General features: G+C 48.2%; 7 protein-coding genes across 7 annotated transcripts; 5 read left to right on the forward strand and 2 right to left on the reverse strand.

Annotated features, from left to right (window-relative positions):
* The first annotated feature begins 16,971 nt into the window (after positions 1 to 16,971).
* LOC128723931 (protein-glucosylgalactosylhydroxylysine glucosidase-like) lies at positions 16,972 to 22,870 on the forward strand. Its single transcript, XM_053817696.1, has 8 exons — positions 16,972 to 17,132; positions 17,673 to 18,022; positions 19,338 to 19,631; positions 19,796 to 20,186; positions 20,246 to 20,490; positions 20,604 to 20,691; positions 21,842 to 22,521; positions 22,627 to 22,870. Exons 1-8 carry the CDS (start codon positions 16,972 to 16,974, stop codon positions 22,713 to 22,715), a joined length of 2,298 nt encoding a protein of 765 aa, XP_053673671.1. The 3' UTR covers positions 22,716 to 22,870.
* Positions 22,871 to 23,329: 459 nt separating this feature from the next.
* On the forward strand, positions 23,330 to 25,855 carry LOC128723932 (protein-glucosylgalactosylhydroxylysine glucosidase-like). The gene is made up of 3 exons (XM_053817697.1): positions 23,330 to 24,996; positions 25,067 to 25,542; positions 25,613 to 25,855. Exons 1-3 carry the CDS (start codon positions 23,330 to 23,332, stop codon positions 25,792 to 25,794), a joined length of 2,325 nt encoding a protein of 774 aa, XP_053673672.1. The 3' UTR covers positions 25,795 to 25,855.
* Positions 25,856 to 26,508: 653 nt separating this feature from the next.
* On the forward strand, positions 26,509 to 29,189 carry LOC128723687 (protein-glucosylgalactosylhydroxylysine glucosidase-like). Its single transcript, XM_053817451.1, has 4 exons — positions 26,509 to 26,631; positions 26,707 to 28,251; positions 28,313 to 28,800; positions 28,865 to 29,189. The coding sequence occupies exons 1-4, from the start codon at positions 26,546 to 26,548 to the stop codon at positions 29,158 to 29,160; spliced, it is 2,415 nt and encodes an 804-aa protein (XP_053673426.1). The 5' UTR covers positions 26,509 to 26,545; the 3' UTR covers positions 29,161 to 29,189.
* A 75-nt stretch (positions 29,190 to 29,264) lies between these two features.
* Positions 29,265 to 32,656, reverse strand: LOC128723142 (U4/U6.U5 tri-snRNP-associated protein 1). Its single transcript, XM_053816853.1, has 2 exons — positions 29,621 to 32,656; positions 29,265 to 29,552 (listed from the first exon to the last, which is right to left on the reverse strand). The coding sequence occupies exons 1-2, from the start codon at positions 32,543 to 32,545 to the stop codon at positions 29,412 to 29,414; spliced, it is 3,066 nt and encodes a 1,021-aa protein (XP_053672828.1). The 5' UTR covers positions 32,546 to 32,656; the 3' UTR covers positions 29,265 to 29,411.
* Positions 32,657 to 33,280: 624 nt separating this feature from the next.
* LOC128723099 (polycomb protein eed) lies at positions 33,281 to 34,794 on the forward strand. Its single transcript, XM_053816809.1, has 3 exons — positions 33,281 to 33,355; positions 33,447 to 33,752; positions 33,817 to 34,794. The coding sequence occupies exons 1-3, from the start codon at positions 33,281 to 33,283 to the stop codon at positions 34,711 to 34,713; spliced, it is 1,278 nt and encodes a 425-aa protein (XP_053672784.1). The 3' UTR covers positions 34,714 to 34,794.
* A 3,547-nt stretch (positions 34,795 to 38,341) lies between these two features.
* Positions 38,342 to 39,502, reverse strand: LOC128723933 (uncharacterized). Its single transcript, XM_053817698.1, has 3 exons — positions 39,497 to 39,502; positions 38,896 to 39,430; positions 38,342 to 38,829 (listed from the first exon to the last, which is right to left on the reverse strand). The coding sequence occupies exons 1-3, from the start codon at positions 39,500 to 39,502 to the stop codon at positions 38,342 to 38,344; spliced, it is 1,029 nt and encodes a 342-aa protein (XP_053673673.1).
* Positions 39,503 to 61,927: 22,425 nt separating this feature from the next.
* Positions 61,928 to 63,504, forward strand: LOC128722862 (protein mothers against dpp). Its single transcript, XM_053816544.1, has 3 exons — positions 61,928 to 62,197; positions 62,290 to 62,611; positions 62,723 to 63,504. Exons 1-3 carry the CDS (start codon positions 61,928 to 61,930, stop codon positions 63,502 to 63,504), a joined length of 1,374 nt encoding a protein of 457 aa, XP_053672519.1.
* The last annotated feature ends 5,951 nt before the right edge of the window (positions 63,505 to 69,455 follow it).

Here is a 69,455-nt window from a genome sequence, read left to right on the forward strand (position 1 = left end):
AAAATGATAGAAAATTTAAAAAGGCTCTTGTTAGAATAAAATGATTGAAAACAATAAAATCATTTGTTAAGTATTGCATTATAATCCTAATCCTAAATTTGCTTGTTTGATTTAAAACGCGAATATTTCATCAAAATTTTACTCTGCTATTAATTGTCAAACTTTAAATTGTAATTGATTTTTCGTGCAGAAAAATCATTCAAAAGAAGTAAATTGATTTGAATTGATTAAAATAAATGTGATAAGGATAACAATCTTGTAAAATATTCTGTTTTTATCAAAACATGTCCAAATTTCTATGCAAACGCTTATGTGCTGAAATACGGTTTTAAACATGTATGATTTACGAATAATTTAAAACTGTGTTGCTCAGTTAGTTAGCAGACAAGAACCCAAAAAAACTCCATCAAAACATCAACCCACAAGCGAGCAGTCTAGTAAATCCGAGTGGCGATCGAATCGCACAAACAGTTACATTGCATCAAGAAAATTACCACCACTTACCACCGGCACTCCAAGACCCGGTGCCCGACAGCCCCACGATCGCGCGATTAATCCTCACCTCAGCAGCAGATAGGATTCCTCCGCATAGCAAAACATCGCCCGATGTTTGGGTCCTAACCCTCACCTAAAATCCCCCCGCCAATCTCAAGGGTCGCACTCGAGAACCGCGCTCAGTCGCTACACAAAACAACGCCATATCACGCCAGATGGGAAGCGTACAGGTGAAATTATTATTATCGCACCATGGAAGCTCCCGCGGCAGCTGCCCAAGGCAGCCCGGCGTCAGTAGGTGGAGGCGCCAACCTCAGCAATGACTTGGGCACGATCATCGCTCGTGGGATCGGGGCATCACCTCCATTAGCCGGTAGCGACGATCCAGCTCGAGGATCCTCGAGAAAGTCTTCCCACATCACCGTTGCATATCAACCCGGGAGCTACTCGAGCGCGCGTGTGAGAGGCCCGTTTTGCATGCCACAGGCCCTTTAGACTGCACAACTGCAACCCGAGCCGCTCGTAACGGCAAACGATCGATAATTTCAACCTTCCCCTAGCATTCGACGAGCCAGTGAAAAGCGTTTATTGGGGCGATTTAGTAGAGTAGGCGCCTCGACGCGGCATGACGTCCAACGCACACACATCGTCATCGGCGTGAGTTTTCCGAGAATTATCCCCACGTATAAGCGACACCGTTCTCGCGGGAGGCTCGTTTATCGGAAAGAAAAAGTATTAATTAAGGTATCATAACGATTTCTTCGACACTCTCGCCGCACGGAACCGGTTCAATCAGAGTCAAATAAAAATTAGTTTATCTTGATCAATTGATGTTCGCTATAGGTAACGGCTGAGAAGCTGTGAGTACGCAGCCGTTGGTGTGTTTATGGTTTTCTCAGGGTCCGATTTATTACACGGCCTTATCGCGACGAATTATGACCGCGGGATGATTATTTCATTTGTTTTTCCACCCCACCGGGGGAGCTTGAATTTGACGCCCTTCAACATGGCAGGGCATCTTCGCCCGTTTGCTCGGTTTCATCCACAATCTCCCCAGCCCATTGGAGATATTTAATTCTCCACCGAACGACGATGTCCCTTCTGGAAAAAAGGGTAGAAATTATAAATTCCCCTACCATCGAGCGGCCAATTGATTGTATCAATCAGCTTCTCAACTCGTAAAATCATCCACCCGTTCGCGGTGCCCGAACGGTTTCGAGGTGAAAATTAATGCGCTTTAACGATGGGCACCGGGCGAATGGCAGCCGCATGGCGCCCGCAGAATGACACCGAAAATGAATAATCATGAGACACAATCCGACCCATGGCCGGTAAAGATCACGTTGGGTTAAAAAAAAAACCAACCAATAAACCACGGGGAGATTGAGCACGGCCGATTGATTGAGAAAAATGACTGAGCAAGGGACGAAAGATTACGGCACGGGATCGATGATTACGCGCCCGGTAACAACATAATTTATTCTCTCTCCGTTGGCTGTCGGGATCACTTGACGATTTGGAAAACAGCAACAACAACTAGAAAAAAAAATCAAGTGCTTTTAGCGTTCTCTCGTCGGTTTCGGCACCACGAGGATGCCTAGATCCTAGCGCCATTCGCGATGGCCAATGGCACGGCTGGCAAACGTTCATTGACACCTGCCCCAGGCTCGGGAGCGATCGGTGGCCGTGCTTTACTTCTGGATTCCGTCCAAACACTTTTCACACGTCAATGCGAACAGCTCGAGGGTCGGCTCGATGGCTAATTTTGTGGCGAATTTCAAGCCCCATAAACGCGCGTGTAGAAGATCATAAAACTTGTTTGTCGATCCGCTCGATGGCAGTGTGTTTCGTTAAATAATTGCGATTCGCTCGGCTGGTTTAGAACGGCCGTGGCAGCGAATGTAACGGATCGTAAAAGCATCATGATGATTATTTCAATTCAGCAAAACAAAAACCAATCACTTCACGTCGAACAGCACTAGAGATAGTAGAATCCTTTCACGAAACAAACGGATCGACGCCAAAGCGCATCAAAGCAAGCCAAGCAAACTCAACACCTACTGCACAATGTTTGCTATGAGTGTATGTTTGCAACATTTTGCCCGTTTTGGTTGTAAGGCTCAATCATGCACGTAAAAGTCCTCAAACGCTACTACCACATTCGCTCGTTGGGCATGCAAATACGTGTAAACAAACTCAATCGACTCTTCAATCTGCGGAAACCGAGCGGATGGCTTCCAATGGTCGAAGACGCAAAGCTCAATGGATCCAAGCATTAGCTCTCATGATCCTCGAACCACCACAATCGCGTTGAAGTATGGTCTCACGTCGAGATTCTACCGTTCCGAAAGAGGGCTCCGATCGAGAGACTTCAACTGCACGTGCAGGCGGCAAGCGACGAACCCGGCAAGCTCCCTCACAGCGTTCGGATCGGATGAGTGAGGAAAAGGAAAGTGCGGCATCTTCATTTGGTTATCTTTTCCCTCGCATTCTGCGCATTACCGGGGCCAAGAGGAAAGGCAAACGAGGCAAGGAGCCGGGATCAAGGGCAAGATCACCACCGGTCACCCCAGGTCCATCATCATCGTCCATCCGTCGACTTCACCATCGTCGTTGTCGTCGTCGTCGTCGCGCTCGTCATCGGTCAGTCGTCTCCGTCGTTGGGCCGTAAAACCAGTTGAGCAAGAAATTCTTTCCCAAACCCGTCCATCCGCTCGATTCCCTTTGCCCACGGCTCCTACGGGCCTGTTCCGTGTGGCACGATTTCTCCAGCATCCCGGCCCAGCTCGTTCCCCCGAAAACTGGACAGATTTTGTCGAACGATCGGGTTAGCGGGTTCACCGGAGATTGTTGTTTCGGGACGGTCGGGACAGGATTCTCTCGCCACCACGTTTCTACACCCTGCCCGGGAAGAGCCTGTACAAAGGGACTGCCTGGCGATGATGAGGCGTCCATCTTTTTGTTCTCCCAGCGGGGCTGAAGAAAGCAATGCACGGGACGATTTAATGTTGCTTTTGATCAACGACTGCTTGCTCAGGGTCGTGCTTACCTTCCCTGAGCGGTCGAGCGGTCCTTGTTTGGGCGAACTTGGGCATGAAGCCCACCAAAGACACCTCTCGAAGGGAACCGATGCGGATGCGTTGCAGTTTTGCGTATCCATTATTATAATGTTCGACAGTCGCACGTACAATGTAGCGATTACGGTGGGACGTGATTAAATTGCCATCGCAGTGGAATTGAGATAGACGAGCTTTTATTCACCGCTCACAATTCGAGCGGTTCGTCGGGCTTTTTGGTGCTGAGTTTGCTATTCCCCTTCGAATGGAACTGAGCCAGAGCGGCTAGAAGGAGCACAGCGTGCACGGGGAGGCGTTTCTTGCAAAGATATACATTTATATTTACTGATTTCATGCCAGCTCGAGCGTGGCAAGCCGAACGATAAAGCAGATGAGTTTTCTACGTAGTCTCGGTTCGCTCGTCTGCGCCCTCGGATGGGCTCGCATTCATGAGCCGGGGGCTTTTATTTTTCACGCAACAAAACCAACCCCTAAAAGGGAGCGTTCAAGCTTCCAAAGGCTCGCTGGCCGGTGTTTCCGAGAATGAGAAATTAAACAAAAAAAACGCCAGTGAACCTTCGCTATCGCTCGAACCCAAGCTAGCAGCTTTAACCTAGCTAGAGCCGATAAACGACGTGCAGGCTCGTTAACTCGACCGAATGGGAAATGGCGATAATGTACCGGAATGCGTGCAACCTGTCCGGCATCGCTTTTTTTTTTCGCTCCGGTCGCCCACGATTTCCCACCGACATCCCGTGGCCAATGCTGCCGATGGAGCCAGCAGCACTCCCGGACTTCGAATGCTCCAGCATCAGCATCTCGCTGGGCTCACGGGAATGAGGCGTACAAAAGGGAAACTAAACGCACCGCATCCATTCGACTGCGAACAGGCGTTAAATCCGTTCTTGATCGATTCCCAGCCTCCCGCATGCGTGATACGGAAAAATCGTTTCATACGAATAAAAGACAATCCTTCACGCACCGGCCACCGGTTCGGGCTCATCGGAAGGCCACGGGTTTTCCTTGTTTGTCGACCCGGTACAGCATCGTCTCATTACCATCCGATCGTGGCCTCTTGGGGCTTCATCTCACAAACGGCGACGAAGCGAAGCGTCGGTACGCGAACCAAACCGAGGGATTATGCTGCACAATGATGGTATCAAATATTTGCTCAAAACTTCAAACCATCTCACATCGACCGACCGTCTTGCTCGGTGCGTTCAAACTGGCCCCGCGTGAGGAAGGATTCGCTTTCTCTGCAATTTATCCGCCCTGCTGGGAACGGCGTACGAGCTCGTCCTCGTGGGTAGGAGAGTCCCGTACGTACGTACGTGCCGCAAATGTTGATCATCGGCCGTGCCGTGACGGTGGGAAACGTGTTTTCGGAAACGAACGGTATCGGCCAACAACAACGTGTTTCGCGCGATCGAACCGCGCTCCTGGCCGGTGCCAAGATGTGGCCAGATGGTCCGGTCGGTTGCGAGACGAGTCATGTCTCGAACGAGAATTGACGGATCGCCATTCCCTGGGGACGATCGGTCGCCACCTCTTTGTACGCTCGGTGATCGGTGATGCCGGTGATGTTAACAGTGGTAGATCAGTTGTAGAAATCTCGCACGATACATCTTGGGGAGCCCCGGAGACGATGAGGCAACTGTACTTTGACATTTTGATGTCAGTTACTCGTATTTTAGCTGTTTGAAAATTTAATAAATATATTTGAGTATTGTAACATAATTGAACGAAACCAACCCAACCAAATCAAGCCAGTTTACAGTAACTAAACATGTTGAGACTGCTAAAAAACAACTGCTGTGGTATGTAATTTTATTGTTTTGTAAAGAAAACCCGATCACGATCACCATAAATCGCATCTTCTTTGGCTTTAGAAAACCTGAACGCCCCTCTGTTCTCTAGGGGGAATCGAATGGCGCCAAACCCTCACGATCGTGGGACAAGTGTTGTCGATCGTCAATCAATAACCATTTGTCAACACGTAACCGCGCGATGGTGGATGCGATTTTCAGCATCACCAGCCCGATCGAGAAAATTTAAGCTCGAATGAACGGAAAGAAAAATCACCGAGACGCTTTGCGGGCGTCTCTGGCGCAAAAAGAAACGTTTGAAGGGACGAGTGAAAGAGAGAAAAAAAAACTGACACGAAACAAGCAAATGCAGTAACGGTTAGCAAAATGAATAATTTAAGCTGCACCGCGAAGGATCGTTGGCGCCTAACGTTCGAATACCAATTAGCATCACCACATTAGGCACACGGGGAAAGATGAACGATGGTTAGCGATTTCGAGCGGCCGTGTGTAAACGATGTTAGCAAATGTTTCTCCACTTGTTTCCATTACGCCGAACGTGTGTTCCCGTCCCGTAAGGTGAAAAGTATGTTGTTGGCGAAAAAAAAACGCTGCCCACCAGGTCGGCTCCCGTCCGATATGGTTAGGGCAGGCGGCAGTCCTCGAGCGAAAGCCACCCGGTGGCAAGTAGGGAGGACAAAAAAAAACCGAAAGCAAAACTCGCTGCCAATCATAAATGGACTGGACGGATTGAACGCACGCTAACGATGTACCCGGGCGTGCAGCTACGCCCGCTTTTCCGTCGAGCAGCATGTGTGACATTCTATGCACATGCACTTGTCGTTTGTCACCGGTTTTCTCCCCCGTCATGGTGTATCATTAATTTACCGTCGCAACAAATGCCTTCTCGCCGTCAGGGCGATAGAGAAGGAGAGAGTTTCCATTTGCCATTTTCCACGTGCTCGTCGTCCGGAGTCAATAAAATTCATGTCAAATTATTGATATTCATCCAACATATTTCCCGGTCTGGACGGTGGGGGCTTTTCTTCTACCGAGAAATCACGTGCGCCCGGGGGAAGGAATTTCGCTATTCAACGATCCGCTCGTTAATGGGCGCGCAGGTTCGCTACCGACCAGACAGGGGCCACGTGCTAAAGCTGGGGCCACACAGCTTCCATCAGGCACCGAGCCTGCAGTCAGCTTATTTGATGGATCGATTTCGAATACATTGTCGAAGCTCGGTTTCTCATTAGCTGGCAGGATAGATTGATCCTTTGGGTCACGTGGCCGCGTGTGGTAAGCGATGGAACAGTTTATTTCTGCGCCCCTCGCCAACCGATCGAAACCCGGTGGAAAGTTTGCTAATGCAGTTACGAATGGCGTAAAGCCAGCGTTGTGCTTTTTAATGAACCCAACCCACATGCGCTGCTTTGAGTCTATAGCTTGTGGCTTTTGGTTTTGAATGGCCCTTTCGGGTGCAATGCCAATTACTCGATGGATTAGGTGGCATAATGAGAAGAAAGTAGGAAGTGGATGCCTTATCAGACATCAAACGCCTTCCTAAACGTCATCGGAATGGAAAAAATTCATTAACATTTTTACGCTTTATGAGAAGAAGAATTTATGCACGAAAGCTTCACTTTTTTGCACCACTCTTGACCGCATAGGACGGAACCCATCCGTTCACTATCCGTACCAGCGCGTGCGCAATCAATTTCACACACAAATGCATATCGCTTCGAAATATTTATTACACTTCAAGCATGCCGTTGCGCGGCTGCATTACAAGCGCACTCGCGCGTTCGGGATGCAGATAATGCACCATTTTGTGCAGGCATCGGTTGGTGTTTTTTTTTTGTTTTCTTTACACCGAAACATCCTCGAGACCATGCACATGCGGTTGCATATATTTGTGGCGCGCAAAAGAGCGTGGAAAATGTATACAAAAGTGTTGCTCGCTTCCTCCCAGGTCGCTCCGTCAGCACACAGACGGTTGGGTTTTTCTTTCGCCAGCTATTTTTGCACCTTACTACACTCCGGCAGCCCTTCGCAGGCTTTCTGCTGTCCTTCGCGCTGCTGCCATTAAAAATGATCAGTGAGTGAGCAAAAGGCTTGTGGGGCGATGGAGAGAAAAAAAATACCATCAACCCATCACACATACACGCGAACCCACCAGAATGGTTCTGTTGCGGTCGGTGGAAATTAGCCAACCGACGGCCCTGTGAGGCTCCTCTGTGGGGTCGCTCGAGCGCACGGTGAAATGCAAAAGAAAAAAAAAAAAGATGCATGCACAAAAACGCGTTTCACTTTTTTCTCTCCCGCGTCTCGCGTGCACTCCGGTTTGCCCTTGCACCACGGGCGTCCCGGCGAGTTGGCTACCGCGCGCTTTCTCATTGCGACGGTGCAAACAATCCGACGCCTCGACGGAACCGGGAACCGGCGCTCATCTGCCCGGTGAGGTGTAGCAAACAATTTCCATGCATGCCTGCGCCCGGCCAAGGTCTGCCACGCCAGGCAGGCCTGTCCAGCACTGGTGGGCTGCATCACTGCAGACGTGCTCAATTGGCAGCTAAATGGCTAAAGCGAAATGTATGCGGCCCTCTTGTGCCGTTCCATCCAGACCCACCTCAATAATAGGTCGGGACACGGGAGCATCGCAGCGTTCGCTGGCCGGTGCAAGGTGCTGCAAAGTGCAAAGATGCGGATGCAGATGCGAATGCGATAGGGCTGCACGGGGCGATGATGGACATGATTACGAACGTAATGAGCCTGGGAGGAACGCGGCACGGCGTCGAATGCGAAAGGGCCGTTGGGATGCGACCGCAAGGCTGGAACGGTAACAAACCGCAACGTGGAATATTTCATATCGCAGGACGAATCGAAGTATTCGCTTTCATTGATGCACCGGGAGGGTATTTATTCTAATCACAATCGGTTGCCAGTTGACATTTAAACTGGTGGTTTTTAAACTAAAGGCCTGAAAAAACTAGTTTTTGCTGAATTTTGCTCGTTAGTTGAGATTGGCATTATTAAATGCTAAATAGTATATGCTTTCATTAAGCTTTTTTTAGCTTTTTGTGTTCCTTGCGTCAACTTTACAAATAAACTTTTACATTGTTAGAACGTATATTTTATCTGCAATAAAGCAAACTGTATGGTACACGTTTGTTCGCCATTCGCCAAAAAGCAATTGGCTAAATATGGCGCCAAAGAAGATTTTTAATTTGTTTTTTTTTGCCCCCCTCTGACACGTGTAGTTTAGTGATTCACAGAAAACATAATAAGTCGGAAGTCTTAAATCCTCTTCGACGGACCACACACACACACCGTCTGCAGTGGATTTACAATGTACGAGCACAACGTGCAACGAGTTTGTTGCAAATTAATAGCACATTCCCTGGAAGCAGGCGCATTACATCAAATCTCCCCCAATTACCAACACGTAGCCCAGGCGCCGGTCCGGGTGGCAAATAATGGCTGTCCTCCGTCCAACCGGGCGACCGTTAAACCCATCAGTTTCAGCACCGGGAAGAGCATAATAAAGTACTTTGTCCCTCTTGTCTTTCCCAGATGGCCTCCCTCTTTCCGTGCGAGGGAAACGAATCACGCTGAAGGTGCTGCCGAGGCCAAACTCCACGCTCGAAATCGTTTAACGCAATCCTAAGCCCCGCAAAGATTAACAGGAAATTGAATTCGAATTGGTGGCTGCGCCGTTCGGCCCTGGGGGGCCTCGAAGTGTTCGTATAAAACACCACCACCAACAGGGGAAGAAGGAAGTTCCACTGACCAAAAAAAAAAGCCAGGTATCGAGAGGAACAAAAAATAATGCTGAAAACCAATCCAAACGACCAGAAAACAGCGCCATTCCCGGGGGTGCACCTACTTCACTGGATGTCCACTTTGCGGTAAAAGCGTGTAAAATCATAGCCAAGGCCCCACGGTGGCGCTGGTGGCTTCAGACAGGTGTGCTGGGGAGAGAGCTTGAGGGCAATAAATGGTGGTGTAAAACGACTGCAAGATAGCCCATGAAACCACGAAAGAAATGGAGCCTTCATACAGGATGCTCATGACTGGTCATTCGAGAAAAATGCAGTGCCGCTATCGATTTAAAGCTCAAAAATTACTTTCTATATGCTGCCACAAACTGGCGAAGGAATGTCGAAAAAGGTGATAAAGTCTTGTACTAACCTCCGAGAGCTGTTAGAAATTGTTCGCTTTGTCCGTTTATTATAGAACACAACATTAAAGCACCATTTAGAGGTGCTCATTATTAAGAGATCAAGCTCCCCATATTTTTTTTTATGTTGTTCGGCTCCCCTCATGACTGATTCATGCACTCATTTGCCTCTTATCAAGCCCGTGCACATGCCACAATACGAAAGAAATGTGGCATGGTTTGCTACACTTCTTGCTTCCCCCATTACAGGCCAGGGCACGGGCCATCATTAAATGCAAAGCTATTCCGATTTTCCTTTTAATACAGCCCTGGTTTTTTTTTTCGTCCTCATCGCTGCCTACTTGATGCTTGCCTGTCTCGGGCAAGTAATTTAAAAAGCGATGCACACTCTCTCAAGCAAAGCGGTAAAAAAGATCTATGAATTTAACGAATAAAAACGGATTGCCGCCGGTCTGATTTTGTCCCCGTTGGGGGATATTTCTACCGCCTGCCTTTCATCCGTCCTTTTTGTACGGCGTCTTCTTAGCCTCCAACATGCGACGGGTGCTGCCTTAGAGCAGGATATATTTATCATGCTTCATCACCACCCAGCAAGCCGGTCAAGAAACGAGCAATGCAATCAGCCACAGCGAAGGCCACAGAAAATAGGCTTCCGTAAGGTGGACCTCGAAATTGATTCGTTTCCAGTCGGTAGAATTTTCTACCGCACGCAGCACACGGTCATTCCTGTTGAAATCGTTTCGAACGCAGTTCAATTGGACGTACAGATGGTAACTGTTAATCGAGCGTGGCTAATCGCGTCACAACGCAACGATGATTACGTCGCGTATGCAAAAATACCAACACTAAACGGGCTCGTGTTTAAGGAAAGGGAAGCGAAAAAGAAGTGTACAAAAATAGGAAGTATTGAAAAAAAAACCCAATCCTAATCGTGAGTGCTTCATTCGAAGTTCGATCAAACCAATGCTATCCGGAGGGGTTTTTTTATATTATCTCGCGAAAGGAAGCGCAGAACGATGGCAGGAAGAGATGGACCACGCGAATGGGCCACCGAATCCATCACTCCAAAGTAGGCTTTGAATATCATTAATCCACCACACGGTAATTATGTGCCTAGCCTCATTTTGCTCCATTTTACCGCATTATTACCGCCCGGTGGCCTCGAAACACGGCTCGATACGCGGCAGCTTTACGGTTTCGTTCCCGATTCTCCGAAATTGATTTCATTCCCAATTTCACCGCGCGTAGCAAACACGAACGATTTCGATGGGCGCGCAAGCAACGAACCTCGTTTGCGCTTATACGCACGGGCCGGGCTCACGGGGTTGCGCCAAATTGGGACGTCTGGGTGAGCGGTTTCCGCTGCTTTATCGTTATCGGTAGCTTGCGGGAAAAAGCGCTATGGGATTCGGAAGCCGGATGTGGAAGAAATGATTGCAAATTTCAGCCAATTGCGAGGCTGCCTAATCGCTTTCGACGCTAACACTTCATTAGTTTCCCCTACAAAATATTGATGTTATCCCTTCCGAAATTCCAGCTTTCATTCTTCTCACACAATCTGGCTCCTGCCAGGCCCACTCCGACAGTCCAACGAACCATCGATTGAAACCTTAATTATATCAATATCAATTAAAACAACATTCAATTCAGTAGCACCGAACCATCCTTCGTTTCGTTTATAATAACATTTATTTTCCTGTCCCGGCCACAGCCCGTCTCTGTCTGGCTCAACCACCGAACCGTACCCCCGAAGGTCAGGAAAGATAGGCGCACATGAAAATGAAACACCGGTGCGGATGCTGCAACCCGACCGGGCCGTGTTCCTGTTCGATCTTGCTTTCTCGATTAGTCCCGTCCGGGTCGATTCGATCGTTGTTCGATCGACGCGCGATATCAACTCAACCCATTGTAACGTGCCTGCTCCGAATCCGGCTTCCGATGCGGACGCGAGTTTGATTCGAGCCCTGGGGGAGCCCAGGGACGATGGGGTTTCTTTTTTTCTTATCGTGGCATCATTTCTTTCGCTTCGACTCCAAATCAAATACACATGTAAGCGATTGGTAAAACCCATTCCGGACGGTGTTCGTGCTCGTCGAACTCGCGCTGATGATGATTGGTAGCCATTCGATCGTCCAGTTCCCGGGCCACGTGTTGGTTCGTTCCGTGCTATTGAGCACGATCTAATGGTGGCCGTTTGATTGCAGGTGCTGCTGCTCTTGGGGCTCGAGTTTACGATTGTGGTCGTAGCAGGATGTTCAGCGAGAATGATGACTATTAAGACCGCGGAGTAGAATGGATTTTTACGCTCGTGAAGGGGTATCGTTCCATATGAAACAATGTGTTGCCCTTCATCATTCCCCGTGGCCGTTTGCGGGAATCGAACCGCGTGATACGGTGCTGCTTCAAACAAACACCATTTCGACAACGGATTTTTATTCGAAATTCTCATTCTCTTTTCGTTTTTGCGACGTGTGATATAGTTAAAGCGAAAATTAACGAAACCCCCTTTAAAAATCACTTTTTGATTAATTAAGATGAGATGTTGGCTAAATATGCACCGGTTTCTTATTTTTTATGGCAGCTCGTTCGGTATAACAAACGGTCGCTAATCCCCGAAGCTTGCCGTAATCTTAATTGATATTTTAGCAGTCCGTCCTTTTGATCTCGTCCACATTTTCCGCATTCCGCGAACGAGTCGCACGAGGCTGAAAATGGAATTTATAATCGAATCGGGGTAATTAAAAAAAGCTAGCAAAAATGCGTAATTTCCCACGCCCGGTCGCGGACAGTGTGCTTTTCGGGGGCAATTTTTCGCCAGGAACCTGGCGTGAACCATTCCACCGTCAAGTTCGCACACGCCTCGAAAGGTGGGCTAGAATTGTGGTCAAACAATCACCCCGATAACGCTCGGCTGGTGTATCCAAAATATTCATTCCCGACTCCACGTGAACCTCGTGGAAAAAAGGGAAAGACCTTCAGGGCAAAACCCCTCATTGAGAGTTGTGCGTTCTGTGCGTCGTTTCAGACTCAATTCCAAAGCAAAAGCTTTCGGGTTTGCGGGAAAGCACGAAAAAAACACACAAAACGCCTCAAAACATCGCCTCTCGCACACAACCGCAGCGTAGTAAATTAAAAAATACGTGCACCTGTATTGCGGGGCATAAAAATTGGTGCGACAGAACGCATTCTCGCATTCTCAACGTCACGCTTGGATGCACTTTTCCCGCCGGTTCCCCGGGAGAACGGCTCGACATTCCGGCACGGGTGTCAATGGTGGAAAACGTACCGGCTTTCGCACGCACACTCGCACGCGCAGAGGGTGAAAAAAAAGGGTGCACACACACACACTCCGCACCAGGGAGACAATTAGCCGGATCCAAGGGCTCACACAATTCACAATCGGATCTCTGCTCCTGGGACCACCCCCGTGGGTGACGCTCTGGTTGGCCCACTCGGTTTTCCACCCCTTTTTACAGGGCATCGTCATCGACCACGTCCGGTGGAGCCGCTTGTAAGGCGCCAAAGGAACCCGGCCACGTAACAGGTGTCTGCGGCTGGGCTTTTGCGAGTGTGTGTTCTCGAAGCGGACGAGATAACGCCAACTCCAGGTCCCGGTCCAGGGCTTACCGCAATATCCGCCCAACCGAAAGACACCGGCCAGAGCTTGCAGGTGGAGGGAAAGTGTTGCCACAACAGCTCCACCACGGACCAGGACGGTGTAGTCTTCTTTTATGGGCCATTTGAGGGCGCTTCCCAGGTCGGTCGGCGGCAAAGATGGCTCAGACTGGCTGATTGTTTTGGTCGCTGGGAACCCACCCCGGTAGGAACTGTCCGACTTCCCAACCGACAACCGGATGTCTTCCAGGAGCCTTCCGATTCCACCACGCTTTCCCACAACCCGAACGGTCTTTTATGTTATCAACGGGCGCTTCCTGCGAGGCGGATGTGTAATTAACTTGCCCAACCATCAAAACCATCGAACCCAGCCCCGAAGGTCGATAACAGCATCAGCGATCGGCATCAATCACCGGAAATCGACCGATGCCACCCCGTTACAGTGCCCATCCACCTACTAACCCATAGTGGGATCTCATATTTTGCCTCCCTTCTTCGGGTGGAGCGAGGCCACTTTGAAGTTACCGGCGTCGCCCGGCCGGGAGGATCATTGCTGTTAATTGAAAAATCATTAGCCGCAGCCGCAAAAGCCCGACCGGTTCGGGGATGATCGATTCCTGGCGGCTTGCCGTGGAACCCATCACACCTTTTCCGTGAGGAGGGCTGGAAAAAAAGCACGATGGAAAGAGATCAAAATGTTGTTACCGCGGTGAACCGCGATGGAATTCGATCCAAGTTGGCGGTGGCGACGGATCCGCCTTCGAATGGGGACGATGAATGGTGGCCAACGGCGGACAAAATTTATTTTATTTTTATTTCCCAACCAAGACGACGTCGCCCTCGGTCGGTCGCGGGAGGGTTGAAAACGAAAATTCATTCATAAAACCGTCCCCCGCTCGTTTGTTCGCTCGCTCTCTCGGTTTTTGGGGCCGGGACATTCTGCCCATCGATCATTACACGTGAACGACCACGGACGTAATGGGGTTTTGCGATTCCCATGGCAGGCGAGGGAGAATGTGGTAAGAAAAGCACGGGCCGAGTGGTAAGGAAACCGGAACTGGTGTAGGGAGCGGAAGGAGACTCTTTTTTGAATCGTCATCATGTTCCACACAGTGTACTGCGATAAATGTGTGGGCTTAAGTTGATAGTAGGATCAGCGATCAGTTGCTGTTGCGATCGAAGTAGGCGAATTATGTGCACTATGCTTGGTTCGTGCTGCGGCTGGAAAATGCGGATGGAAATTTCATTACATTCCCTGAAATGTTTCACCCTTTCCAAGTCATCCAAGTCGATGAAACAATTCACCCCACCCCAGCGAGTGGTTTTTGGACATGATTTTCATTTTTCCAAAGCCAATGCCTTTCGCCATTTTGGGCGTCTTTCCCGCGTGTTGGAAGCCCAACACCATTTCCAACCAACAAACACAGCCAGGTGAACAAACACACACAGCGTGTAGCGGAGGTATGTGAAACAAAAAAAAAATAACACGAAGTAATAATAAAAATAAAACTGACCGACCGAAGGGTGAAATCTTCCAACCGGAACGGAAGCAACGACGCGGCACCAAAAAATACATATCCGTCGCCGTCAGCGCACCATTGTCGGTTCAAGGTTTTTTTCCAGCGCTTGATCACCCCGTGCTCGTGGTGGCAACCAGGAGGAGGCAGATAGTTCCTGGGCCGGGCACTACATTCCAGCTCCGGGCCACAACCTGTCGCTGGGGTGCTTTTGGTGGGTGGAACAGAAAGCAAGGAAGAGTGCCGAAGCGGACAGGGAGTTTATGCGAGCCGTTGCTGGTGTTGGTGAATTTGTGGGGTTATGTTTCGCAATTTTTGCGCCACCCGGGCGAAGGTCTCGGTGGCTTTGGTTTTAAGAACACGCGGCATATACGGCGTAGTAGGACTCACCCCATGTAGAGCGTACTACGTTTCAACCATTCCGATCGGTTCCTTATCGCTTAGCGGCTCGATCGTTCGATGCTTGATAGATCCAACAGCGGTTTCGAATTTCCTTTTTGACGCTCTCAACCTTTCGCCACTATCCAATGATCTAGGAACTCCCGATAGCCACTTAACGCTGTCATTCCACAACCACGCTGGTATCTGATTTGGTTCCACCCCACCGATAATTCGGAGAAAGAAAGCAACCAATCCTTGAATGAAATCCTGGGACTGCTCGATTGCAGCGGACTCCGATTTCCACTCAGTAACGATCAGCTATCGACGGGCATTTAATTGGCGCCGCTTTGTGATTAGTGATTTTTATCAATTCCAACGGACTCTCACTTCTGTTCCCTGGCTGCTAGTGAGCTGATTTATTTCCTGGCGTGCGACATCCGCTCAGTTATTGCTGTACAGGCGTTATCACTCTATTCAGCCTGTCGCTGCGGGTGCTTTCTGTGTTGAAAGATTAATGGGCAGTCTTGGCAAGGGAATGGGTCTACAAAGTGGCGTGGGCACTCTTCACCTTTCCACACCCAAAGAGTAGCGTGAAATAATTAATATAAATTATTGTGATTTTACCGACCATTTCCAAGGTTCGCATTCCAGCGAGCAATCCCTACCGGTAGGGAGTCTACCTCACACACTAGAAGCACTTTCCATTCGCGGATGTGCGAGCGCGCGCGCACGCCAAAGTGGGCGCTTGTATCTGACACGCATGAATTATTGCCTCATCGGTGCTAAAGTGTCCAGTAAGCATCCTAAAATCAATCACTGATAATTGAATAATCTTCTTTCGCACCACGCTCGCGAACAACCCACGGGAACCGGGTGTCGGCTCGGGTGCCAACAGCTGCCAGAACCTTCAAGATATGTACCTTGAGGCCCTCGAGGAGTTCGGATCCAGCGAACACAGGCCTGAGATGGACGAAACCGGTTAGCTACCGGTGTGGCTGTGTGATCCGCAGGGCTCAGGAACGCTTCCACATGACAGGCGATCGTTCAAAGACTGCCTTCAGCTGGGCGCTAGCTTTGTCACCGGACTCGGTAGATAATCGTAATCGATTCGAGTGGTTGGTGCGATTCGATAACGAAATCTGATTGCTTCATCGCCCGGGCTTAATCGGAGCACCTCGGGCAGCTTAATCGAGCAGCTGTACGTTATCAACCTCTGGCTTGTAATCATCCGTAACTAAGCGGTAGAGACCAACCAGGGATTGCAGTGCTAGCAACTCTCTGGAAACGGGCGCAACGGTAGCGAATGGCAAATTGCACCCAATTGCACAAGCTCCATCCGAGAACCTACCGCAATGGAGGTCCGTATACGAAGACGTCTGGTTCAGTTCCCATCGCTTACAAATTGCCCGAGGAGGGAGCGATCGACTGCATAGTCCCTTCGAGAGTGGATCGAAAATAAACAAACAAAGGGAAAATCGAACCACCACAAACCGGAACCCGCGCAGCTCGGGCTCGGAAATTGGAGCGAAAGCTGCTTATCGCTTACTTCCAAACGGTGCTCAAACAGAAGCGCCCACAGGCAGCACAAGTCAATTGTCAGTTTGCGATTGCAACATCATTCCCGCGATCGCAGTAGCCATCGTCACGGCTCCGGGACGCAGCTCGTTCGTCACGATCCGTGGACGGGAACGTGTGGCCCCCCAAGTTCTGTGGAGTTTCAGTGAAACCGGACACCGACCCCGGTTGCCACCGAAGGCGGAAGCATCAGTCAATTCCCATGATCCACGGGGTTGTGATCTAGTTTTTTGTTGCTGTTGCTGTTACTTCTGCTTGTTCTGTTTCCCGAGAGCCCTGCGAGCGCAAGGAACAGGCTCAATTCCGCACGCTTCGAGAGTAGACAACCAAAACAGTGTCTCAAGCCGGTGATGGCCATGTTTTGCGCAACGCTGTCGGTGGTGGCATTCTGGCTTCTTGGTGCCGGTGGCGATTGCAAAACATCCGCTTCCCACCGTCCATCAGCGGTCACGAACGGATCGATGACGACCGATGACAAACGGTTGCACGGTGGCGTGCTCGAGGCGTCCAGGTTAGGTTCTCCTAATTTCCTCCGGCTCTCCGGCACGGGCGGGTTTCATTTCACCCGAACGATGATTATTTCATTAGCATAAGCGTTGGGGAAGCCATCCCAACAGCGCTTATCAGCGCGACTCTCGCTGCTTCGTGCGATCACACCGGGTGCGTTTTGTGGCGGGTAAATGAGACACGTTCCCACATTCATCCCACGGTACGAGCTTCGCCGTGGCACGGATAGAAGACATTACCAGCGGAACCATTAGGGTGCCCGGGCACTCGAAAGGGCCACCCGCCGCCGAGCTGGGTTGGGTAATTACCGGGCACGGGAAACAGGAAAAACACGGAAACAAGGAAAACTTGCAAGAGCACACAACTTTGGGAACAAACTGCGGGCCCTCGGTTTGCGTTGTTGAGGTTCTGTCGAGGCGGGGGTCAGAAATTAAGTCACCTCATCGAGCATGCACATTTTTAATCATGGGATCACGCCGGCAAGGATTTCCGTTAACTGCACACGCAGGAGTTGGAGAGTTTGATACATTGCTCCTGTTCACAGCGCTATCCTGGCTGACTCGTTAAAGGTTTTGCCAACACTAGCAAACGGACATCTAGGCTTCACGGTATTCGAGGATGCAGTTTACATGGCCGGATTGTACAACGGTGCTGGAGGATTGAGTCACCGTGCGCGCATCCCGAACGTAGCCAATCTGCGGCTCGATAACGCGTGCTATCGAGGAACGGATCCTTCCTGCTGGCTTGCGCTTGACCTGGATCGAGGGTTATTCCAGGTGAACTATACGGCTGCCAACGGATCGCATCGAGTGACTCACCTGCTCTATCCTCACGCCTTATACCGACGCTTGATCGTGAACCAATTTCTCGTGGAACGACTCACACCGGACGCTGGTAAGGATTCTGTTCGCACACGTGGCTCATTGTGGTAGAAAACGCACCGGAAAAGCGGGAACCCTGGACTAGCAACAATGTATGCAAATTAATGCACCGTGGTGCATACTCTCCGATGGAAAAGGGGTTCCGTACCCATAGCTCAACTCAGTCCAGCCTGTAGAGTCCATTCTCATGGTCTTTTAACGGTCGTCGTCGTGGTCGACGTTGTTGTTGAGTCCATTAAAATATGATCCCTTTTTCACGGTGTGTGCGCGTTGCTGTAGGCGCACCTGTCCAGTAGGGGGAACGCGAAGGCCACCGAGGGCTAAACGGTGGCAAAAGGAAAAACAGGGCCAATGGGGAAGGGTTCTGAAGGCGATCGAGGGTGAGGGAAACACACATTACGGGACTCATTTACAGCATAGTTTGGTTGGTTAAATATTTGACCCACCATTTAGCGGAACCCTTTGCGCGGTATATTAATGCCATGTCCATTGGCATCTAGGCGAATAATGGAGCTTGCTGGTGAAGAATTTAATTTACAATATCGCTGGTTTTTACAGGGAATGGGAAAAAAGGACGCTATACTCATTAAATACTTGCTTAAATGATCATCGAATGAAACACTTTGAAACATGCTGTAAGGAGTTTCATTTCCTCCATTCCATTTGGATTCTTCTCAAAAACTTAATATAAAATATCATTTTTGTATTTCCCGCTTTTTTCATGGCGCTTAGAGAATTATCTTTTCGTTGCAAAGGATTCTCGTGAGGCTATTAGACCTACTCTATCGATTCTATGCATTGTATGCCATTTTTTCAATGTTGTTTAGCATTTTCTTAACATTCAAAAATAACGACCATTTTTTAACAGTATTATTAGTCCATAAATGATCAAGGCCTTTTACGACATACTTTTAAGCTTTATATTACTCTCCAGAAATACATTTTTTGTTAACACTCTAAGTACAATTTATGTGACAAACCTTAGCCAATCAAGAGTACACTTTCAGAGCCTTCGAAGAGGCAGTGTCATAACAGTTTTTGAACGCTTCATGATTTTACTAGAGAAATCGAGCCACTCCATCACCCGTGCTCTCAATCTTGAGCCAACCGGCAACGAATCTACCGCTCACGAATGGCCCTGATGACAAAAGCTCTCATTATGCTTCAATGCCGCTTTTATGGACGAAACTTCGGCCCACTTCCGGAAGGGAGGACACAATCAAGGCGCAACCATGACAATCTCAACGCATGGAAGCACCTCGTGCGGTCACACAATTAAACCCACCGATCCGGGGGAACCGCTCACCCACAGTAACATCCATTTCCAGGCGACATCACCGTGCGGCTCTGGTCGGGAACTGCTTTCACCAGCGAGGACATCCATTTCCAGCCCATCCGCATGTCTGCTCACTCGAGCTCAACTCCTGCCATCTACCAGACCTGTGGCCGAACTGTGGAGATCGAAAACGGTACGTACCAGCCGGAAACCAGCGCCGTCTGTGTCCTATGGAATTACGTACCCGATCGGCTAGTGTTGCGGGCTGACGAGCAAACGGCATCGTTTAAATTCATCATGTCGGTGGACGCAAACGGCACCATCGCCCGGAGCGAGCTAAGCAAAGGTAAGCCCATCGGAATGGCTCCATTCACACCCCAAACGGGCCACATTTCTTTAAGAGTTTTCCGACCGCGAAACTTCACGCTTCACCTCCGAAAATCCCCACACCGGGGTGCCGATCTTCAACCGCAACTGATCGCTATCGACGTTAAATTACATAATTCACAGCCCTGCTTGCAACCGACGATGAGCTGCTGCGATCGCACACCACACTTTGGGGCTCCTTTTGGGGGCGCTTTCAGATCCTAACGACCGGAAACGGACCGTTACAGCGTGCGGTTCGAGCGAGCGTCTTTTTCCTCGTCAGTAGCCTTCCTTTTGAGGCGAGTTACGCCCAATCGGGAGGGCCATTTTTTGGACTCAGCCCAACGGGGCTCGGACGGGGTGGATCCAACCTGGACGATTACGAGGGTCACTCGTTCTGGGACACCGAGATCTGGATGCTTCCGGTGTTGAACCTGATCGATCCGTGGTATGGTCGGTTGCTGATCGAGTACCGGGTGCGAATGTTGCCCGTAGCGAAGGATCTTGCGGTTGAAAGTGGCCACAATGGAGTACGGTAGGATGGTAAGGTACGATATTGAAGGATCTTTTCTAAACTCCTCGAAAATCTGGTAGGTTTCCCTGGGAAAGTGGCTTCACTGGGACGGAGGTGACACAACCTTGCTGTCCAGAAGTCGCCATTTTCCAACACCACATCAGCGGAGACATTAGCTTCGGTTTACGGCACCACCTGGCCACAACGCAGGACCTCGGCTGGCTCCAGACTAGCGGTGGTTGCCTGATGGCTCAAGAAATAGCCAAATTCTGGGCCAGCCGGTTGATTTTCAACCACACCGGCACCGACCAGTACGACATTGTAGGTAAGCATGCTGCCTCCCAAAACACCGTGGCTTCGACCAAAACCATGCCTTTAATGCCTCTAATGTCCGCTCTAATCACTGCTTCCCACACAACGCTTTTATGTGCGCCACAGCGGTAATGGGACCGGATGAGGATCATGAAAATGTAACCAACAACGCGTACACGAACGTGATCGCAGGCTACGCGCTGTATTTTGGCGAGTAAGTAACCCAAACGTCCGTCTCGTGCGGGTCTTTCCGGGTGTTCACGCAAAGGCGCAAAAAGGGCCCATCCGGTGCTCCCTTTTTCGGAGGCGGTCTCGAACGAGGCATGGAGTCTTGCTCGATTAATTAGATTGAGTCCCGGGTGAGTCGTATAAACCGAAAGCGGGAGGGCAACTGACGAGTTTCTAGCCAGCGAGGCCCGTTTGTGGGCTTGTTCTGTTCGTTCATTCCCTTTGAAAGGGTACCTTCGTTGGATAGAGCCGTGAGAGAAGTACCAAAGCGGCAAATCATCGACAGAATGATGCTCAAGATGCCAAAGGTTTAACTTTTGGACTTTTTGACGCCCCAAACTCCCAACGGTGACGTCAACAGTCCGGCACAAGATGGATGAAGTAACGGGATTTGGGTCGGTTGGATCGTAGCCACCTTCCGGTGACTTTTCCCGGCGTACTAGATGCTGCAGATAATCTGATTAAAATTATAAACCAGCCAGCCGGCTTGCTTTCTCCATGTGCCAAAACAAAAAATTACTGCCATCTATGGTGCTTCCGGAGCATGTGAGTACTTCCGGTCGTGACAACATCCAAAACCAGCTGTTAAAATGCTCAAGCAAGAGGCTCAGAAAACTCCCGAAAGGATTGAACTAACTCGACCGCCCAACATAAGATCCAAACTCACGCGATCTCAGAAGGCGTGCTCTCCAGGCGAGCACCAGCGATTTGATGAAGCAGAAAATTGCGAGGTTCCACCCTGGCAGAAGTACCGTCCCTTTCGGGTGTTCGCCAAAAAGGGAAGGCCACACTAGGGTCCGCCTCCTTCCGCCCCATTTCACGGTGGCCGGTAGTAAATTAATTTTATGTGTTTTTAATGTACCCGAAGGGCGCCACACCGAAGGGAACGGTCGGGATTATGGGCGAAAGGGTTAAAAACCGGACAATTAATAGGAAGCTCGGGATTCGCGCGTGCGAACGCTCCACGAAAGGAGCGATCCGGCTATCCTTTAATTGATTTATCCAGCTGTCTGGTGTGCGTTTATTAGCGTGTTTTTTTCCCCTGCGTCAGTTTGGGCGGGAATGGGTGAAGATGCTCACACCGGCAATTATGTGCAATTAACAACTCAAACACGATCTCACACGATCATCCTCAGGTTTGCGGGCTGCATTTGTGGTGAGGACGTTAGCTTACGCAACTGGAGCGATATCGCGGCTCGTATCAAACTGCCGTACGATGTTGCCCGGGATTATCATCCACAGTTCGATGATTACCGCCCGGGAACGGTCATCAAGCAGGCTGACACGGTTTTGCTGGGTTTTCCACTGCTGTATGGTGGTATGAACGCTTCCACGCGTCGGAACGACTTGCGGACGTACGAACCGGTAACACGTGACACAGGACCAGCCATGACCTGGGCTATGCACGCTATAAACCATCTAGATATCGGAGATCCAGGGCCGGCAGCGGATAATTTCGTTCGCAGCTATCAGCCCTACATACGCGGTCCATTTCACGTCTGGCACGAGCTGACACAGGCCGGTGGAGGCGCACGAAACTTCATCACCGGTGCGGGTGGCTTTCTACAAGCTGTCGTTTTTGGTTACGCCGGAGTGCGGGTGTATCTGGATCGGCTGGAAGTGCGAGCAATTGCTGAATCTCTACCAACCGCGGGCTTCAACGTCACGGTTAGAGGAATTCAATATCTCGGTGCGCTTATCACAGTAACTCAAGCGATTAGCGAATCGGAAGTAAGCGTGACTCACATGGAGACGATGTTGACGATTGGATTCGGCGATGGTAACGACATAGTTGATGTGGTTGTCAACCAACCTTGTAAGTGCTTCTGTATAGCAGAGGGATTGTTTGTTAAAAACCGCTGGAAACGTAACTTGAACTGGAAATAATTGTTCTTTCATCTTTTTCCCCTTTTCCTGACAGACCGGCTGAACAATCGAACAGCGATAATACGTGCCAAATTTAACCCGTATGAAGAGTGTGACCTACCGGCTGATCTTATCGGTGGATGAGACATGATAAGCGTTCCATTAACGCCATTTGGCGAGATTGAACATCCATACACATGTTAGCTGGTTAGCTTTATTTGATTCCAATTCCACAAACATTACCCTGCTCCAGGGCAGCTTAGGATTTGTCGCATAGTAATCAAGCTTGTCTATCAGGAAAATAAAAAGAAATTACACATCAACGCACCTCAATTTCTGTTATCATTAACGTATCCCATATCGAGCGCTAGTTAAAGATTGCAGCGAGATATAAACGATGTTGTTTGTTTGAAATTCTCACCATTATTGCTTGCCAATATCGAAGATATGCTTCTATCGTCTTAACGCGAAAAAAAAGCGAAATAAATCATCAAAATTCCTCAACGCAACAAAAAAAAAACAGATTACATACGTCATGATGTGTAACGGTTGTGGTTGAAATTATTCAGTGAGCGACAAACAATACCGAGGATGAATCAATTGCTTATCGCGCCCTATCTGGGCCACGCGGTATATCTTATCACGCTTTCGATACGCGCTTATGCCGTGCTGTTTAGTATGATATAAGTCCCGACTCGGGCCATCCTCGAGGTCAGAAATTACCCGCCAGTGAGAAGGAGATTCTCGAGTGCCCCGCAATGGTGTTTCGTTCAGTAATATACGTAGGCTTGCTTTTGCTCGCAACGCTCGCGGCCTTAACCCTAGCCCAAAGCAATCCGTACGATGCGAACTACAGGTTCCAGACCCGACCACCGCTTCCGGATCCATCCGTTATGCCAACATTAGCCAACGGCCAGATTGGGTTTGTGGCCTACGGTGAGTACGTGCACATGAACGGCGTGTACAACGGGTTGGGTGGAAAATCGCACCGCGCTCGCATACCGAACTTCGGCAACATCCAGCTGACGAACTGTTCGCCCTCATCCGGTGCTGGTGTGTCACAGACCTGCACCTACCAGCTGAACATGCGCACCGGGAAGTTTGTGACGGTGGACGAACCGAGTGACTACCGGGTAGTGCACGAAATGTACCCCCATCGGTACTACGACTCGATCCTCGTGAACCGTGTTCGTCTGCAGCGCCTCAGTTCGCAAGGTGTGATCCAGGCACGGTTGCTGCAGATTCCTGGCCAACAACGGGAGGACTTCAGCTGGACACCGAGCCGGGATATTGTGATGAACAGTCAGGTGTACACGCAGCATTGTGGCGTGACGGTGCAGATCGAGGAAGCGAACTTGCAGACCTTCGGACATAACGTTTGCGTCACCTACTCGAGCGTGCCGGAGTATGTCGAAATTCAACCGGAAACGATGGCGCAAGAGTTCATGTTCTATGCCGCTTTTACGATGGATGAGGAGGAAGGTACTCGTCTTATTGCGAGCATCTCCGGCATGTCGAATGCGCAGGAGGAATCGCTGCATATGGCGGAAATGGACAAGCTGTGGAACCGGTACGGCATTACGGTGGAAGGAAACCATGATCTCGATCGTGTAGTGAAGGCGAGTGCATTCTACCTGTTCAGTTCGCTTCCGGCGCACAATGTGGCCCAAACGGGGGGCAAGTATCCTTTCTACGGGCTCGCTCCTGCAGGACTTGGACGTGGTGGCATTGTGGAGCAGGAATACCAAGGCCATAGCTTCTGGGACACGGAAATCTGGATGTATCCGGGCATTCTGCTGATGGATCCGGCCAATGCCGCTAATATCCTGCACCATCGCAACACCGTCAGTGTTGGTGCGCGTATGAACGCTCTCATGAACGGATACCGTGGGATGCAGTTTCCCTGGGAGTCGGCGTTTACCGGTACCGAGGTAACACCGGACTGTTGCCCGGAGGTGGTCAACTTCCAGCATCACATTACGGCCGATATTGCGTTTGCGGCCAGGCAGTACTATTACGCCACTGGTGACATGGAATGGTTTAGGTTGGAAGCGTGCAGACTCGCTACGGAAACGGCGCTGTTCTGGCTCGATCGAGCTGTGTACAATAACGCCACCGATATGTACGACATCCTGAACGCTATGGGTCCGGACGAGGATCACCCGGACGTGTCGAATAATGCGTTCACGAACATAATGGCTGCACATAACCTGTTCTTCGGTGAGTTTGCCGCGTGCTCTTGCCAGGATAACTCGATCGACGAAGCCACGCGTAAGGAGATGCTACAGGTTGCGAGAAGTCTAACGCTGCTGTACGACAGTGAGGACGATTTCCATCCGCAGTTCGATGGCTACCAGAAGGGCACGCCGATCAAGCAAGCCGACACCGTGCTCTTGATTTACCCGTTGCAGTATCCGATGAACATGTAAGTACCTATTGGAGGTGGTTGCGATCCTAAGGATCATCTCATCGAATCCCCTTTTACTGCATTCCAGGACGACGAAGGTGAACAATCTGCGCATTTACTCCGAGGTAACGCGTGAAAACGGCCCGGCAATGACTTGGGCCATCCACACGATCGGCCACTTGGAGCTTAATCAGCTATCAGAGGCAGCCGCCATGTTTGATAAGAGTTACAGGCAGTATCTGCGTGAACCGTTCCATGTGTGGAGTGAAAATGGCAACAATGAGCCAGGGGCTGGTAACTTTATCACCGGCGCTGGGGGGTTCCTACAGTCCATTATCAATGGGTACGCGGGTGTGCGGCTGCATCAGGATCGTCTGGACATTCGGAACGCTCGTCCAACACCGAACACCAGCGTGCTGCACATCCCGACCATCGAATATCGTGGTTTGCAGCTCTCGCTGGCTGTGAGAGCGAATGCATTTACCATTACGATACAAACGGTTGCCGAGGGTTTGAAGCTGCTGGTCGACGAGAAGGAAGAGAACATTTGCGCCAATTGTCAATGTGAGGAATTTTTAATGAGTGCAGTTTTGCGTTTTATTTTGGCAACGACTGATTGTATTATCTCTTGCAGATAATGGTACCTCCGCTTCCATCCAAGTGACAACGGATCAAACGTTCAACGGGTGTAGGCTGAGACCGACTACTCTCGGCGTAAAGGTTGCTGATCAAACAGGCGCAGCGTCAGTGATGCAATCCTCGATGATGGCATTCTTGTCTCTGGTCGTGTGCTTCCTGTTACGCCAGATGTTCTGAACGTAGATGTTGAATAGATTATTGATACGCTATTGATAGGTTTTCGTGTTATAAGTTTCAGTCGGTGTTACGTGTTAGAGCATTTTTAATTGCTATGATATCCATCATAGTGAATCCCTATGTAAATACAATGTAAAAATATATGTAACGGGTTGTATGAATGATTGCTTATTAGTTTGGAAGAAGAATATTGTACTTATGTTGTATTTTTCGTGAGGATTATTTTTATTTCTCAGATGACTTACTGTTTCGAAGATTGTAATGTACTGTAGCTCTTTGCTTATCATATCAGTAACACGAATGATAGATTTTACTATATTAATTTAAATTATGCTATCTTTTAACGGATTTTCCGGCAACGTGTTATGAATTCACGATCAAGAAATTTGAAACAAAGTGTTATACAAATATATGACCCGGTAAAATGACGCAAATCAATCGATTTCAAGATTACTCCTTCAAAATCGTGAAATGTACTGATGAGTTCATAATGTTTAGTTGAAAATAAAAACTTGTATCTTATAGTAATATATAAATGTCCCGATAATCTTCATTTTGACCATGCTGGAGCTGTAATCAATTCTGTAATTGTTGTAATGGACACAAGTGACCACAGCGCCACCAACGGAAACGAAACGTACTAATTCACCAAACAAACACGTCATCTGTCAAATGTTCTGTTTCTTCATCAAAATTAGTTCTCGTCCCATTCAAACCGGTGCGGGAAAATGTTATCTGTTATCAGTGCAAAATGTGGTTTTTAACATTGTTTGCCTTCGTGTTACCTTTTCAAACTGCTAGCGGAAATGGATACAATTTTCTGTTCAATTCTACCAAGTAACTATTGCCGGTTCTCTGGCTCCAGGAAAACGTACCGATAAACGGAATAATTTGACCTTCTTTCTACCACAGATTACCGGCCAAAGCTGTTACTCCTACGTTGGCAAATGGACATCTCGGATTCGTAGTCTACGGTGACTCGGTCCACTTGAATGGTGTGTACAATGGACTGAAGGGTGTAAGCCACCGGGCTCGTATTCCAAACTTCGCCAACATACAGCTCTTCAACTGTTCGTCATTGCTTGCACAACCGAAAAACTGCCATTACCAACTTGATATGCGAACTGGGAAGTTTCGTACGACACTCGAAGACCCGGCCGGAGGTTATCGGGTGCAGCATGAAGTTTATCCTAACCGGCATTTCGACCAAACGATCGTGAACCGAGTGTACATAAAAAGGCTGAATTCGAAGCAAGCATTAGAAATCGAAACCCGGCAACTGTCGGGAACGAAAAGCATCGATCTGTTGCTGGAACCTATGGATCCACTGGAAGTCGGGAGCGAAGTGTTCATTCTCTTATGCGGAAAAACAAAACAGGTTGAAGATCCAAAGTACCAAAAGGAGGGCCATTCGGTGTGCGTAGCGTACAAGCAAATCCCGCGCAAGCTAACACTCGCCCCTGACGAAACGGAACGTGAATTTACTTTCTTCACCGTCTTTTCGCGCTCGCGAGATGAAGCGCATGCCGAACTAAAGGGACTAAAAAGTAATGACCACGAGCGACTGCACCGGTTGGAGATGGATCGGATGTGGCAAAAGTACGGCATTCGTGTAGAGGGCAACGATCGGCTAGATCGCGTAATAAAAGCGAGCACATTTTACCTCTCGAGTTCGCTCCCATCCCAGTCGTCCTTTCAGCCGAGCAGCTATCCCTTCTACGGACTTTCTCCATCAGGATTGGGACGCGGAGGAAAGGAGCTAGCCGAATACCAAGGCCACAGTTTCTGGGACACGGAGATGTGGATGTTCCCTCCGATTCTACTGCTTGATCCTGGAAACGCCCGAAAGCTGCTGCATTACCGTACTCTCGTCACGGAAGCCGCCGCTGATAACGCACGAAGCAATGGATACAAAGGCTGGCAGTACGCGTGGGAATCGGCCTTTACGGGTCGCGAAGTGACACCGGACTTCTGTCCGCAAGTTCCTGAATACCAGCATCACATAACGGCCGACGTAGCATACGCTGCTCGGCTCTATTATTACGCGACGGGTGATCTCGAGTGGCTGCGAACGGACGCCTGTCGCTTGGCCTACGAAACGGCGCTCTTTTGGAAAAGCAGGGTTGATTATAACCCCGAAACGGACACCTTCGACATCGGACGGATAATGGGCCCGGACGAGGATCACCATAACGTTACGAACAGCGTGTACACGAACGTGATCGCCGCACACAATCTTTTCTTCGGAGCGTTCGTCGGATGTCACTGCCGGGCGGAGTTACCTGAAGGTTCCGATGCAGAGTTTGCGGAATTTCTAAGGGTGGCCAAAAGCATCACTCTTCCGTACAACGCCCAGTATGACGTGCATCCTGAGTACAAGGAGTACACATTCGGAACACAAATCAAGCAGGCTGACGTTGTGCTGCTTGGCTATCCGCTAGAATTCCCCATGAAAGAGTAAGAGACAATTTTGCGAAGTTGTTGGTATTTTCGATAAATCCATTTATTCTCGCTGTAGGTCAACGAAAGCGAACAATCTGCAGTTGTACTCGATGGTAACGCGCCCGGACGGCCCTGCTATGACTTGGGCAATCCACACGATAGGTCACTTGGATTTGAACGAACTTGGTCATGCTGCTGCCATGTTCCGCAAGAGTTACCAGCAGTATCTCAGGGCGCCATTCTACGTGTGGAGCGAAAACGGGGACGGTGCGGACGGCGCGGGAAACTTCATAACCGGTGCCGGTGGATTCCTACAGTCCCTCATCAACGGGTACGCTGGTGTCCGTCTGAGACATGGCCAGATGGTGATCAACAATCCGCGGCTTCCACTCGGCGCAACAAGACTCTTCCTGCCGGAGTTGAATTTTGCCGGGGTACAATTCGCACTGGATATAGGCGCAAACGGTTTCCGTATTACGTTCGGATCCAGCGCCGCGGAATCGTTTGCAAAATTAAGCCTCCTAGTGGACGATATCGAGCGGGATCTCTTCGAAGGCTGTGAATGTAAGAGGCATACCCGTGGAAAATGATTCTAGCTTTGTTCAACATCTTTGTTTTTCATTTTCAGACACCGGTGCCAAATCGGCCATCCTTTTGCTGCGACCGGAACAAGATAAAGCAATGGAGAACGAATCGTCGTCCTGCACGCTGCAGGATACCGTTCTTGGTATGCGGTTAGCCGACCAGGACGGACGCTTGTTCACGACCACGCACCTCATTGCGGTGTCGCTAGTCGTAGGGCTTCTTGGCGTTTTGTACAGCGTTCGGGTTGCCTTACGCGGCAAGCGAAGCGAAAAAAAATCGGAGAAGGAAAAGCTCGGTAAAAAAATTCGTAAAAAACAGAAAAGTAAATTTACGAAATAAAAAAACTACGAAAACTTGTTGGGACAGACTTTTAGAGCGTTGTAACAAAATAAGACGATTTTCCTTTGATATTAGACATATTTAAAACACACAAAAACTTGAGGAAACTAATTTGGGAAATTTATTGGTTTAGGGTTTTTCTGGTGTGGAATATCTCTTTTGCCGAGAAATTACAATAAAACTCGCCGAGTACATTTCTCAGCATGGACATAAAATTCGCGTGCCCAACGAGACTGGGTCTGCCAGGTGTCCTAGCGTTTCTGCTTGACGATGCTGGTGTTTTGTTTGGTTCCGCTCAGCACGATAAACGGTGATTGGGTCTCCTTCTGCTTCGCCTGCAGCATGTTCAGCGTTCCGAGCGGCGTATCGGTGGAGCTCATCTTTTTCATCAGCTAAACAAAGAGTGTTAAATGTTAGTAACGTTCGCGCCAGCTTTTCAAAAGCATCTTCTAAAACTTACCCCCTCCTGCTCGCTCTTCTTTAGACGCTTCTCGACCTTGTTCTTGCCCGGACCTTTGCCGTGGAATTTGTGCGAAAGATAGCGGAACGCTTCTTTCGGCGTCAACAGATGTCCATTGTCGTCGATGTACTCGAGTTTTACGTTCGGCTTGAACGTTTCCTTCTCCTTGAAGTCCATGATGGGACCGGCGTAGCGATCGCGCCTCGAGTACTTATCGTTCTCCTCGCCGTAGTTCTTATCTTCGATCGAGTAGTTCTGCGCCTGCAAATGGGCGAATCGAGCATTGCTCGGTCGGTTGCTTTCCTCGCGCTCTAGGTAACCCTTCGACTGGGCCAGCTTTAGCGCTCCAGCCACGCTGAGTGCCACATCCGGTTCCTCGTCGAGAATCGCAACTTCCTCGACCTTCGTTTCGCGTGTCTCCTCCTGTTCTTGTTCCGTGTTGACCGAGTTCCACGTGCCGCTGTGCTCCGAATGGTTGTTATGATGGTGATGGTGATGATGCCGCCGAGAAGGACCCTCTTCAGGGTCCGAATCCATGCCCTCGCGATCACTTGCACTGTCGCGCTCAAAGTCCATCATATCATTCGGATCTTCCTCCCGATTGCCGGCCGTTCCGTACGTTGGAATGTCTCCCAGCGTGCGACAAAATTCTGCCGTCGAATTCAGTAGCATGGTGCCATGGTGATCGAGCTCTCCTCCACTGTCGGGTTCTTCCTTTACCTCGCTTTTGACGCGTTCCGGATCGATAGGAAGCGCCTTCGAGATTATAGCTTCCTTCTGTTTTAGACGCCGAGCCTTCTGCAGAGCCGCCTGTAGATCCTCGTCGTCCTCGATCGCGTCCTCAAGCTTCACCGTGCTAAGATCCTCCGAAATAGCCGGTGTGTCATCGGTAAGCAGAATGTCCGCTGCCCGAGATCGTATGCTTTTACGATCCTCGCTGGTCACCGTCGCCGACGGTCCTCCCGATCGTTCGCTTCGTTTCGAACGGGAGCCCAAATCGGAAGTAGTCTCCTCTGCCGGAAGGGAGGCGAGCAAATCGTCGGCCCGCAGTTTTTGTCTTATTTTACGTACTTTTTTCTTGGGCTTCTTGAAGGACGCCAGTTCGGTTTCGGTGAAATAATCCGAAACCAGTGTAAGTTGGGCCGTTTCCAACGAGTCCAGCTTTTTCTTCTCAAGCTTCGTTTTGATCTCAAGCAAGCGGCGCTTTTCCTGCGCCTCATGCTCGGCATTTGATCCGATCACGAAACTGCTCTTACGCTGGCCCTCGATCTCTTCGTTGTACTTGCCGAGCACCTCCCGCTCCTTGGGCATACCGAATTCGTCCACGTCGTCCTGGCAGTACACGTCGTAGCCGTAATGTTGCGGGTTGGCTTTACGGGCTTCTACATTGCGTTTGTAACGCTCGTCGTCGATCATGTTCACGTTCACGAGCGTATCACCCGCCTCTTCGTCCAGTACATTTGCGTCCTTGAGCGTGAGTATGACCTGCCGCCCTTCCGTGAACGCTTCTACGTCATGCTCGACTCGAAGTCCTTTCAAATCGCGATCGCGATATCCCGATGCCTTAGTATCGGCCGACCTTCGAGAGGATGCCGAACGCCCGCCAGAGAATTCCGAATCCTGTTCCAATTCCTCGTCCATCTGATCCAACAGCCGGGCTCGTTCGGCGGCCTCCTTCCTGAGCCGGTCCTTATCGCGTGTCTTTGCAACCCAGCCCTTCAGATCGTCCACCTCGTCCTCTTCGCCAAGCGTCTTCAAGCGTTTGAGTTTTTCCTCGATCGCGCGCTTCTCACGACGTTCCTTCAGCTTTTCACGTATCTTTTCCTCTTGTGTTTTCTCTGACAAATTCTTCGCCGGCTTATGATAAAACTCGCCCCAGTCATCTTTCAGTTTGTCTGTGTTTTCCGCCTCAGTCCCCTTCGAAGGTGTACTATCCGATTTCGAAGCGCTCACGTCCAAAGGACGAAGGCCGAGTTTAGCCCTTAGCTTATTTGTTTCTTCGATCGACAGTGAATCACCTGCACCGTTTTCGGGTATCGGCGAAGCAGACCGCTTCCTGGAACCAGTCGCTGAGGAACTGGTCTTCGGTGGCAGTGGCGGAGAAGGTGATCGTACACGCTTCTTTGAAGAAGTTTCCAACGGACGAAGACCGAGTTTAGCGCGCAACTTATTGCTTTCGTCGACCGATAGGACATCTCCGGCGCCATTATCCGGTATAGGTGAAACTGACCTCTTGCGTGAAGAGGACGAAGCTTTCGGGGGTGGAGGAGGCGATGGGGAACGGTGCCTTCTTCTCGAGGACGATTGTTCCGCTTGGGATTTTGACGGCGTAACTTCTAGCGGACGAAGCCCAAGTTTGGCCCGGAGCTTATTCGTGTCCCCGACGGAGAGCACATCACCTGCCCCGTTCGAAGGAATCGGTGAAACAGAGCGCTTCCGGCTGGCCGACGCTTTCGGGGCAGGCGGTGGTGTCGGTGATCGGCGCCGCTTCTGCACCTGTGGTGGTGGCGGTGGCGACGGGACCGCATCCGAATCCGGTGACTTGCGGCTGATGGATGGCGGAGGCGGCGGCACATCCGGCTCATCCAGCGGAACTTCCACACAGTCCGAGCTATCGGAATCATCGTCAATCGTGTTCACCTCCCCGTAGTCACGTTGATTGCGACTGTCGCGACTGTGCTGCTGTGGTTCGTGCTGGCGGCTGTGCAAATGCCGATGCTCATTTTGGTCCCGCTTGTGTTTCTTGTGCCTGCGACGCTCCACCGCATCGTTGTAGCTATCGTTGTCCTCCGAGTACGACCGGGATCGATAGTCCTGTTCACGTTCCCGTTCCCGCTCGTACCGTGGTGAGCGGCTACGCGAACGACTACGCGAACGACGTTTATGCTTTTTAGAATCTCTTTTATGCTTTTTTGATGAACCCATGGTGGTTGTTGTTACCTGTGTCAATAGTGCACGCACGAAAGCGGGATTTTCCTTATCGCTGCGAGATTAAAATTCACTATTTTCACACTTTCCAAACACTTACTTTTCTTCTCTTCTTCTTTTTTTCTTCGACACGGCCTCGAACTATGTCATATGGCTTTTATGGGGAGAGTTTGTTTATAAGCGTAAGTTTAAAGCCGCTGGCCTTAAGGATGAACGATTCAAACATGGGCGCAAGAAGCACAGTTTTTAAAAAATTTATGCATAAGTGTAATGCAGTTTAATGTTTTCAAAATAAACGGAACAAGCATCAATTAAACGGAAGCATATCAAACTCTTTTTAAGGAGTCAAGGAACATAATGGTTTGTAATATGAGCCATTTTCGAATCTATGTTTCATCGTTATGAACTGTCAAGAAAATCGATGGAATAAAAAAATCGACCAAAAAATTCCACAATCTTGTTTGGCCCAAGCTACGCGGGTATTCAATTAGTTTAATGTTTTAATTAAAAAATCGATAGTTTTAGCTGAAAAATACAGGGTAGACTGACTCGTAAGTAATCGGGGAACTTGGCAGAGGTGTTTTTAAGTGATCCAATTTCCATAATGGATATCTTTCGGTGGATTTTGAGCCAAGCATTTGGCGCTTTCCTTTGTTTGCACTTCATTGGCAGATCGACGACCGGTGTTTGTCTCCCTGTGATCTTCACGTAAACAACAAAATAAAAAACGGCATGAAATCAGGGAAAGACGACATGGCTAGTAATAATGCACAACCAGAGGCATCCGATGAAGAAGATGATGATATGGTATGCATGATTCTGTGATTTTTAAAATGTAATGCGGTTAAATACTGAAAAAATAATTTGTTTTTGGTTTTTTTGTTTTTTTTTTCTGTAGCATGAAACGTCTAGCATTGGTAGCACTTGTACCGACAACACATCGAACGGTAGTGAAACTCAAGTTAATCGAAGAAAGCGACGCCGATCGAAGAAAAAAACACCAAAAGTAGTAAAACCTTTATACAAATTTGGTAGTTTTGTGAAGGAGGATCATGGCCAAGCGCTGTTCGGGTGTCAGTTTAATCACAATCTCAAAAACGGAGAACTGCCTACATTTGCGACAGTCGGCAGCAATCGTGTGACCATTTACCAATGTCTAGAAGATGGCGAAATAACGCTAAAACAATGTTACGCCGACCCGGATGTATGTTGACTACGTAACCGTCATTGCATATGGTCATTGAATTAATTTCACCATTGAATTTTAGATGGAGGAAGTTTTCTACACCTGCGCTTGGTCGCACGACGTGGAAACGGGTAGACCAACATTAGCAGCGGCTGGCCTGCGAGGTGTTATTCGTGTGTTTAATACGGCATCTCTGAAAGGTCACAAGTATTTCATCGGCCACGGGCACGCGATCAATGAAGTGAAATTCCACCCAAAGGAACCGTACCTGCTGATGTCCGCCAGCAAGGATCATTCGCTAAGACTGTGGAATACGAAAACGGATATATGCATCGCGGTTTTCGGCGGTGTCGAAGGACATCGCGACGAGGTGCTAAGCTTCGATTTCGATATCCTAGGAACACGTATCATGTCGTGTGGCATGGACCACTCCCTCAAGATGTGGCGTCTCGACACGGAAACGATGAAGAAAGCCATACGCAATAGCTACACGTTCAATGAAGCGAAAAGCCTCTCTCGGTTTCCGTCGGAGAATGAACATTTTCCCGTTTTTTCAACGCGAGACATTCACAGAAACTACGTCGATTGTGTTAGGTGGATGGGTGATTTTGTCCTGTCGAAATCCTGCGAGAACACCATCGTCTGCTGGAAACCGGGAAAACTGGACGATGTGGAAGTAAAGAACAATGAAACCCTAACCACCGTCATTACTACGCTCGAGTTCAAAGAGAGCGAGATCTGGTTCGTTCGATTCTCGCTGGACTACTGGCAGAAGTTCTTGGCGCTGGGCAATCAGACTGGTAGAACCTACATTTGGGAGCTGGATACGGACGATCCTGTCCATCCACGCTGTAGCACCCTTTTTCATCCTAAATGCAACGCTGCCATCCGGCAAACCTCGTTTTCTAGATCGGGAAACATACTGATATGCGTCTGTGACGATGGAACGGTATGGAAATGGGATAAGATAAATAACTAATATTTTTAATGGGTTCGCAGGAGTAAACGTCAAGTCCTAGATTGTAAAATATTTAATCAAAACCATAAATACACCTTTCCATAAACCCAGCAGCTGGTTTTGATGTGTCGAAACATCAACAGTCGAAAATTTGTCAGGATATTACTGAGATACCCTTTGGAGTATTAGCAAGTGAGAAAACTTTGAATTAGAAAAGTTTTAAATCTTTTAATTTGATCGAAAAACTCAAATTTCAAGCACATTCAACTTTGATGTTGATTGTATAAGAGTTTACAGCAAAAAATCTAATTTATTTAAAAAAAACCTAGAATTAAATTTTACGTTAGTAAGACCATATTTTTTGAAGGTGACTGTGTCCAGCATCGTGCTGTCATTTGATTGAGTAGCTTTCTAAGCGTTTCTGAAGCGTTGCTGAGCAGCCGTCAAATAAAAAACTGGTCGCATAGATATATTCTGCATTTTTCGTATCTGCAACATTTTATAATTTACAAATAAATTAATTACGCCATGCGGTGTAACTAAATGCTCCATCGTTGCAAAAAAAAGCTATTAAAATCGAACAACAACTCCCGATGGTCACATCCGCAACAGCTCGCCGGCAGCACTGATCTGTCGAAAATTGAAGGCAAAAAGGTTAGACCGCATTTGGGCGATTTGGGCGACATGCCATCGGTTCGTCTGTGTGATTATTTGCGGTCGCGTTCGTCGTTTTCCCAAGCCATCACGCTGGTCTCCGCGAGAGTCCGGATATCTGGCCGAAGTTTGGCCGCCCGTTAAGCGTCTCCGTCGTCGGTTCCATCCCGGCTGGAAACCCACCAGCCAGCCAGCTAGCTAAACTGCCTCGCCGAGAAAAAAAAGGAACCGTAGCGTCCACGGCGCGTGTGCGTTCTTGAATCCCGTGTGCCTTCCGAGACCCGAACCCCGTGTGGTGTTCCGCTGCGCTTGGCGGCGTTCCCTTGCGGGCTAGTTGGTGTCAACAGATCGCGAAATTCGCGTGGGCGCTGTGTGTGTGTACGCAAAAAAAGGGTGGCCGCTCGCAAAACAGCCATCCGGAAGTGAAGGTGAAGGTTCCGTCCGCCCAAAACCCTGCCGCGTGTGTGTGTGTATTCGTCCGCGGTCCGCGTCGGTTTCGTCGTGCTGCGGTTCCGTTACCCACGCTCCGCCCCACACCTGTTCCCGTGTGTTGTGTGACCGTGAAAGTGTACAGCTGCTGGTGTGCACGCGGAAGGCATTGCGGCAATGCTGCTCGGTGGCCTTGCCAGCGATTAGGGTGAAAAGCGAAATTTTCAGTGCTCGTCCCGAGAACCGGATCCAGAATTTGGCCGCCGAAGGTGCAGCAGTAGGTGGTGCGCGCGTGAGGAGAAAGAACGAGAGAGAAAGCCTCTCGGTGGATATCCTTTCACCACCCTATTCCCCCTACGCGGTGGGAGAGTCCCCGCGTACTATCAAGTGGCAGGAATTATCCTGCAATTTTCCTCCAGCGCACGCAGGACGCACACAACCGCGCTCGCACGCACCCACACACGAATAGCTGGGAAAAAGGAAGCACGGTGAGTAAATAGTCGAAACTAGACTGCCTGTTTTTGACATTTGGATTTTGACGTGCGTCACGCGGAAGAACCGGGTATATGTGGTGAAGGATGAGAATTGGCGGGTGGCGTGGATGGGGTTGGGGGTGGATAAATGAATTCTCCCGGAGATGGTTTCCATGGTTGAGGATCCTTTTTTTTGTTGTTGTTGTTGCTCGATGGAGCACCATCAACCCATTTCAAATCCGGAAGTTCCGTGCGACTGTTCGTGGGTTGAGGTGAGATGGTTCCGCAACAAAAACAAAAGAAACCTGCGCAGCTGCGGTGGATTTGCTCCGTTCGGCCTTTAAACCGTCGAGCCCTCATCGGAAAAAAGGGCCAAAGGACACCACTTGCGTGCGGAGAAAGGTCTCACTGAAAAGTGCCATCCCGTTTTTGTGTTTTTGTTTGTTATATGCATCATCGTATCGGGGTTTTGTGATTCATCGAGACCATCACGAACACCGGTATGACGACACGGTGCTGATGATGATGATGATGATGATGCGGATGTTTTTCTGCGCGGGTTGCACCACAATCAACCGGCTACAGTGGCTATCGGTTGACGAGAGACGCTCACAGCGAACTCACTTGTTACCAACAGCTGTTGGTTCCGTTCGCGGAATGCGTTCTCCTTCGCGGGGCAGTGTGTCAGCTATAGAATCGGGCCAACCTAATCATCTTGGCCTTCGTCGTTTGCGCTTTCGTATCGCGGTTGGCAATCACTTCCGGTTTGATGAGTTGTTCGGTTTCCTGCGCGATCGGTGGCTTAGAGGGGACGCAGGGTTTCGCAATGATGGATCATTTAGTCATGATCATGAATTTGGTCACTAATTGGCATGGAATTCGTAACAGGGGATCCATGGGAAAAACAGCTCTCGGACAAGAATTGCTCCAACTTCAATTACTGGCATATTGGCCTGAGAATGGGTGCTTCTGAATCAATATTTTATTTTGTTCAATCAAAAATCAAATGATTTTCTTAGTGAATAATGCCTAGAGAATGTTTATTAATATGGGATAGCCAAAAGCACTAGCGATCCAAGCATGATCAAGCAAAGAATATTCGGCGATTATCTGGCAGTGTGTCGAATTTCCTTTTTTTTGAAAATTTTATGACTTTAAAATAAGTAATGGTAAAATTGTACATTGCAATAATAAAATAGTAAAATGTAAAGGTGAACTCCTGAGGCCTGTTTTATTTTGAAAACAAAATATTTCTGCTTTTGAATGCTTCCATATTGTATCGTTTTAATAAAATAAAGTGCTTTTTGTTCTAAATAAAAAAAATAATGGTTATTCTTCATCACATAGATCGTCTTTTTGGATGTAATGTTTGTGTAATCACCAAGCAAGGAATGAAAAAGGAAAGACTATTCTAACAGTAGTTCAACTCTCTCAGCAAAACAATAGAGCCAAACAGAACATACCACGCTGCTAAAACCGCTCGCAAGAGTGGCACTTTAGCGCTCGCGTGTTAATAACCACGCTGGCAACATATCTCAAGACGATGTCAATCGAATGTTGCTTTTTTTTTTAACCATGTGCCACCCATACGTGAGCCACTCCATCACATGCCTCTCATCTGCTAAATATTACCCCCCAAATGGGTGTGGTTTTTTTCTCGGGGTTGGTTTCTAAAAAGCACCATCCCCCCATATTGCCATCGGATGGACTTTATTTGCCAAATGCGGTGGGCTTATGAGTTCTTTCTTCCTCTTCTTTAAGAAACCCCCCACCATTTTTGTGCGCATTTTTCCACCGCTTTTTTTCTTTCTCTCTTGCTTACGCCGCTCTTTCACACGTACAATTAGCATGTTTCGTCCATATTTCGTTTACTATTTGCCTCGTTTGGACATTCGGAATGTGACATTCCCGCCACCAGCACGTGTGGTCAGTTTGTAATAAAATCTTATGGAGATGTTATTTTCAAACACCCATCCGCAAGCGGGACAGGGCTTCGTTTTATTCAGGCTTTTGCAGGTGAACTTTTGGGGAAAGGTAGGTGTTCCTTGGGGTGCTTCTTCATCCGCTTCCCCTTCTTTGGTTATTACGTTCCTCTAAACCGTGTCCAGGTTCTCGATCACGATCGAGTGATCGTATCCTGGCAGAGGAGCCTCATGACGCACTCCATTGTTAACGGCGATGTATCGAGCTTCGCCATTGTTGGTCTCTGGTACCATTTCGTCCTCGGTTGCCATCCGCAGCATGTCGGATGAGACGAGATCCTGCCCACGCAGGACGACCGGTTCCGTGTGCCAGTCGGTGGAGAGTTCGTTCGAAACGACCGGTGGTAGCAGCATGGTTAGGGTTTCGGTTCCCGGTGCCGGTTCTAGGTTTTCCAGGACAACCGAATGCTCATGGCCGGGTAGGGGAGCTTCATGGCGAGCGCCCAGGTTGACGGCGACGTATTTGGCTCCGGTGTCCGCTTCCGATGAGGCAGAGGCCGAAGAGGACGCCGAGGACGATGAGGACGAGGATGATGCTTCACCGGTGGTGACGGGAACGCCGTACGTAGCGGCAGGGACTCCATATGTTGGGGCTGGAACTCCGTACTCTGGCGCTGGAACACCATAAGTCGTTTCCGGAACACCAAAAGCTGGGAACGGAACACCATAACTCGGAACAGGAACGCCATATGCCGGCACCGGAAGCTGGGAAACGGAAACCGTTGAAGCTGGAACTCCGTACGTCGGAACGGGAACAGGGAGTGTGTGATGTTCTTCGACCACTTTCGGTGGCAATTCCACAACTTTTGGTGGTAAATCTACCACCGTGACGGCAGGAGCAGCTGCTGCGTAAGGAGCGTCTGGGTTGTGTTTGTGGACGACCTCCACGACACCACCGGGAGTGTGTCTGGCCAGCAGAGGGTGATTCAGGAAGGGATGCTTCAGCAGGGGAAACTTCAGCAACGCGCCGAGGGAAGTGGCCAATTTAGCGGGCAGTAGGGCCATCGGAGCCGCCAGGAGGTGCTTGTGGGCGTGTGAATGGGCATGTTTCGCTACGACTGGCGTGTAAACGACGGTTTTCGTGGTTTTTGGGTGATGTTTGGCGACGAGCTTCTTCACCACGTGCTTTGTGACCAACAGAGGGCTCGCCGAACAGAGCGAAGCCACCGTGGCCACTGTGATCACAAGGATGAGTGTTAACTGTGGAGCGAAAAGGGATATTACTATGGTGGCCCTGATAATGCTTTTTTCGAGGACACAACTTACCTTCATGCCGATTCGGAGTGTGTGCAATGTTAGCAGAGGAGCAGGAATTAACGTTAGCGATTGCACTGCATGCAATCGAACAATCCAATGACTTCTGTATCCTCCCATTCCCGGTGTGGGTCGTATTTAAATGGCTCCCGGGATCGGGATCGTAATGTCACCCCACCCACCCCACGATCGAGCATTTTCTTTGATGGTGCAACGATTTCCCAAAAACCTGATCACTGATCGCCCATCGGTGCCCAAAATATAGACCCAAAACCGGTCAGTTGATGCGTTTCTGCGATGGCTTCTTCCAGCAATGCAACGGCGATCGGTGCATCAACTGCATTGTGTTGCAAAACCCTGCGCGAAGGGCTCCGATTCCCCAGGCTGCACCTTCACCTCGAGGGCATGCTTGTGTATGTGCGTGTGTGTCGTGACTGCAGGCCGTTCCCTCGAGCAACGAGCGACGGCGGCAGCAAAAAGGGACGGCCCTTGGCGCGCAGGGCCATTTTTCGACCACACCAGACCCAGTCCGGCGTTAGATAATTGTGCAAAATTGCATACCCTCGGAACGTGGCGTCCTTGTCCGCATGAGAGAGGGGGCGTCATCGGTATGATTCTGTTTTCGTTTGCCACCTCACCCACCTATCGCGCGGAGGGTGCAATTGCATTTGCACACCACCTTCGGAGCGTTTTTTTTCTTCTTCACCGCCTTTCTTTTGCTTGCAAACAACAACACGACCAGCAAGCAATTGCAGGTAGGGGTTTTTCAATTTCGTGTGTTTTGTGCGCGCAGGTTTGTTCTTTATTGCCCGTTGGCAGGAACGCGCTGGAGAGACCCGCTGGAGCGCAAACAGGCAAGGAAATGGGAAAGCAAATGAATAATTACTCCCCCATGGGTGGAATCCACCACCGACGGCGGGTAGGATGAAGGTGTACGTCTATGGTTGATGTAATGATAAAAGTTAAAAATTGCTATCATTATGCTTGGAATCGAACAAAAATACGAGGGGTTGATTTGGAGGCAAGCCGCTTTCAACCATATTGCGGCTAGTGACCCAAGCGTCAGCCCTTTCTGCCTGGGCGAGTTGTTCAATTTGTTCCACCGGTGACGTGTGCCAGAGAGCAATAAAGAACGGCAAGCAAGCACACATGAACGCAATTCGTTCCTTTTAGTCACAAAATCGTTCGAGGAATTCTCGATTGGTTGGTGAAATATTTTATAGCTGGTGGCTGTGACTCATCGTTCGCATGCTCCAAATTACTACAAAACACCCAGCGAAATATGCCCAGGTGGTGCGCATAAACGACAGAGAGAGATAGCGAGAGAGTGGGTGAACGAGAGAGAGAGAGAGTGAAGGCAGTGATCTTCAATCACGCGACGTTTCAGCGCAACGTCCGTCACCACGAAATACTTAGCCGATGATGCATTAAACCAAACACCACCCCTTACATGCTGTTGGAAGCTTATGCCACAATGTCTCGAGGATTTTCCGCTATGGTTTGTTTGTGTGTATGGTGTTTTTTTATTTAGTAGCTTGTAGTTTTGGCTCTCTCAATAGAGCATTTCTCCGAGCATTCCCCCAACGCCAGGTCGCTCTTGAGGCACACCAAGCTTAAGGATACTAACGCAAAGTGTGTGACGATCGTCGACGATCGCAATTAGCCGCGAGAGTCGCGTTTCGTGGCGTGTGAGTTGGTTCCTGTCAGGTACCAATCCCTCTGAGCTGGCTGCATTTGCTCTGGCGGCGAGAATGCGAATTGCTGTCGGCGGAAAATCTATTATTATCAGGAACAGAGGGAAAATTCCTCGTCACGAGTGGACCGGCGGGTTTCGCCTTTGCCGCCTTGGTCGCAGGACGCCTGTTCCACCTGTTGGTTCGCGTGCGGTGGGATAGCTCGAGCATGGTTATGGTGTTGCTTTTAAGAAAAAAAAACCCTTCTTAATACTGGTGGTTTTGTTGGGGGGATGATTCTATTCTTTGGTGAAATGTGTCGCTCTTTACTCTCTTTCTATAGGTCTAGTATCGATGTTGCCTATGTTTTGTGATGGATTTGTTTTGCTTGCCTCTTTCAACACTATTGACTCTCAAAAAACTTCCCCAAAACTTGGGTTTGATTTTGTGAGTTGTGGGATTTTTGGGCTATTTTTTTGCAAAAATGAAGTGTGCATCGCATCAAAGGATGCTTGCGGAGGTTGGGAAATCATACCAACTATATCAATATTTTGGCAAATGTTGCTTGCCATCGTACCGATATTTTTGCTCTTAGATCTCGAGATGCAACAGTAGTTGTTGAACACATATTTTCTTTTGGAGAAATACCAGTGTTTTAAATTTTTTAGCTATGTAATTGGTAAATGAAATGGAATTTTGATTGATGATGATTTGTAAATGATATCGCAACAAATTACGAGTTTTTGATAATTTGATCAGAACAGCCACAGATCAGACGATAAAAACAGAATTAAAAATCGGATCAAATGGTTTAAATTTTTTGCTACAATATCCGTTAACGATTTTTTATTGAAGTTCATCGTTCTGTCGGCGTCGAGTGTAATTGTAAATGCTCATTGAGATTTTCTGTAGTGAACCCCCTGAACCATACGGCACCATTTGCCGTTCCACCGCGATCGATTGCGTCTTCTATCGATAGCCGTTTGCTACATAAAAAGTGTACTGTACCTCCATGAGCCGTAAGTGCATGCAGCCATGTGTGCATGTGCATTGGGTGCATCCACCCGTACGTGGGGGGCTTGCTGTATATTGCCACTGACCGTAGTGGACTTTGAGCTCTCTGGCGTTGTTGATCGCGTTCGGCATCACCGCTCGATCTCGTGAATCTCAACCCGTCCCTGCGCAGGTTTCTCGTCCGCTCGTGCTCGGTTCACCATTCCGTGAGAGATTTGCATCTTAATCGACCTCAGAGACACTTGGACGTCGTCTTGGGGCTCGAGAGAAGCTTAAATTGGCGAGGGTAGAGCGCGATTCTAGCTTCAAGACACAAAAGAATGAATAGAAAAATAGAAGAGTAAGCAAAAGGCCTATGGCTGCGAAGACTGGGAATGTGAGCGATGGAAAGTGGGGCTATTCTCAGGGGATTAACCGTTGGGTGACAGCGCGAAGCGGACGCGAAAAAGAGCGAAAACAATGGCCGGGAATTAATCGAAAGCGCGCAACCACTACCATTAAAAACCCGATCGGTCGCGGTTTTTTTCTCGGTTCGGGAATCTCGCAAACCATTGCTGGTTGCTGCATCTGTTGTTCCGTTGGCTTTGCTCCGTAGATCGCGAGCGACTTTTTGATCGATCATGCGAACGCAGCCTGCTTGCCTGCCTTCCGTGAAGAAAAAGGAATCGACCGGGGCCGGTGCAGGAATTTTCCCCAATCGGAGGCGTGCAAGGGGGCCACGCCGCGAGCCGATGCTGCTCGATTGACGAGGGGCCAAGAAAAACCAAAACAAAAATACACAAACAGGGCGCGGGCATACAATTTCCGATCTTCAATTACATGCTCGGCGCACGGGTTCGGATGCACCACCGATTTTTTTTTTGGCGTTACGGATTTTCGCGCGACGGGAAAACTGATCCGATTGCTGCATCCGCCGGTGCTAATCAACCGACCGGGCCAGTCTGTGGCATCATTTTCGTTGGTTCGGTTGGGTTTCGCTCGGCGCAATCAGCGAAAAGCCATTTTCTTCTGCACGTTTTCGTTGGTTTCATTGGTTCGCGTTTGCAAATTTGAGTGGAAAAATCATTCACATAGCTGCTGAATGATCACGAAATGCATTCGGTGTACGAGTGATTTGACGAGATTCGTGCGAGGAAAAGTGAAATGATTTACTTACTTTAGCATTTATGAGCGGTTTTATGCAACGTGGTGTTGCGCTTTCGTGGTGACACATCATCATTATGTAATTGTACCGTGTCGATTCCTCTGTTGCCACTTATTCGCAATGTGTTCTACTAATGCCGCCTGTATGGGCGTATGCTCGATCATGCAAACGCGAGCATAAGAAGCGTGAACTCAATCCGCTCTCCGAACCGATGGCGTTTATGTATTGAAATGTCATAAACTCGCGTAGGATCGTAATGTTAATGAAAGAAAAATCAGCAATCACCATGATCAACATGATGGAGATCGATTTTTTGTAAGTATTTATGCTCGCGATATCGTTTTGCTCATAAAGATGTTACCATAATCATAAACAAAAAGGACAGTTTGCCTGTGGCTTTTTCATCTTTAAACTCATGTGCTAAACTCTTATTCGAAATACTTGTTTAAATTTGATAATATTGCAAGTAATTTTATTTCATCGCTGTGAGAAGAATTTTTATAAAATTGATTTTTTTTTCGAATGAAATTTTAGTCGCAATTGATTAATTAATTTCGATATAACTGATTCACGGCTATGTTAAAGACGTACATGCATGGTATGGGGGCAGACGATTGTTTATGAGAGAGAAAAAGATTCTCCGAGAAAGGAAGCTGAATGTGTATGTGTATCGGGTTTTTTGTTTTGGGAAATGAAGGAAACGCTCGTTTGTACTGTTGCTAATTATATCGCACGTGAATCGCGGAATAGAATACTACGGCTCTTTTATTTTTGTGCACCAAGCGTTGTTGTTTTTTTTATAAATTCAATCTCGCTCTCATTACCATCCGAGAGCTACTGTCGTCTAGTTGGCTAGTAAATCAGCCAAACGCAATGGCGACTGGTGGGTATACGTCGGGCTAATCGGAATTTGAATGTGTTCCGAAAACTCTAAAAACACCTGCGTTGGACGCGTTGTTTTTCGTGTTTTTTTGCTTCACACTGCTACTTCCGTAGTTCCTGAAGTGGGACTGAGTGTTTGTGTAATTATTAATTCGAAATTTAATCAATTTTGCGAGCCCTGCAGTCCGTTACCGAAGTGGCTACGAAAGCGCTAATTTACATTATTTATTCTCTAGTTTGTGCTCACTTATTATCATTCCGCATGCACTTGATGGATGATAATGCGCTACAAAGAGGGGCGTAGGACAGCAGAGATATCCATCGCGGTGAGCAGCAGTTCCTTCGTATTGATTGGCATTTCCCCTGCCATCACTAATCACCCTCAGCTGAGCAGCAGCGGGGCTTCTCGAGTGCGGCATGTGCCGTAATAAAATTGGCAGTAAATGCAACCTTAACCAACGGCAGAACGTACAACAATCAAGCGTTTGTATGTAATTGCTGCATGATGCGAAATCATGCGATGGCGACCCCCCGATGGCCGCGCTTGCTTGAGTCCCGAGTTCGAGCTTGCATTCATCAAGGATAACGTTCACACGTTTCTTTTCGTGCATATGCGTGTCGATCGAAGAGAGCGACGGGGACGTTTTGGGTGGGACGTCAGCATGATTATGGAGGAGGGAAAAGCCTGACGCATAAAAAGCTAAAACTTGTTAACGATTTTTCCCCCCTGTTTGAAGGGTGGCGATCGTTCCCGACCCGACGGCAGGAAGCGCAGGACTTGCGGCTTTGCACGTCAATTACATCAATGGAATTGTAGTGTACGGTGCCAATGCTCCAGTTCTTGTGATATGTAATTTCTCAGAAAAGGTCCCCCATTTTTGTTGGGAAACTTTTATTTCGTTCGTCTTGTACACGTCATTCGAATAATCCATTAAAGTAAAGCCATTATTTGAAAATGTTTATTTTACCCTACTGTAAAAATAAAATGGTAAAATTTTATTCCAATCCGCATCCGCAAAGGTTACGGTTTTTCTTTCAATATTACCATTCTAAACTTGTTGATAGTACAGCTGCAAAGGGGCTTATCTTCACTACAAAGGCTAGCGTTACTTTATTACAGCTTTAGCGGCGGCTCTAGTGCCGTTACAGCTTCGTTATCGCTCGTTTGTTTGGCGTTGCGATTGATTTTTTCCTATTCAATTGATCTCTTCATCTCGCACGCTTCGCCAGGAGTGAACCGGTTGCGTTGCGAACATTGGCCGCTGAATGAATTTCCTGCTCCCTGATTGCATCGCAACTGCACCCGACGCCGCAGCAAATCGACCTTTGAGAGCTATTCGTACTTGGTTTGAGGTGTTATTCCACAATAAAGATATAATGAATGTTGCGTGTGTGGTGTTTAAAACAATTTTTCCTTCAATTTGTTTCTGGTTCAATTTGGCTTTCTGGTTGGTATTTCTTTCAAGATTTTTTAAAGAAATGTTTGTTTTTATTTTACTGCATGTTTTTTTTATATTCACTCTTTCCGCGTGCAGTTAGTTAGTCGGATTGGTTGGATAATCCGATAAACGTTGCAATCTGTTTCTCGTTGTAAATCGCTCCCACCCCGAGACGGGTTAGTGAATATCTAGAGTTGTTCTACGGAAACGAGCCTCGAAACGACTGTACTTTGTCTCCTCTGAATGGTGTACGCTTATGTTAGTGTGTTGGCTTTTCCCCTTTTCATACGTGCTTAGCTTCTCGCCCTCGCTTTCCTTCGACCATTTCCTTCGGAACACGGCTCTCGCGAACGTCAATCGTCATCCAATTATCATACCGAACATGTATGCCTCCGTACGCAGCGGAGCAATCACTCAACGGTTGCGGTTTGCCTTACATTAAAAGTGCACCTACCGTGCCTCGTGGCGGCCTTGCATCCGTTGCACCGTTGCACCGTTGCAATCTCGGCGGTACCGGTACCGACGCCGATGATGAGCTGTATGTCCAGAAGCAGCTAGAAGGCGGTGGAACAAATTAGAATGACATATAACGGCGTCGGCGTTTCGCGAGGCAAACGGCAAGTCGGTGGACGGCTTTGGCACGCGCGTTATTGGCCGCGGTGGAATCGAAGTCGATGTTTGAAGCGTAACTTCTCGCGTGACAGTGGGCGGGCACCATCGGGATGGAGATGGAGGTGGGAAAGTTTCGCTCATCGAACCCTTGCGAGAAAGGGGTGGCATTTGTGTGTCCAGGAGGGTGCAGTACATGTGGTTTGTAATTGCGTGCGTCACTCTTCAATTGAGCGGTTTTTTACGTTGCTCTAGTAGGATTTGATGCGACGTGGGGCAAACGTTCGTTGTCGATGGTTTTTATTCATTTGAAATTGTTCCTGACACCAGAAGGACACACGAAAGTGCGTTGCTAAATAATAGCTTCTAATTATTGAGACCTTAATACTTGGTAATTTATTTTGGTAAAATTTTATGGTAATTTACTTCGTTAATTGAAGACCCACTGACAATGTTTGGTTGTTTATAATTAAAAAAAACATCCATTTTACAAAACATAAGAAGTCTCTTTGTAACGATAGGCTTTTAATTATTCGTGAATCGATTATAAGAAAGTGGATAAATTTTTAATCTGGTGAAAAATACATTGCTTGTATGCTAAATTTAGTTTGGAAATATTTCGCCTTTTTTTATTGTGTTTAAATGGAGAACCTCTCGGCATGAAAATGCAGTTATTAATTATTCCTGTGGCGTATATTTCCCTGCAACCAAATCACATCTGACAGGTAATCGCTCGTGGAAGCGTTTAATGGGCACATGTTATTGGTGGATTTATGCACTGCAACATGGCAGCATGCAGCAGCAGCCCGGGTTAGTAGCTGCCCAGCATCCAACGGTACGTTCGCTCGTCTGCGCACTGTCTGCTCCCGTTACTGCATTTGTCAGCAGGCAAAAGTTTCGCAAACTAAGGGCCCAGCAAACATCGGACGGATCTCGCTGGTGGTTTATGGCCGCCCGCCAGTTGCTCCGATGGACGTCCGTGTGGTGTCCATCGTCTCTAGAGTGATGCTTTCTTTCGCTCTAACCGGCTGGCACGAGCGAGATGCAGCTTTCCCTGCGTCTGCTACGGACGACTAACGACGCTTCACGGCGTTTGCCTCGTCAGGAGCGTACGATTATGATGGAGCCGTTTCCTTTAAGTGCTTTATAAATATAATAAGCAGCGGTTGGCCGCTCGTTTGCCATTTTGCGTTTCTTTCCTTACGCCCCAGCTGGGTTTTAGACGCATCCTAGACTTCAGGTCACACGCGACGGGAAGACACACGAGTCATAAAACTCACCCATCTCGGGCGCACTTCGGAAGGAAGCGAGCTGCCGGAAGCAATCGCGCGCAATTTGCTTTATCGTGCGATCGTTTCGTCGCGTGCAATTGCTCTTCGGTGGAAAGAAATCGAACCACTCGCCGGGCAATTTACGGTGGTGGGATGGGATCGGTTGGCCTTTTTTTCATCTCCCGCCAGCGCACGCGACCCACCAGTGGCCGAGATTTAGTCTGTCCTCTGGCGCATCGGCGCATAATTTAATAACGACGAGTGAGAGATGCTTTCCAACACCGATTCGTTCGACCATTGGATGGGGGCCTTAAGGACCCCCAGGGAAGTGGGGGGATGGAAAACGCGTGGAAAGTCCGTGGAAGAAATGTGAATGTTTACGTTACAAGCCTGCTGCTGCCTATCGCGCACGGATCGGTTTCATTTTTTTTCTACTCCTTTCTCCACCCAACAAACGGAACGGCGTTCTTTCGCCCCAAAAAGAAAGGCCTCAAGGAGCCTCGATCGTGAGGGTTTGCTACAATTGCACGGGATGGAAAAGGACCAGAAGATCGTACACACACACGCGGTTCGAAGTGTTGTCGCCGGCGTGTCGGCGTGTCCTCTTTCTCCCCGGTATCCCTCACCGATCGTGCGATCGAGCACCGAAGGGGCCTAACCTAACTGTGCCTGAGCTTGATCGTGTCGCGACACGGCGGACTAGATGCCCGTTAGCTAGGTGTGCGAGTACGTTTATGTTGCCGACAGTACGCCTTGGTTGCAGCTCTGCACGGGTGAGCATGCATGATTTGTCGTGCCTTCTTTCATCCCCCTTCCGGGGGGGGTGGTGGTGCATATGACGCCCATCGTGATCGTATCATTTATGGCCGATTATTATGCCCCCTAGCTTCAAGCCTGACTGCGCCCGGTTTTTGCGATGGTGTGCCCGGTGCCACGCGACCGTGCCTCGTGCGGTTTTAATGTGCCCATTTTGTCGCCATCTTGCCGCACACACACACACACACACGCATACGTGATGGTGATAAAAGGTGGCGTTTAGGTCGGTACTTAGAGTGTGATGATGTTTTAAACGATACCCCACCACAAACGATCGGTAGCTTGATGGATCATTGTTTCCATTTTTGCACCTTTAAAAAGCGCATAATTTCGCGATGGACATTAAGCTTTCTGGTCGCTTGTGGTGGCTCATAATAGGCGTTGTTTCGGAGGCGTACAAACATGCGTCTTGTCGGCATAAAAACCAGCTCCACCGAACACGGCACTGATAACGGGCATCGCATTCCAGCGGCATCGCTTGACCTGTTTCGAATGGCGCCCCTCTTCCGAAAACAGCATCGAGCGGGCTAAAGCCGTGCTCAGGTACGGGCCGGGTTTTTAAAACGGTCAAAACCAGTAGCGCGCTCGCCCGTCCGCAACTCCCGGAGGAAAAACACTTCACCGATCGATCATCGCCGCGTTGCGTTGCCATTTTCATCCCCGCGGGTGCGTGTGTGCGTGATGAAATGAGCCACCCCAGCCTGGCGCCAGATAAGTGATCATGTGCGCGGCAGTTGTTTATCAGCAGTCAATTTGTTCCGGATTAGGAAGCCAATCGTGGGGAAGGTGAAACGCGATCGTGTGCCGTCGGAAACGTGCCAGGTTTTGGCATAACATTGCAGTTGGGAGAAATGCTGGTGCCTTCCATGTTCGGTGGATATTCTCCCAATGGGGTTGATTGGAATCGGCCGAAGGGCTTCTGCAGGACGTTCGTTCGTTTCCTGAGCACGTAGGGCTTTAATTGTATTGCTTTCATCGAGGAAAACTCGAGGGAGTCAAGCCCTTCAAAAGCTGATTGAGGTTCGTGCAGGTTTTGGAAACGAGTGTAAATCATCTCTCTGTTTGCTGTTCGCGAAAAGTGTTTGTTGGACACCATCCCATCCCAGTGCATCCCTTAAAATTGCTTTAATTTGTAAATGGTATCTGCAAAAAGGGAATAACGTGAATTTCCACGGTTGACCCGCCAACCGATCGGTCGAAGGTTGAAAGTGGTTTCCCTTTTTTTAGTCCGCAACGCCGTGCCGTGCACTTGCATGCGTGTGCAGCCCTTCTCGGGTATCATTGACCCCATCTTGCACCCATCGAAAGGGAGTAGATCGTCCCAAACGATCCGCTAGCGCCATGCGCCTGTCGTTTCTGTGTTGACCGGCTGCTGGCATAATGTTTTCGACTTTGCTCGGTTTTTTTTGTTGCTGTTGCCCACGTCTCGCCAGCAATATGCTCTCGCCGGTGTGATACATTCGCTGGGCCCTTCCCGATGGCGACGAACGTGTGTACAGTGTTTTCGTCCTATCGCAATCTTGCTTTTTCCCGTGCGTTCTGGGGAACGTCCATACGTTGCCATTGCCTTCGACAAAACCGCAGGATGGACAGGCGCACGTACACGTTATGTACACGCACGTTTTTGCAGCGACGATCGCCGTCCGAGATGACGTGCGTGTGTGATTTATGCGATTTGTGGCGAAAAGGTGTGTCGGCGCATGGTGATGCGTCCCAGCGTGCGTCGTCGTTTTCGAACCCTCGAAAACGGAATCACTCGTACGCATTTTCATTGGCGACCGATGGGTCATTTTATGCCGTGTGGAGTTTCTTGCGACGATCGTTGGTACTAGCGGCATGATGGATCGATGGACAGGATGATGGAGCCGTTCTGTCCCGTGAGACGTAATGTAAAAGGCGCGTATAGGGACGACTGTTGGCGCTTGGAATATGGTTATGGTTATGAAGATTTTTCTCCTGAACGCATTCAATAATGCGCATAACGTTGTTCTGTGTTGTCTGCGCTTGAATTTGCTACATATCGCTTTAAACGGTTGGAAATTGTAATTAATTTTTCTTTGTATTGCGATCCAGTTTGAGAGTCTAGTTTTTTTCTCAAAAGCTTGTTTCTTTCGTTGTTTGTTAATTAATGCCTTTTTGTTTTATCAAAAGATTACATCTTTTGACCCATGTTGCACTCAGCAGAACGCCAAAACGCGATGCAAAACTCGAAATAATAACCAAAAATGGATGATCATAATAATTCGAAGGCCTGCAGGCGATCACACTGGAAGCCCATTTTCTTGCCCCTTCAATTACGCGTTAAGCGAAGCATAATGCACCCGTTCGAGAGCCTCAACTACGGCACGCTCGAATCGGTTCAAATTATTACGTGCGCCCATTCGACCAGGCCGTAGAATCTATATTTACCGAACTCCAAAGCCCCGCACGCCAGATCTCCGTTACCGTTGTGCCGTATCTCGGCAGGGAATGTCTTCGGTGGCGTCAGATCGCTCCTCCCGGTGGAGAAAAAGATGACCTGGTGGACATAATACCACGGGGAATGCAGCTCGACTACGGGACGCGGCTAGAATAAATCCGGCCCGCCTGCACAACGATCGTGTGGTGCGTTATTGCGTTTCCTGCATTCGATCACGCTCCTGGATGGTCTTGGGATTTTTTTTTCTCTCTACCAACTCCTCCATCATCTCGAGCATGCTTCGGGTGGCGCAATTGAGTGCAAATCGATCATGAACCACCGATTAAGTGGCGCGGCACGAACTCTCCGTCGATCGCGTTTTGGGTTATGCTCTGCCGTTTTTCTCCATTGCGCCTTGGTGTGGTGTGTGCGAAGGTGGAAATAGCGATGCTTGTCTAGCACGCCCTCGATCTATCCCACCCAAAGCCATTAGCCGCCATGGCGCTGGAAAGCTTGGATAGGAAATGGCATGCAAACTTTGCTTACACACGACGGTCTTACAGGAGTTCCTTCCAAAACGGTACGTGATCGAGGATTGAGTGGTTTCGCGCGGGACGTCTATTATTGTTGCTGTCCTGTTTGTGTGCTAAAAAGGGCTCCTAAAAGTAACCCTCTTCCCACGCGTGGAGGCGCAAAGAGGCCAGTGAAGCATAAAGTAAACACATGGAGGCGGACAGCTTGAGCAGCATGTGCGCCCACCCTTTTATTTTTTGTTGCCGTTTCGTGAGACGCCCAGCGTTCACAGCGTGTTTGAGCGTTTTGTTTGTGTTTGCTACTGGCGGAGATTTGTTGTGTCCTTTTCGTCGGCTTTGGGGGTGTACCGAAGTCGAAGCCTCCTCGGTGCGGGGCTCGAAGATTATGGTTTTGAGTGGTGGCGCCGCCGATTTTGCCGATACCTGCTTTAGCCCACTGTGCGGTACGCCATTGTGACGGTTTGTTATGCTTTCATGTGCATGGAAGTGAGTCGGAAGGTTTTTATCTTTAGCTTAGTCTTTTAGTAGGCAGAATTTGCTAGGCTTGTGATTTAAAAAATGGTTTGGAAGCTGAAAGTTTTTATCTTTAGCGTAGTCTTTTAGTTGGCAGAATTTGCTAGGTTTTTCATTTAAAATGTGGCTTAAAAATTGATTTTCATTTTGGTGAAAGTACAGTACAATTTCTTGCATTCATGGACAGAGAAATTAAGCACATTTATTATACAAAAATCACATTATTTCAAGTGTAATTATAATTATATTATGTAAGTTATCACGATGATAAGATTTTTGTATGTAATGTGCGCATATATTCTTAAAATCTCCCTTGTGAAAAAAATAACAAAATATTATGAAATTGCTACATTCTGCGTACCACACGGCGCCCATTGATAGACGGATGTTGTTTGCTCGTGCTAAAGAAATCAAAGCAAAAGAATAAATAACAACTTTGTTTGATAAACGATTGAATAATCGGCCCGGCGGTCCGATTATTATGCTGCCACAGCGGCGGCGTGCAAACACCATTCCACCCGGCACATTTACACCGCGAAAACCGTTTGATACGAAACGGAAATTCCTTCACCTTTGCTCACGCGCTTCGCAAGCTTCCCAATCCTCCCCAATCCTAATGGCCTAAAATGACGCTTTAGCGATCTCGCGCGCGCGCGCGCGTCGTACCATACCGATCCACCCCACAAAGCGCACACACAAAGCTTCCCATACACGCACAATGTCACCCGCGCGAAAAAGAAGAACGGATCGCGCGCGATCCGTTCAGTGACGTCTATCCGGCTCGGCGATCGTGTAAGGCTCGCTCGCGCGCGCGCGCGCTTTTTACCTTTTTCCCGCTGCGTATACGCGATAAACACGCGCGCGGAAGCTCCCGTTACGCGCCAGAGTTGTCTCCTGGAGCCGCAGAATGTCCCCCCGGGCCGTGAAGGAGGCGGTGAGGATTTCCACCCTGCATCTCGTATTTTATGTTGCTCTTTTTTCTTCTCGTTTCTCCTTCATTCACACTCACTCGCGCCTTCGCGCGTGATCGATCGTGCGGGGACCGCGCATCGATCGGGTTTAGATGGGCGAATCGAGGAGTGCGGTTTCGGGCGTGCGCGCGCGCGCGAGCGAGCGCGGAAAAGCCTGTTTTCTCGGCGTGTGTGTGTGTGTGTGTGTGCGTGGGGTGGTGGCGACGGGGTGGCGCGTGACCAGGCGAAGGGTTCTCGATGACGCTCGGAGTTGTGTGGGGCGAACATTTACACACATTTTACCCAACCAACCCGATGTTTGTTTCTCGGTCGCGCGCTGCGTTTAACGCCAATCAGTTCTCGATTCGATCGCGTGGCGTTCACTTCGTCGCGCTCGGTTCACTGCGTCCGCTGGTTGTGGTGTGTTTTTGGTGCAATTTTGCGATTTTGCGATTTCATGTGGAACATGTACGAGTCCTGTGGGGGGTTTTCCCGGTCATTTGGGGGTGTGTTTTGTTCTTAACTAGCCAGCAGAGTGGAAATGATTGATCCTGCAGTCGATCCTCCATTGCTCGAGCGGTGAATGAGCTCGTCCAAGGATCACCGAGTGTGGTAGTGCGTGGAACACGGAACACCACCGTGAAGCTGGGCCATAAATTGAGTTCAATTAGCTTGCCCATCAGCGCAACGCAAGGCCTCACACACCGGCGCGTTTGGCGAAGAATGCAGCATTTTCTCAAGCGTGCTCTTTAGGTTTTGTTTCCGCGCGCTAATGGAATCGAAAGTGGATACGCCGAAGAGGGAAAATTGTGCCCAGAACAGACACACGATCACGGTTTTCTTGCGGGCAGCACTCTCAGGCGAGCAACCGAGTGCGTTGATTAGTTGCGCGAATTAATGTTGCGGCGAAAAAAGTACAATAAGAACGGTATTAGTGCTCAATATTGCGAAACGATTATCGATTCCCCACTTTTCGGTGCGCAAACGTGAAAGAAAGAGGAGCAGTCAGCGAGCGCGCGTTCCCGGCAATGATGGTGATGATGATGATGATGGCGGTGGTGTCGATCGGTGAAGAATGAGCGTTCGATTTTCTTTTCTCGCTTCCCGGGCGCAATACGTCCTACCCTGGGTGGGTGATGGTGGTGGGTTGGCGGGACTCTGGCGCCAACGCACTGTCCCGGTCGTGGTTGCGCGGTATCGATCATCAATGTTTGATTCTGGCGTTACCCTCGCGCCACCTTCTAGCGGTATTGCCGTGGAAACGCGCGATCTTCGAACCGCATCAAAAGCGTGATTTAGAACAGATATCCGATGCTCGGTTCTGCCGTGCGTTTTGCTGGGTTTGAGCTTCATTCCTTCTCTTTTTTCTTCTTTTTTTCCTACTTTCCTCAACGCTTTCCACCGACCGATCGCGTTCGATCGACTTGCACACAAGCAAGAACGGTGGCTTGGCGTTCTTGTTGCGTGTGTAACGAGTGGTCGTGCGTGTGAAACATACGAAATAGGAAGAAAAAAAAAGGAAAAATAAACCAAGCAAAGGTAGCAAGCGTCGAGGGATGGCATGAGGCTCCAAAGGGCGAAGAAGCACCCGTAAGTCGGCCGGCGTCAGGCGGGAGCGTCTTCGGCGTTTCGATCCGATTATTTGTTTACTTTGTATCGTAAACGCGTAGCAACAACATAACGCCATCGGTGGGGTTTGGTGGGGTGAGAAGGGCGCGGAACGCAGTCGAGAAAGGATTTGTTTATTTTGATTGCCTTCCATATTGACATTAGATATATTCGTCTCAGGCTTGACAGTGGGACGGAGAAGGCATCAGGCAAAAAAAAGTGCATGAATGGGTGGCTATGGGTGGGAAAGGAGATTTTTTTTGGCTTTAGAAGGCAGTTCTTGATCCTGGAACTGATAACTGCAAATCAATGCAAAATAAATCAAAGCATGTACTGTGAGGTTCTTTTGGACCCGTATTCATGATTTGTAGACGCCCAAAAGCTTTTTATCTTCAAATGATCGTTTTACACCATGTGGGAGTGTCGCGCTTCTTAGCTTGCAAAAATGCGGAATCTTAAAAATAAACACAATCTACAATTGAATAAAATTTGCCAAACGTATCACTTGTTTAAGAGTTGATACGTAAGAAGACGTTCCATGGAAAGCAGCATAAAATATCTTCAGTCAATGTCCAAAACCGTGCAAATTTGAACCCCACCTTTCTCATCGATCAAACGCAGTTTTATTTCTAACCTACATAGACTAGACACCCAAAAAAAAGAAGAACCCATGTATGCAAAGTGGACACACTTTCATCGGTTCCCTTATCAATCGATCATGCCTGAATTTTGCACCAAGCTTCGATTGATCGTCCCCCGTTGGGCCCTTTTTCTGGACACGCTCCAAATCTTGGCACCATTTGGGTCGAGCAAATCATACGATCCGGTCGAACAAATTCGAAGAAAAATTGCGCACCCGCGAGCTGTCGCGCGTTGCTGCCGCATGATGATACCGCGGCGTGATGATTTTGAGCGCAATAAATCATACGCACACCGTGGCTGGCGTGTTGCCGCATTACGTACCCCCGGGGTGGTTGCGCCTTTAAGGGGTGGAAACCGTGAGTCGCCTTCGCCTTTATCACCGCAGCTTGGCAGGATCGAATTGCAGTCGTCGTCTCATGTGTTGTGCCTTTTTTTTTGTTGTTGTCGCAGGCTTGTGATGCCTGTTGTGTGTAGGGTTCTAATGTCAGGCCGTCTGCGCAGTGGCGCCATAAATTATCAGTCTAGCTTTCGTTACTCTCCTTTTTTTTTTAGAGCAGTAACTTGACAAAAAACAAAACACTTTGCAAATGTATGAAGTATCGTGCGTTCAGCATTTTTTCGTTTGACATTTTTGTGATACACACGCCGGAGCGTGTAACTTAGTTCCTGGTCGAAATGAGTGGGAATATTTTCCCGCCCATGCTCTCTGACGCTGATAATTCTAATCCTCTGACCCAAACGCACCTAGACGTCGGGCTTTGTTTGATAGTTATTGACCTAGTTGATTTATTGTAAAAAAATGGAAGCCTCGGCCCTCATCCTGGTGACCAACGATAACCTTCGTTGCAATAAAATTAGGTTTTTTTGCTGGTTTAATACTTTCCGTCGGCTGTTGTTAGGTAGCCTACCGTTTTTTTTGGTGATGATTAGTTGAACATTGTGTTTGTTTTGTGTTTCTTTTTTATTACAGGTCAGTCTGTTGTACATTTAACCAAAAGCTTTGATATTGTTTTCGATTCCAGTCGATAATTTTTAAATATGTTTTTCAAAAGCAGTATCAGTTTTCTCAATCTTGTTGAGGAGTTGAATTGAATTGATAACCCGAATATAAGGAAACAGCGCGCGCTTTTTCTTTCTTCACTATGGATTAAGTGTCCGATTGAGCAAAAGAAGCGATAAAGTTTACGATTTTTAACCAACGCCTCGGGGTAACGATAAAATACGGGCAGGCTCGTATGCGAATTCGCTGATGCGGGCTGTCCTAACCAGTTTTATCATCCCTCTAAATTTCGCCTTTATTGGAACTCAGATTTCCGGCTGCAGATGGACAGATACGCCGCCGAAGCCGCGAGAAGGAGAAAGAAAGCCCGGGAGGTCCCATCAAAACATGTCATTTTATATCTCTATCACCGTATGTTAAAAGTTTGATGGTCGCACATTTCTCCTGGCATCTTTTTTTGTTTGCACGCCTCGGTTGTGTCCTTCGGCAGGGTGGCCTCCTCTCGCGTTACTTATGTTCCGAAATGATGGCTTATTGCTCGATCCGTTCCCATTTCCTCGTTCGCAACGCGCGTAGGTATCGGTGGCCGTGTGGTACAATGCTTGACCTTGTTTGGAGCATATTAGCATACGTAGTGCCGCCGGCTTGTTCTCTCTGCACGATTGCATAACGTTCGATTTTCGAACGCGTAGGATCGATTTCACATCTCACACTTTTGGTGGTTATTATTGGCATTTTATTTCCACTCCGTTCCCGAACGTGCGCTGCTCGATCGCTAGCTTTGCCAACCGGAACAGGGAGTTATCCAGGCCGTGGGTCTGGATTTTTACAGCCCGCGTCTTCTTCTTTGGCGGTCAAATTGGCGGTTAATGGAGGATAATTATACTACCAATCAATAATATTGCCGAGTTGGCTCAATGAAGCGGTTGTTGTCTATGCATTAAACAAACGAAGTATGCTGCGTATGAATAGATTATGCCTTTCTTGTGTCGCCTTTTATGGCGTATATTTGGCTCAGCGATTCAGGCCGCTTTCGCTTGAAACGAACAGCAAGAAGCTCTGTTCCCGCCGAACAATAATTTGTTGACCTGCGTGTATGGGGTAGAAACAAAAAAAAATGCTAACTATCACACCTCGGAATGCTTTCAAATGTTGTGCGTAAATAAGGCTTGAAACAAACTCTGCCCCCTCCAGCTATCGATTCCACTTGGCAATGCGAACTAATCGAAAAAATAAAACCAGCATAATCATCATCATCATCATCACCATCATCTTCGCTGTATGTTCCTGCTCGCGTGTTATGTGCTTCCCGTGGGGGGAACTACCTCCTGATCGAGACTGAAATCCAATTATCATCCTGATGGCTCATCGTTCGATTCTTTCGATACCGGATCGTGGGGAACGCGGGACGCGAAAAGATCGACGAATCATTCTCCCCGCACGGGAATGGGAAACCAATTTTGATGGGGGAAAGATGTTTCGTGGCCACGATTACCTTCCTTCCGTGGGGCAGTTCGACCTTGTGGGAATGCGAACACTCTCTCTCTCATCTTTCATTTTTTTTCTCGTACCCGCACCGACACTAATGGGGGCTGAAAGGTGTTATAAGTGATAATAATCGTGCTGATCAACAATCTAAAACATCTCGTCTTATTTCTCGTGTGTTCGACCAGCCGATCCTAGCGTTTCGAGTAGTGTAGCAGAAATTTAAGAATTTTTAAACTGTTCTCGATCGTATTCGGGCGTTAGCGTGTCCTGAGTTATGTGAATGTGCTGTGACCTGTATTGTTCAAGTGTTTAAGTGTGATTTTTGCACTGGTTTTTGACTGTCGCTGAGAAGAGTCTAGTTTGGACGCGGTACTTGCTTCAGAAAAAGTCTCAATGCTTCATTCATTGGATTACAATACACCGTCCGGTCCAGAAATGGCGAATTACGGAAATGGTTTGTTTTTTTTTCTGCTCGATGGTTTATAGATCTATTGTCAATAGAACATATAACATAGGCTAAAAAAATGTTCAATCATTGAAAGAATATATTAGAAAAGCTTCCTGGCTCTTCTGTAGCAATCAAATGTTCACAAAATGCATTGAGCCGAAGCCGCGTTTTGTGTCGATGCGAAATGTATCTCATCCTGCGCGGGAATAATGTGTGCACTTACTCAAGACCGATGCCCTGAAAGCTTATCGGCATCGTACCATCGTTCAACAGCCCACTTTAGGATTGTGATTTGTGTGTCCCCATGTGCGCGCGCCCTCCATTTCCACTTCGAAAGAACGCGTCAACCCTTGTTGGGGGAAAATTTATGGTCGAGTTTATGGTACACATACACACACACACACACACACACTAAGGGCTGCCAGAGGGGCCAAACGCTGGAACAGCAAAACGTTCTGCGCGCAAAACACAAGTATACACGCTCCAGTACGCCTACACGAAGCCGTTTGTGCTTTTTTGTTTTGCGTTACCTCTCTCCGGTGCGCATGGAATCAGGATATGGTTTATGTTTTGAGTTTTCGCTAAACATAAATTTCCATAACATATCGCAGTGGGTTTGCGTTTTATGTTGTTTATGACCTTCGAGGTTTTCGATCCTTCGTGTCCCTGCCCCCGTTGAGTGCGCTCGATCATTGAACTCGCGTTAAAATTGACGCCCGGGAAATTCCGCCCATTGGGGCGTTTTAATCAATGCCCCGATAGATTTATCGCACCGATTGCTACGCCGCCCTCCGCCGCCGCTTCGTTGGAAGATGGTAATTTCCCAAAAGGCAGGTAGCAGCGACTTCCCGAGTCTAGAAGCATCCAACGCATAGAAGCAGCTGCCTGCCGATAAGTCGAGCTTATCGAAACCACATCTCTAACGGTGCGTGGCCACCGGTGGCGTTGCATCTAGTGCATCTGGGGTGTTTTATTGCCGATCGCAGATTAGCGGAAAACAAAGTGGTGCTTTAATCTGTCCGCCGGGGCAATAAACATGAATTAATGGGTGCCCCTGGTTCGTTCGGGTGCTCCCCAAGCGGACGGGAGGTTCTTGGGCTACAAAACGGGGGTGCGCCCTCCCACGGGGGAGTTGGTGGTTTGGGTACAAATGCGATTTTGTTCCGCACACCTGTTCGTTCTGGGGGGGTTTTGCGCACTAACCGCCAACCGAGAACGGGTTATTAATCGATATTTTACAACCCTTCGCACGCCTCGGGAGCGAGCTGTCTCGAGCATTTTCTTTAACGCGTGGTGCGTGCACACGCTGCGTGCATGGGTGCAATTGCACTCGACACGAGATGTGGGTGCGAAAGTAGGAGTAGCAAGGGAGGGGGGGGGGGGGGGCATGATTAAATTAAGTGGAAACATCACCAACCACGGAAAGCAATTTAAAATCGTTGTCGCGATTAAAGTGCGGGGAAGGCGTATGTTTTTAGCATCGCGCAAAAACCCCGAAACGTTTTTTTCTTCGAAAGCGAATTTCGAAAGAAAAGCAGTTCGATTATTAGAAATGCCACTTGCAAATGGAAGTTGTACCACGCGCTGCTTCGAAAAGGGCCGATTGGGGATGGCGCACTGAGCGAATTTGCGTGCGTTCTCATTAATGCTCTGTGTCACCTGGTTATTAGAGGTTAATAGTAACTGTTTAATCAACGGCGTACTGTGACAGCATGAAATACGATTAGAAATGGGGAAAAGGCGAGCTCGATCGAGCCCCGTGCGCATGACTTAAGCCCATAATCAGTTTACCATGGGTTCTAGTGACGCTAGCGCTCGAGTTTGCGTGTGCAAAATCGAGAAGTAATTTTTTTTCTTTTCGAGTACGAACTCTCCAACATACTTTGAATATTGCCCGTTCAGTGGGACGTTGATTTTGTCACCTGAAATTCAACCTAGCCAGCAGCGCGGTTCTCGAGGCGGAATAGCTTGATTTGTCGATAATAGCATTCGATCGTTAATTATTTAATCACCCACCTCGCGGATTAGCGTGTGCCCCTCGGGGGTTCTCCCTGTTATCCTTGGCGTTATCGCGGCATACGCTGTCCATCCGTCTCACGGCCCACGGGCCCATTACACCCACCTGCGCAGCATACGACCGCTCTCGGCTGCGGTGCTGAAGGATCACGAAAGTGGTTCGTGCCATTAAAATGCTAACCACCTCCACGCCGGTACTCCTGAACCTGGGCGGGTTGCATGCGCGCGCGTTGCTCGGAAAAACACGGCCACGATAGAAGAAAGCAGCACTCTACGCCTTTTGCGCATGTACTCGCAACGCTGAAGGCGTCACATTCTGCGATAAGATAAATAACGCGTCGCTTTCTTCGCACGCTCCCTTCGCCGGTATCGTGTATTGCGTAATTGCACACCACCCCCCTGGGAGGGTGCAGCAGCACCCTTTGGTGCGACCCAATTTACGTTTCAGTTCTTCTTGCTTTTATCGCCGCCGCGCCACACAAGAGCACGTTCGCGAAAAAGATAGCGGGCGGCTTATCATGCGCAGTACACAGGGCTTGTGATTGATCGCGATACGACGATGCTCGATCAATAAATGTATGTGTTTCGCGAAACCCCGTGGGGGGGTATTTAGACCGGAAAAGGATGGTAAAAAAAACGTATGCGATCAATCCATGAAGGAGCGCGGGCTCGATTGTGCGCAAGGAACATTGCGAGCGCGAAATGTTCAAGGACAGCGATAATGCGGTTTGTTTAATTTTTCTCCCCTTCCATGCTTCTTCGTAGCGGATGTTGACAAAAATTATCGATTTTGTTTTGTAAACGTGGGTTGCATAACATCCTTAACAGTGGATCGAATTGTTGAAATTGCTGTGAGGAGTTAAACCGATATGATATAAGAATGTGACGTCTTTTTACGTTTTTTCTGCCAAACAAAGTTCGATGTTTTGAACTTGAAGAAATGCAATTTTCGCTCCATAGGAAATGTGGTGCTAGCATGTCCTGCAGCATGGACCATTGCTTGCCCATGGTGTTGCCATTCGGCGTTTCCCGTTGCCCTTTTGTAGGGCGATCATAAACGAGGTGGGGGCATACATTTCGCAGCGGATAGCTCCATTGTTTGTTTTCAATTAGTTTCCATAATCTCAGCAAACAAACAACAATCAGCGCCCTACGCCGGCAATCCGTTTCCGTCTCAATCGCGATTATGTCCCACCAACAGGCCGCGTCCTCCACGCGGAGCCTGTGTGTATTGAAAGAATTGCCCATTAACGGTGGAACTACCCGCCGATAAAGCCGCAGCTCATTATATGTGCCGGCGTATTCATGCGAGAGCCTGGTTTCGCGATTATCGCATCGAGCGGATTGTTTTCGTTTTCCTCAAGACAGATCTGATCGAGGAAATGTTTTGCGCTACTTGTATTTGCCTCTATCAACCCCGGCCGGGTGATGTTGGCTTATCTCCTCGAGCGGCGCATTTCCGAAGCGTGCTATCGGGGAGGGTCTGGTGCAGTTGCACTGGGCTCCGATGGTGTCCGTGTTTTGACAGGCGTTTGGACATTCGTGTTTCTATCAATTAGTGCTGATGAAAGGGTAGCATTAAGATGGCTTTGCCGGTTGATTGTGTCGTTAAATCATGGGCGTCATAAATCATCCGTTCAGCGCGTGGAATTATGGCAAAAAAAATGCGGACTACTCATTGATCTTCATCATGTGTAGCACAAGCTGTGTGCATAATCGATGTAGGGATTAGAACGTAGATTAAAATATATATAATGGTTGACATTAACGATACAATTTATGTCAACAAAGCGCTGGGTATGAATTGAAACATTCATCACGTAACAGATAGTCACTATCTTCGTTTGATAATTAGCCAGTACTTACCAGCTATTCGCTCTGAAATAATTAACTGCCCATCGGCGGCGTGTAGTAAAGCAACGTTTTTTTTATATCGTTCATCACTAATATGTTTCCTTATCGCACGCGGGTTGATTTCCTTTCAGATTATTATTTCACCATGGACACGGACGATGTGGAATCCTCGAGCAGTAGCACGATGTCGAGCCTGAACAGTTTGTTTTCCTTCACCAGCCCGGCGGTGAAGAAGCTGCTCGGCTGGAAGCAGGGCGACGAAGAAGAAAAGTGGGCCGAAAAAGCCGTCGACAGCTTGGTGAAGAAGCTCAAAAAGCGAAAGGGTGCCATCGAGGAGCTCGAGCGTGCCCTATCCTGCCCGGGGCAGCCCTCGAAGTGCGTCACCATACCGCGATCGCTCGACGGTCGGCTTCAGGTGGGATGACAACGCGATTCGTATACGATCTTACTTGTGCTCCCATTGTAGATGGTAATCTTAACGATTTTCTCCCTTTTTTCTCATTGTAGGTCTCGCACAGGAAAGGACTTCCGCACGTGATTTATTGTCGTGTCTGGCGCTGGCCCGACCTCCAGAGCCACCATGAGCTGAAACCGATCGAAACGTGCCAGTATCCTTTCAGCGCGAAGCAGAAAGAGGTGTGCATCAACCCGTACCATTACAAGCGTGTCGAGAGCCCGGTCCTACCGCCGGTTCTCGTACCACGGCATTCCGAGTTCGCGCCCGGTCACTCGCTGCTGCCATTCCACCAGATGAACGAACCGAACATGCCGCACAACGTCAACTACTCGAACACGGGCTTCAACAACTCGCACATGAGCGGCGGAGGTAATGGTGGTGGGGGTGGTGGAGGCGGAGGTGGAGGCAATGGTGGTGGTGGAGGCGGCGGTGGTGGTCCAAACTCCCCCATCTCATCCCACATGGGCCCCAACAGTCCGATGTCATCGGTATCGAGCCCGGGACCGATCAGCTCCAATCCACAGAGTCCTTATGGAGCCCTGCCAGAGACGCCTCCACCCGCGTACAGCCCACCGGAAGAGGGTAACACGGTGAGCGGGGCGCAGGATGGCAACCAGATGGACACGAATCAGATGCACGGTGAAGTGGCCCCGGTTAGCTACCAGGAGCCACCGTACTGGGCCAGCATAGCGTACTACGAGCTGAACTGCCGCGTCGGTGAGGTATTCCACTGCACGAACACCTCCATCATAGTGGACGGGTTTACGAATCCGTCCAACAACTCGGACCGCTTCTGCCTCGGCCAGCTGAGCAACGTCAACCGCAACAGCACGATTGAGAACACGCGGCGCCACATCGGCAAGGGCGTGCACCTGTACTACGTCGGTGGTGAGGTGTACGCGGAGTGTCTCTCCGATTCGGCCATCTTTGTGCAGAGCCGCAACTGCAACCACCATCACGGGTTCCATCCGAGCACGGTGTGCAAGATACCGCCCGGTTGTTCGCTCAAGATCTTCAACAACCAGGAGTTCGCCCAGCTGCTCTCGCAGTCGGTCAACCACGGGTTCGAGGCGGTGTACGAGCTGACGAAGATGTGCACGATACGAATGAGCTTCGTGAAGGGCTGGGGCGCGGAGTATCACCGACAGGACGTCACATCGACACCCTGCTGGATCGAAATTCACCTGCACGGTCCGCTGCAGTGGCTCGACAAGGTGCTGATGCAGATGGGCTCCCCGCACAACGCGATCAGCTCGGTGTCGTAAGGCGGGTGGCCGATGGGTGGAGAAAGGCGTCTAATCAATTCCGGCTGTCGTGGAAGTGCATGTGCTCACTACAAGATGGAATTGGGAACCAGTTCCTCGTAAACCTATCCACTGATTCTGCTAGATAATCGTTAGGGTGAAAGCCAACTCCTGCACGAAATGTTTCATTTTTCAAACCACAGAAAACAGGTATAACCCGACGAGCGGCTGTCGGAGAAGGAAAAGTGCAGTGCGTTGAGCAACTTATGCTCCGCAAACGTATCCTCAGCAGGTTGCTGAAATAGTGAGAACAGCGTAGGGTCGCAGATTCGATTTTATACTATGTATGGCGTACGTTTATTTGCGTGTCACGTGCATGTGCAACAATAGATCACGCAAGCGGATCGTTTCGTGTAGCTTTCGATGAGCATCAAACACAGATTTTATTTCGTTCGTTTCACACAGTTTTTTGACGCTAAGGTAAATGTAATGAATGGATAGGTTAAGCTTTTCGTGGTAAGATTTTACTAGTTTCGATCGTCATTTTAAACTGTTGCGTTGATGTAAACTCGACAAGAAGCGATAGATAATATGTAGCAAGGAAGGTATCGTTTAGTAGGGACACATGAAGGATATATTCTAGCGCGATCGCAGAACCGAGAGAGGAGAACTAGCCTAAGCATATGGATACAGATGGAATTGTGTTATTTTACTAGCCATTTCAGACTCACCGTTGCATATGCTACGATACGGAAAGTACGGAAAAGAATGATAGAGTGTTCTCACGATTGACGGACTCAGTTACTACAGTGCAGCACAGATGATGTACACGAGTAATGCACAAGCGATATTCACTGCTTCTCACAAAACGATATATCACCGTCGCGTGAGAAGATATGCAGGCTCTAGGCAGAGATATGATTTTACATGCTGATCAATGCCATTATTGTGGAGCGCTTGTTTTGTGTAATGACTGCAGTACCTGTGGGGCGTTCATCCCAAGAGATCAAAACAGAGAAAAAAATCACACATTCATCCTTTAAATACATGTCGTCATATACTGTTTTGGTACGGAGTAGTCCGATATATAGTATAGTACCGTGTATGGATGGATTTAGTAAAACGAATGCTGTGTAGTATAATATGCTGGATGATTGAATTCGGCTTTCGGCTTGCCAGGGACTGGCCAATGCGCCAAACCTTTAGCCGCCCCCCGCCGTGCGATAAGTCAAGTAAGTGCAATTTACTTCTCCTAAAACTGAAATGAGCGGAACGCTTCAAGTTCTAGCTAGTGAGCGTAGGAGGGTACGAGATGTGATTATTCTGATGCCATTAAACGTGCAGCTGCAATGGATATATTTTATGCAAGAAAAGCAAAATGTAATTAGTGTTTGTTAAAAGAGGGGATAGAAAATTGACATTTCTCTTAGAATGTTTTGCTGCGATGATTTTTTTACGTTTTTTTTTCTTTAAACTATATGGATGCGGCAAAAGCTCTTTATTGCGTGTTTATACTGTATTTGATTTTACTATCCAGTTGTGTGTGCATCATTCGTTTGTTGGTATATTATGTTAGCATTCGACGGTCTAGTTTTTATGTATCCTCGATTAACCGCAATACTTTAGAATAGTTTACTAGCAATTTTACGATAGGATGAACATGTTTTCATGTAGTCCCAATACTATTTCAATGTTATGTTTTACAGCTGTTTGTGCTTCCGCTTGTGCTCTTCTAGGGATGCAATCTTCTGGAAGGGAACACATTTTGTATGCCAACTATGCAAAAAAAAAATTCACGACGTTAAATGTGCACTGTATAAGAAAGCGTTTGAGCGGAACAGAAAATATGTCATGCTGGAGTTTAACAGCTTCACACACATTTCTTCAGTATTTCTCTTCTAATAACGCCTTTAGAAAAAATGGATCCATATTCACTAAGTCCTGCATTAGAAACATGCATGCCTCCTTTCACTTGTATTGCTGGTGCCTAGAATGAAGATGAAGTACAATTTCCATCGCGACTTGTATTCTGGTTGCCTTCACCAACAAGAAAGTGCCACTGCGCAAAGTGCGATTAATTGCCTTACATTGAATGCATCGTCCTTGACATTTTCTTTCGATGAAATTTGAAAACCATTAAGGTGCCTAAATGGAAAAACAACATTAACATTGCTGAATGGCGTCGACGCTAGAATTTTATGTTTTACAAAAGTGCAATGAAATTTTCATGATAACAAACGATAAAAGACATACGTTTGAAATTTTATGCAGTGCTCTTAAATGCCTTCATTAAATGCCTACACTCCTCGAAGCGAAGTCGACGGTGTAAGGAAATGTGAAAAAATGGATAGCCTTTTGTGCAAATGCCTTTGTGCTTTTTGTTAGACAATTAAGTACATTTACCCGTAAACTAAAAAGGAAACGAAATGCGCCTTATTTTTCATACAAAACCATTGTTGAGTCCATAGGAACGCTTTGCATCTGGTCCTACGGTTCTTCTGTAATGGCTTGGTGTGTGTGTGTGTATGTGTGTATTTCTGTGTGCATGTGTGTTGGCCATTGTTTCAGGAAGCAAAGCGATGTTGTACTTGAAATTTGTTTGCCGACCCTAAATCAGTGCAGCCGATACTTGAAAAGATAGACGAAATCAAGCCATAGCCGCAGTGTGGATTGTGAAATATTTTTAAACCCACCCACTACGGATGTTTTTTTTTTTAATTTTAACAAATTGATTTCGCCTTGTGTGTCTGTGTGTGTGCGTGCTTCGTGCCTTGATTTATGTTTGCGATTGTGTGCTTGTGTTTGCGTCTCTGAAGCGGAAATCCCTAGCTTTTTAGCTCATACGTTTTAGGTGATAAACTAATCCCGTAAGCGAAACAATCAACCTTAACATTTAAATCTTTAGAGAATAGTCTTGAAGAAATGGATGGAGCATATGCTAGAGCTAGAATATAGACCCATTAATATTGAAACGTGCGGTCGGCGGCAGGATCCAGTTGCATTATGCGTTCAAAATGGTCCATCAATGTATTAAACGAAATAGGATGGTAAAGCGGAACAGAAAGAAAGAAGAATAACATAAAATAAAAATTTACTCAATCTACTTGAAGAAATCAACGAGAACATTGAACTATATTTTGCTCACTTAGGCTAAACTTTCCTGAAATGCAAGCAGCCATTTCAAAAATCAAAAGGGTGTTCAAATGAAGCGTAAAGCAAACTCATATTTTTAAATGATAATTCTCGACGGACAGCGCAGCAAGGGAAAGAGCGCGGTGTGCGGGGAAATTCACCGTGCGTATTTAAGGTCATAAGCGAACGAGAAACAGAGTGCAACCATAGCCTAAAGGATGTTTATCTATAACAGTGTCCACACACACATGTCAAATATGCAAACAGACTCATGCGCGCAGATTAAACTTCAACATTGCCGTTAGATTAAATAATGCAAAAGGTCACACAGCAAATAGAAGAATTACTCCATCACGTTCCGGTATGCGATAGCGTGGAGAAACGATATTTATCAGACTGGGGAAACGCAGTAGCTATGAGCAAAGTTGTGAGTTGTGCAGAGAAACGAAAGGATCACGTCCATTTTACACTAGACAGCCGGATCATTGTTTTGAAAATAGCTAATCGAAAGGGCATTTTGCTTCGAAATGTATCATTGCTTTGTGGATTATCGCGATTCTGAGGATGTCGAATTGAATGTGTGCGTGTACAAAAAATGGTGGTTAAAATTTCAGGATTTATTACGAAAAAACAATAACAACACAATAATAGAAAAGATGATGAAATAAATAACGAAATACGAAAGGATAAAATTACAGAATGATGAAGGATGCGTCTGCAAAACGGAGCAAATGGGTTGGATTGCAATACAATTAGAAAATTTTAAGCGACGAACCGGAGCTTGTACGTAAAGTACTCAAATGCTGCATCGTTCGCTTGTTCTCGCAGCGTATAATCTTGCTCGAACACTCAACACTCATTGGATAATCCTTCGCTTTCCGTTTCCCTAATGAACAAAACTAACACAAAGCAGCAAATTGAAGAAAAGTAACAATATATTTAACTCAAGCTCTCCACACCACTATCATCCATTGAGAAGTGCTGATCATGAATCGAACCATAAATAGGGCTATTTCTAGAACTACGCGACATTTGCGAGACAATTATGTATAGTAGCGAATGCATCGGGCAAGAAACACGAACACTTGCTTGAGTTATTGGTGTACATCGATGGAGAAAGTATGATAGAAAGCCCTTTGCATTGCAATAGAAAATGCTCTCGATGTTATACTGTAAACTAATCATAGAAGGACACACTCCGTTGACCGAACGCCGGATTACAGCTTCGTGTTTGATCGAAGGTTGTTACGGCTTACTCAATCCTACCTATCATCATCATAGTCTTAGCGTCTGTGCCATGTGTTGCATGAGAGGAGCAAAATACACACAATATTAAAACTATTATAGTAATTCTGTTCCGGTTACGAGCTGTACAGGCCACAACCCAACACACATGAATCTCGATGATCTCAAGCGAAATAATAAAATACTTATACGTTGACTGTCCATTTAAATACAACATTAAGCAATTACTTTCCATACCATTCATGCAGGCATGCTTAAAGTCTGGGAAAGGCAAAGCCAGGGCAGCTTTACCAGTGGTATTTTGATCGGAAAATACCGAAGCACAGCCAGAGAAATAGCAGGACAGCATGTAAAGGGAAAAAAAAGCAACCACACATTACATCCGCCACCTGAGGTGGTATGGAAAATCAATCGCCACCGGTTACACTGCAAAAATTGCCATAATGCACCGCGCTGAAAAGCTGCACGTGTCGAGCCGTCTAAACTCGTTCATAACACGCTAAGTTTAGAAGTTTTAAAAACAATGGTTAAGTTTACCTTAAAGCATAGTTCTTAGTTTAGCTGCAGCACTTTTCCCGGAACACAAATAGTAATTGTACAGCAAAAGATAAACATAAATCGAACTGTAAGAAATCTGGCACAGCCGATGATGTGCAAAACACACAGTTCGGTAAGTGCGTTAATGAGTTTTTGTATTAGTTCACGCTCGTACCGGCACTTGAGTTGACGTGGGAAAATATCATTGTAGCGTAATTGAACAAGGCGTTGGTGTGGCCTGGATGAAGTGAAACGATGAAAGCATAATTCATATGTGCGCTATGTTCATATGTAAGTTTAGGAACGATAAATAAAATCAATAAAATAAAAAAAAACACACACAGAAAAGTGCATACAGTACTTATGCATTCGAATAACCGCAGAATAACCCACAGCTTGATCACGTTTTCGTTTGAACAAATTCGTACCGTACCACGTGGTGTAGGACCAAGGTGTACATAGCAATGGAGCACGCGTGGTTTCGAAAAACGTGAAAGCACCTTAGCGTTACCTAGCAACGGCTCGGCACAAACACCACGAAAAGGTGCACATGCAGAGGTCTGCTGGGAGGCTATGGGTCGATGCTGCCTTTAATGCTTTCGGGTGTTTCGTCCGCGTCTGCTTAATGTTCTGTACGACGGAGCGAACCCGCGTGCTCCACAGCATGGCCAGAAGCTCGAGAAGCGTTTAATCTTTACGCCGGAGCTACATAATTACCGTTTGCTCATCGGGCTGCCCCGAAACCGGTCAGTGGCTCGTTCAAAGAGCAGTTCGTCCAGAGAATTACATGCTTGAGGATAGGAAAAGAGAGAGAGAGAAAAGGACCCAGTAAGGGATTTCCTTCACCACATCGCGTAGGCAAGGCATCTTTTTCAATACCCATCAAAGGAATTAATGAGATTGAAGGCGGCTTACGTTGATAGGATTAAAAATGTGCCGTTTTTGAGCTACTGGCGGAGGCAACAGTCGTCTGGAAAGCCGATTGGTTTTGTTTTAAGGGGAAAAGCTGAAAGGTGAAAAGAACCACATAAGACCCGCAACATCGTGGCTATGGGTGG

Source organism: Anopheles nili, chromosome 3 (genome assembly GCF_943737925.1).
Source record: "Anopheles nili chromosome 3, idAnoNiliSN_F5_01, whole genome shotgun sequence".
Lineage (NCBI taxonomy): Eukaryota > Metazoa > Arthropoda > Insecta > Diptera > Culicidae > Anopheles > Anopheles nili.

Coding starts and splice junctions, on each gene's coding strand:
- LOC128723931 (XM_053817696.1), top strand. CDS start 16,972: ATGGCCATGTTTTGCGCAACGCTGTCGGTGGTGGCATTCTGGCTTCTT. Junction 20,187..20,245: donor AGTGGCCACAATGGAGTACG/GTAGGATGGTAA, acceptor AAAATCTGGTAG/GTTTCCCTGGGAAAGTGGCT. Junction 20,692..21,841: donor TACGCGCTGTATTTTGGCGA/GTAAGTAACCCA, acceptor GATCATCCTCAG/GTTTGCGGGCTGCATTTGTG.
- LOC128723932 (XM_053817697.1), top strand. CDS start 23,330: ATGGTGTTTCGTTCAGTAATATACGTAGGCTTGCTTTTGCTCGCAACG. Junction 24,997..25,066: donor TTGCAGTATCCGATGAACAT/GTAAGTACCTAT, acceptor ACTGCATTCCAG/GACGACGAAGGTGAACAATC. Junction 25,543..25,612: donor CATTTGCGCCAATTGTCAAT/GTGAGGAATTTT, acceptor TATCTCTTGCAG/ATAATGGTACCTCCGCTTCC.
- LOC128723687 (XM_053817451.1), top strand. CDS start 26,546: ATGTGGTTTTTAACATTGTTTGCCTTCGTGTTACCTTTTCAAACTGCT. Junction 26,632..26,706: donor TTTCTGTTCAATTCTACCAA/GTAACTATTGCC, acceptor TTTCTACCACAG/ATTACCGGCCAAAGCTGTTA. Junction 28,252..28,312: donor CTAGAATTCCCCATGAAAGA/GTAAGAGACAAT, acceptor TTCTCGCTGTAG/GTCAACGAAAGCGAACAATC.
- LOC128723142 (XM_053816853.1), bottom strand. CDS start 32,545: ATGGGTTCATCAAAAAAGCATAAAAGAGATTCTAAAAAGCATAAACGT. Junction 29,553..29,620: donor AGAAGAGCGAGCAGGAGGGG/GTAAGTTTTAGA, acceptor CTCTTTGTTTAG/CTGATGAAAAAGATGAGCTC.
- LOC128723099 (XM_053816809.1), top strand. CDS start 33,281: ATGAAATCAGGGAAAGACGACATGGCTAGTAATAATGCACAACCAGAG. Junction 33,356..33,446: donor ATGAAGAAGATGATGATATG/GTATGCATGATT, acceptor TTTTTTCTGTAG/CATGAAACGTCTAGCATTGG. Junction 33,753..33,816: donor AATGTTACGCCGACCCGGAT/GTATGTTGACTA, acceptor ATTGAATTTTAG/ATGGAGGAAGTTTTCTACAC.
- LOC128723933 (XM_053817698.1), bottom strand. Junction 38,830..38,895: donor CGTTCCTGTTCCGAGTTATG/GTGTTCCGTTCC, acceptor CAGAGTACGGAG/TTCCAGCCCCAACATATGGA.
- LOC128722862 (XM_053816544.1), top strand. CDS start 61,928: ATGGACACGGACGATGTGGAATCCTCGAGCAGTAGCACGATGTCGAGC. Junction 62,198..62,289: donor CGCTCGACGGTCGGCTTCAG/GTGGGATGACAA, acceptor TTCTCATTGTAG/GTCTCGCACAGGAAAGGACT. Junction 62,612..62,722: donor GCACATGAGCGGCGGAGGTA/ATGGTGGTGGGG, acceptor ACAGTCCGATGT/CATCGGTATCGAGCCCGGGA.